The sequence below is a fragment of the Leptidea sinapis genome, chromosome 14, assembly GCF_905404315.1.
Source record: "Leptidea sinapis chromosome 14, ilLepSina1.1, whole genome shotgun sequence".
NCBI lineage: Eukaryota > Metazoa > Arthropoda > Insecta > Lepidoptera > Pieridae > Leptidea > Leptidea sinapis.
The window spans coordinates 6,635,622-6,702,382 of NC_066278.1; the positions used below are offsets into that span (position 1 = coordinate 6,635,622).

At 35.0% G+C, this 66,761-nt stretch overlaps 2 protein-coding genes across 3 annotated transcripts; both read left to right on the forward strand.

Moving 5' to 3' along the window:
• Nucleotides 1-32,743: 32,743 nt before the first annotated feature.
• LOC126968113 (probable chitinase 2) lies at nt 32,744-43,915 on the forward strand. The gene is made up of 8 exons (XM_050812927.1): nt 32,744-32,881; nt 34,329-34,511; nt 36,637-36,737; nt 37,358-37,623; nt 39,361-39,521; nt 40,458-40,612; nt 40,860-41,226; nt 43,656-43,915. Exons 1-8 carry the CDS (start codon nt 32,818-32,820, stop codon nt 43,865-43,867), a joined length of 1,509 nt encoding a protein of 502 aa, XP_050668884.1. The 5' UTR covers nt 32,744-32,817; the 3' UTR covers nt 43,868-43,915.
• Nucleotides 43,916-49,513: 5,598 nt separating this feature from the next.
• Nucleotides 49,514-59,172, forward strand: LOC126968112 (vacuolar fusion protein MON1 homolog A). Of its 2 annotated transcripts, XM_050812925.1 has the most exons (6): nt 49,514-52,269; nt 53,312-53,472; nt 53,919-54,119; nt 54,938-55,357; nt 55,954-56,428; nt 57,807-59,172. In XM_050812925.1, exons 1-6 carry the CDS (start codon nt 52,006-52,008, stop codon nt 57,945-57,947), a joined length of 1,662 nt encoding a protein of 553 aa, XP_050668882.1. In that variant the 5' UTR covers nt 49,514-52,005; the 3' UTR covers nt 57,948-59,172. The 2 variants fall into 2 exon arrangements, with proteins under 2 accessions (XP_050668882.1, XP_050668883.1); XM_050812926.1 differs by having other exon boundaries at nt 52,130-53,472.
• Nucleotides 59,173-66,761: the final 7,589 nt, after the last annotated feature.

Below are 66,761 nucleotides of genomic sequence, written 5' to 3' on the forward strand. Positions count from 1 at the left end.
CAAAAGCAACTGTACAAAACATGGTAGGACACTAGTATCCATTACCACACACCACAAATAGTAAAAATCACAATATTAATAATACCAAAAAAAAATACTTCACATGTCTACTTGGCTTAATAAAACAGCCTTAATTAAAAAACAACAGCAAGCTTTAAAATTTTGATTGTATTTATGTAAGGAAATTCCATAAAATAAATTGTAAGCCTCACGTTTACAACTCTCATGTATGATGTGTAACATACACACACACAAATACAAAAACAGACATTGGCATAGATTCATATTTTTGCAATTGTTATTAATTTGCTCCCTCTTTCCCATATCCCACTTTACAACTCAGAAGATCGGGACATTGAAACCCAGCGCTGTACGGAAAACCTTTTTTTTTCCGGTAGCATAACTACTAACAGTATGACCTGACTAACACCTCTTGGTAAATATATATTTATATATATATATATCTATATATGCCCACCATCTGGATGTGTGGCGGTCTTCCACACTGCGGTTTTCAAGGAGCTTTCCTCCACGTACTATAAAGCTATGGAATGAACTTCCTTGTGCGGTGTTTCCGGAACGATACGACATGGGTACCTTCAAAAAAAGCGCGTACACTTTCCTTAAAGGCCGGCAACGCTCCTGTGATTCCTCTGATGTTGCAATAGAATGTGGGCGACTGTGATCACTTAACACCAGGTGAATAGTAATATATATATATATATATTACTAGCTGACCCAGCAAACGTTGTATTGCCATCATAGTTAACAACTATAGTTAATCTATCAAGTATAGGTAGTTTGTTTTTTACCTCCTAAGAAAGTTAGAAAGATACAAAGATTCGATTTAGTTATTTGTTTTAAACTATTCTTTCAATTTGATTTCTGAACGACGGGGGACACAACAAAGGAAAAACAAAATTGTTGTTTTTATTTAATTCGAAAATTTCCATATTTATTCACCTTTTAAACCTTCTATGGACTTTCACAAATAATTCAAGATTTACAAAATTAGCCAAATCGGTCCAGCTGTTCTCGAGTTTTAGCGAGACTAACGAACAGTTATTCATTTTTATATATATAGATTATAAATATTATCTTTTTGAATAAGTTTTATAATGGATTTTCAATAAGTGATACAATTAATATAAAACAATTAAACTAACTGAAATACGTATTTCCCTGGATGACGTCATTCGAGTTGTCGATGCGGGCGAAGCTGACAACGCTTCTAACTTAAAGTTTGTAAGCTCTCACACAAGTACAAACTCTTTGATCTGATTCCATCATTTCAAATGTATTCAAGGGTCTGCCCCTGGGGCCTTATCGGAGCTCAAATAACCGAATCGATTTCATTGCTGAACGCTTTGATTTTCGATGCCAATGAGAGGGAAGCCAAATTGGTAATATTTATATTGAAAACGATATCAAATATATGTAAGATTGATTTGGGTAGATATGTATTATATGTTACTTATATATACTTACTATTTTGATATATTACTAGCATCTGCCTGTGGTTTCGTCCGCATTTCATTCGTATTAATTCCATAAAATCTGGAAGTCCCTAATACCTGCTTTGCTGATTATAATCTATAGATATACGAAATTGAAATGTGTTACAGCTTTTTGCAAAATCTTTTGGATAGAATGTTTTTGTCTGTCTATTTCTTTATACATATTATTATTATAAAGACATATTAAATGGTACTTCATTGATAGATGCTCATGTTATAAGGACTTGCTTATTCTTAGATTTATATTCAATAGTTATGTTCCGAGAGCTGGCACCAATTTTTTGAGTAGGTATTTGAGGCAAGCTGAAAACTAGGTCTATATATATATATATATATATATATATATATATATATATATATATATATATATATAGACCTAGTTATGTTATTACCTATATATTTTGAACCAAAATTCAAAAGATAGTTGGGAGCATTTGTTCATGTTCGCATATTCAACTTTACATGCAAAAAAAGATGACCACAGTTCACTCACACAGAAAATAAAATCAAATTGTTCTGACCCAAATATCTTTGGCAATATTTTAAATAGTAACCAAAATTCCAAATTCAACATTTTTCGAAAAGTAGAACAGAAAATGACGGTGACGTGAAAGGTCACTAGACAAAGGCTGCATCTATACTTTTTTCAAATGATATCCTGGCACCCGACTCAAATGAAACACTTTTGGCTTTACAAAGTAAACACCCATCACCAGATGCTAATTGTGTTATTCCGGAACCATCTTTTTCCGATAATCATCTACGGGCTAATGATGGTGATGTACTAAAAGCAATAATGTCCTTTAAGACTGGTTCTGCCGGCGGCCCCGATGGACTGACACCCCAGCATCTGAGAGATCTGGTATGTCCTTCCACAGGGGATGCGGGTAGAGCGTTGCTTGAGGACATTGTTCTCTTAGTAAATCTCATGCTTTCTGGAAAAATTAATACCGAAATTACCGAAATTTTATATGGTGCGAATATATGTGCTCTTAAGAAAAAAGATGGTGGTATTCGTCCTATAGCCGTGGGCTGCACATTTCGACGCCTTGTTTCTAAAATTTGTTGTAAACATATTTCTCCTTTCCTATCAACTAAATTCATTCCAACTCAGTTGGGTTTCGGCTGCAAAAGTGGTTGCGAAGCTGCAGTCCACGCTGCGCGAACTTTTTTGGAGAGGAACTCTGGTGATGTCTTTTTAAAATTAGATGTGAAAAATGCTTTTAACTCTGTTGATAGGGGAGCTCTGCTGAGAGAAGTTAAAAATTCAATTCCTTCAATATATCATTATATTTGGCAATGTTATAGTAAACCATCCAAATTATTATTCAAAAATCATAATATTTGGTCTTCTGTTGGCTGTCAGCAAGGCGACCCTCTTGGTCCAGCAATATTTAGCCTTGCCATTCATTCCGCCATAACAAAACTAAAATCAAAATTTAATTTAATTAAAAAAATTAATGTTTGGTACTTGGATGATGGTACTTTGGGTGGTGAAGTGGACTCTGTTTTAGATGATTTGAAAGTTGTAATAGAAAGTTTTAGCTCAATCGGCCTTGAGTTAAATTTTTCAAAATGCGAGCTTTTTATCGGCGAAAATTTCCAAATTTCAGACCGGGTTGATATTACCAATAAATTTAATGTTCTGGCCCCCAATATTAAAGTTTTGGATAAGAATTCACTTGACCTTCTTGGAGCTCCATTATTTCCTGTTTCAATTCCAACGATCTTAAACGATCACATTAAAAAATTTAATAATGTTTCGGACAGATTATTAAAAATTAATTCTCATATGGCCTTAACTATTATTCGGTCTTGTTTATTTGTTCCAAAATTTACGTACCTCTTAAGGTCTAGCCCGTTATGGAAATTTCCAAATTTGCTTGATGTGATTGATATTTCACTTAAAAATATTTTAGAAACCGTTTTGAATTGCGCGTTTACAGATCGTGCATGGTCTCAAGCCTCTTTACCGATACGGTTTGGTGGTTTGGGTACTCGCAAAGTTTCGGGCGTTGCCTTACCAGCATTTCTATCTTCAGTTTATAGTGCGCAGCCTTTGGTTACTAGAATTGTAAATCATGTACCAGGTAACTCAGAGATTGTGTATTTGAACGAAGCTAACAATGCTTGGCTAAATATTGCAAACATTCAAAATTTTCCAGACGATTTAAAGTGCCAAAAAGCATGGGACGCACTTCTTTGTAAGTCAGCCTTTGATGATCTATTGATCTCATCTACTGACATAACAGAGCGTGCTCGTCTTTTGGCCGTGACACAAAATGAGTCGGGCTTTTGGTTACAAGCCTTGCCTTCTGCGCCGATTGGAACGCTACTTGACAATATGACATTGTCAATATGCGTATCACTCCGGCTAGGTATAAAACTGAATGAACCACATCAATGTAGATGTGGCGTTCAGGTAGATGCTCTTGGACGCCACGGGTTATCCTGCCTAAAATCGGCAGGCCGTATCAGTCGTCACGCCAGCATTAATGAAGTCATCCGCAGGGCATTTGCCGCTCTTAATATACCAGCTGTTTTAGAGCCAAATGGTATTACCCGCCGCGATGGCAAGCGTCCTGATGGAATGACGCTGGTGGCTTGGGCACGGGGAAGGGCGCTGGTGTGGGACGCTATACTTGCGTCGACACTCTGGCTCCTTCTCATGTCCATGTTACGTCAGTTGGTGCTGGGGCTGCTGCTTCGACTGCCGAAGACAGCAAGCGTCGCAAATATGTTGGTCTCAGTGAGTCATACATCTTTGTGCCGTTTGGTGTCGAGACACTTGGCCCGTGGGGCCCAGAGGCGCGGAGAATGTTCAAAATACTATCTTCGCGCCTCAATAAGGCTACTGGAAACCCAAGCGCTGGCAGCTATTTCGGTCAACGGATCAGCCTTGCTATCCAACGGGGTAATGCTGCCAGTATTCTTGGTACGCTTCCACGTAATGATAGTTTTAATTTTATGTAGTCGTAGTATTGTAAATATAGTTATAAGATTTGTTTTGATTAAATACCTAATTATATATATATATATATATATATATATATATATATATATATATATATATATATATTATTCGACGCTATTGTTCATAAAAAAAAATAAAAATGATAATGTTGGAAATGTTACTGCAGGTGAATAGTTTTATTTTTTATAAAAATTAGGGGTAATAAATTTAGGGGTTTATTTAGCCCCGCTACTCACCAGCCAGGTGTGCTGTTCCGAGTTGGGGTATATCAAGGGAAGTATAGACCAAGTTTTCATCTTGCCTCAAATATCTACCCAAAAATTGGTGACAGCTCTCCTACTATAAAAACAGTGATTTCAAATCTCAGATGTTAAAATAACAACACGATTTTATCATTTCTCTAAACAAATCTAGTGATTTGACCAAATGCCAGAGTTGGTTCCGTGAAATGACAAAACGTATTTTCTTTGGTATTTATTTATAAGGTTTATTTGGTATGACTTAGGCTTAATTTGGTAGGAATTTAGTATCGTGTCGCAGGTGGAGGGGGGCGAGACAGGATGGGGGAGGGAGGGATATGTCATTTGTCCCCTGGCTCACCCCCTTACTCCCATGGAAAGGTAACGCACCAGTCTCTTGAAAATCAAATTAATGTAACCTAACCTCAATACAGAAAAAAGTTTCTCTAAGGGCCAAGTAGAAGCTCCGCTCCGCGAGGCCCATATTATTAAGGAAAAAACTACGAATGGGTTGGCGAGCATGCCCGCTAACCTGTCCGTGTCGGGGTATGACTCAAGTCTAATGCTCGCTTCGCACGCTTTTACATCCTAAGTTCTTCTAGTCGCATCACTCATTCTCATTTCACGGAACCAACCCTGATATTTCACTAGATTTGTTTAGAGAAATGATAAAATCGTGTTGTTCTTGAAACATATTCCGTGATTTGATCAAATCACTCAGGGAATTGACCAAATCTCTGTTATTTTCATTTCTCTGCGACATATACATTAAGACAAAGTGAGTAAAAATAAAAATAAATCCTGTCCGAAAGCAAAAGATTTCAATAAGTCGTCAGAGTGCAACGTGCCCACGTTCCACTATCCGACTTCAGTGATGGTTTGGTCGGGTATTAGTTATGAGGGAGTGACTGAACCATACTTTTGTGAAAAAAGTGAATCAAGATACCATTCTTGAGAAGGTACTGAAGCCCCTTAACAACGCCGTATTCAATAACTAAGAATGGTCCTTGCAGCAAGACTCGGCGGCGGTAAAAAGCTTGGTAGACCGAGCTTTATACGCAGTCTTGGTTGGAAACGAACGTTTCGGACTTCATTAGAGCTGAAGACTGACCGTCATCTAGTCCCGATCTTAATCCGCTGGATTATGATTTATGGTCAGTTTTAGAAAGTACGGCTTGCTTTAAACGTTTTTCCCTAAAACAATCCATATGATTGGCAGTGAAGAATTTTCCGATGGAAAGAGTGCGTGCTTCTATTGATAACTGGCCTCAACGTTTATAGGACTGTATTGTAGCCAATGGAGAACACTTCAAATAAGCTTTTTGTATTTTAAATTGTTTTATATTTATGTATTAAACTGTATAAATAATAAATGTTATTTGCAAAAGATTATTTTTATCTTTGTTTCAGTATTTATGGCAAGACCACGGACGAGTAAAAAAAGAAGGACTCCACGCCGTGATATTAGCAAGTGAAGCACCGTTATGCTAGTGTGTGTGCGGTTACGGGGGATACTAGTTACACAATTTTTTCTCCCTTTAATTATCATATATAGCCACAAATACTTACATAGTATCGTTTTTACACTTTTTCACAACGCACGACGGCATTTTTAAAATATTTTATAGAGACGTATAGTAGTGTGTGTACGTGGGGCTATGTATTTACACATTAAGCGGCTTGTTTTGGTGCTACACTGTTATGTAATGTGACACGGAGTCCTTATTTTTTTACTAGTCCGTGGGCAAGACTAGATAGATATATATACGAGGGGCAGTATGTTTAATATATTAAATATATCATTATCTTACTTGTCTAGTCAGGCACAAGTAATTTTGTGTAGAAGTGTCACTTTAAAAATAACAAATAAGAATCAAACGAATCAATGAAGAATTGAAGCATAATTTTAACGTAAAAAAATTAACCTCGATTTTAATACGACAATCACGTATTCAATAGTCATGGCAACCGCATTTCAACTATCCAAACATGAAACCAAAATTATTTGGCAACATTTATCAAAGCTCAGTAATTGTCTGTTTAATTTGTGCATCAAAGGATAACTCGTGTGGTGACATAACATTGTCCGCTATAAGGATGAATACGTTTTGATTAAGCTCTGCTATTTTAGTATTAACAGTAATTTACCAGTGGGAGGCTCCTTTACACAGGATGCCTATTTCTGCCGTGTAGCAGTAATGTGTATGCATTACTTTGTTTCGGTCTAAAGGGCGCCGTATCTAGTGATATTACTGGGCAAATGAGACCTAACATCTTATGCCTCAAGGTGACGAGCGAAATTATAGTGCCGCTCAGTTTTTGGAGTTTTCAAGAATCCTGAGCGGCACTGCATTGTAATGGGTAGGGCGTATCAATTACCATCAGCTGAACGTCCTGCTCGTCTCGTCCCTTATTTTCATAAAAAAAAACGTAATTAACTCACCTAACAACATCTTATAGTGACCATATCAATATATTTTATAAAAAAAAATATGTTGTAAATAAATAAAAATAATTTATATATTAAATAGATAGATTAACTTGGATATCGCATGAAAACACAATGTATATTTTTTTTTTCATTTTTTTTTAATAAAAACAAAATGTGTACACAAGTACGAGTCGTAATACATATTATATTAGATTGTTTAGTGACATTTAAAATATACCTTGTTTATACAATACCTGCTTGGTTACTGAAAATTCAGGCTTGTTGGTTTACCTACAACGAAGTTATAATGTATCTTAAATACATATGAAACCATTGTTAGGTACGTCTGTCCATTTGTCCGTCCTGTTTCTTATTAACCTGTGAAAAAGTCCAGTTAAAATAATCATATTAACTCCTCCAGTCCCTTACAGCTACTACTACAAACTACAAACATCATGAATCTAATTAAAAGAAAAGGCGGCTTAAAATCACTATTTAAACATGCAGAATTATAAGCCCAGACTTTACTCTCGAGGTTGAAAAGTAATAGGACAAGTGGAACTAGATAAACGGAGTGATTTTTATTTATCGTTTTACGTTGACATTGACAGATGAAGGTCAATCGCTCGAATTGTCATGCATTATTACCAAGTTCGATTTTTTAAATTATGACTGTAGTTAAGTAAGTTTAGTAGTAAAGAAAACACAAGCGCATAGAGATCAAGAATCTTTATACCCATACGTCTAACGGGGTTTTTTTGAAGTAAAACTTCTAGGCGTGACTTGGGGGTAGCTCAGAATATTTTTCTGACGGAAGTAACGTTAGTACTTCCGGCAGAAAAAAGTCAATTGAAACAAATTTTTAACCATTACAATTTAATGTTTTAAAAAAATTGTTTCAAATTCCTCAGTAATATTTTCTGAAAATCTCCAGGTGTATTTGTTTATTTAAGACTACTACTGTAATAAATAAAAGTTCTTATTAAGAAAAATTAACGTTCTGACGTTTGCGATATTTGTTAATTTTTCTTCGTCCATTGGACAGGCAAAAGGTTCGAGCCCATACAGCCATATTCGGTAATATTCAATAACAACGTTATATTAATATGTGTAATAGTAATAATTTAATCTTCAATTCCTTATTATATTTATTCAATTATTTATTAATAAAATGGCTTTAATTAAAGTAAGTATACAATTAATGGTATTAATTAAATCTTCTGTCTTTCAACTTTTTAAGAATATTTGTTATATGGATGTCCTAGAATAGGTGGGACAAACAAGGGCAAATGAAATAACATATTTTGTCTATGAGCTTTCAGATAAGCAAAAAAAGGATTTATTTATATGTATCTATTAATTATTCCTTAAGTTAATTATAATTAAGTTTTACTTCAATCGCGCGTAAAGATTACACGCACACACTTTTTTTTGTGAAAAATGAGTTAGTTATTCTTCTTTTATATGTAATTGTTATTTGGTTTGAGCTGATGGTCTTTTTACCAATGCTCTAAATTAATAAAACTAAACTAACTGTACTTTTGGATTTCTCCATACTAAAACCTTCCTTATGTTTCAAATCGTCTCTCCGTAAAGTTGAGCTTCCGTACTCGAAGAAAAAGTAACAGGAATACTACTATTAAATCCGCTGTCCGTCATCTATTAGTCCACCTCTCTGTTAGCAGCTGAAATATTGATGTGTGTATATTAAAATAATATGGACGGTACTGCGGATGCCGTTTATGTCAATCATGCAGCCGCATGTCTCTCTCGGGAAATCACCGACATCGACGTCGAAGAAACAAGATTCTTCCGGCACTAATCTAGTTCACCAAACAGTTGATTATTATTTAATTGCTACCAGATGTTGTCATTGTTTTCATAATAACCACACAATTTTCGTATTGAATAGTGACATTTTTCGTAAAATATATAAATCGAAAGCGATATTTTGCTGGCGGTGAAACCTTATACATCAACTGATGTATTGTGCTAGAAAATATCGTTACAAGGACAAGATCATTTTAACTTCCCACTAAGAAAAATGAAAATTTGGGGAGTTATTGGTTGTTTTACCCCGTTTATTGATAAACGAATTTTCATCAGATCTCGACGTTTTAAGGTCCTAGGAAGGCTATTCCCGCGATGGTATGTGTACGTCTGTATGTATGTATGTGTGAGTGTGTCTGTGTATGTGAACCTTTTATAAACTTTTGAACGGCTCAACCGATTTCATCGCGGTTGGCACCATTCGAAAGGCCTTGACCAAACTTAGATTTTGACCTATTCGGCTCGTTCTCTCTCAAAAAACTACGAATTTTTTTATTCATATATATTTTTTTGGAATAACTTTTAAACGGCTTTACCGATAGATTCCTTAATCTAATTAGGTCTTAACATCAAGAAATCGCGTCGATCGCCACCAATTGATTGATGTTTCGATTTTGAGTTATCGTTTACCAAATAAAACTGAAAAATGTTTCGGAATTACTTCGAAATTCCGAGTTCTATCAACTAAAACTCAAAGAATGTTTAAAAGGCTCAAAAAACTGCGTCGAATCATCATAGGTACAATTTGAAGCATTTAGGTATGGAATTAGCGGGAAGTTGCAGGGATTTAGATTTTCTTCTATTGTATTAAATATTTTTACTAATGTAACCTTTAGGTTAAACATCAATATATATCATTATACATATATAGCTCATTCAAAATGATCTCCATTTGTTTATAATCCCTTAAAACTTGAAGCCAATTATGAATTAAAACACGCACATACTCTGTGGGAAACTTACTCTACATCTGACCATAAATTATTATTCAGCGGATTAAGACCGGGACTGGCTGACGACCAGTTCAGCTCTGATGAAGTCAGAAACATTTTTTTCCAAACACGCTGGTATGGTTTGACCTTTATGGCCGTTCTTGGTTATGGTACTTGATGTTATTGAGCTGCTTAACTGCCTTCTTAAGTTACTTACCTTGATACACACGCGCCAGTGCTTCGACACCTTTTTTAAAAAAAATATATTTTCAGCCACTCCTTGAAAGCGAACACCACCAAATCCAATGATTTATTGGTTTCGAGTCTTCAGTGATCAAAAATTGTTTTATTCCTAGCAAAGTAAAGTAAGTATTTATACATGACATTTAACATATTATATATTATGTTGTGGTAAGAAACGAGTACGAAAATGATTCGGTCGGTCGTCATAGCTCGGGTGTAATCGGCGTACGATGTGAGTGCGGATGAGAGCGGGCGACCAAGTCGACCTGTTGACAGAAGCTTTAAAATATTTTTATAGTTATTAAGTAGAACATATTTTTTTTCACAACAAGAGGTCGTTTTTATGAAGGATTTGATATGCAGAAAATAAATTAAAAAGTCGTAAAAGCGTTGGCCGAATATATAAATGAGCAAAGGGACTGAGGGACAGTAAGGCCAAGGGAGTTCTGCTGAGCCAACGTATACAAAACGAGTAAGAAGTTGTTTTTTATCAACTAACTTATTCATTCTAAAATAATCACTTAAGTAATGACTAGAGTGTATGTTATAAGTCTCCCAAGTCCTAACTCGGACAGAACCTGAAAGGCGTGGGTTCGTGTCTCAAATTAAATTTGTATATTGAATACCAGAAGTGAGAAATATCACCCAAAAATAACAGACTATTAAGTCCTAACTCATCTTTTAAAATATTGTGACGCGTGAGTCCTCCCTCACACGCGGGATCAATAACAACAACTTATACTTTCTAATTATCATTATATTCATTTCAAAACTTAATACATCATATTATTATATTAGTAGTAGGGATTCGCCGGTTCTGGCTCCTCGATTCTGGCTCACTTGCTCGTGATGCCTACTAAAAAAAAAAAAAAAGAAGTTTGGTGTCAAACTGGGGGTTTTGATGTATTTCCGAGCGATTGCGCTGATCCGTTTTTCGATATCTCTTATAGTTTCAAAGTTAGCTTTTTAAATTAAACAGATCCATAATCATTAATAATCACTGGTCATTTAGCTAATGATTGGTGAGCGACTCAATGTCTAAATTTCCATGAACGTGATACAGGTAATTTACTAATTACCTCTATCACATTCGTTACTACGATTAAAAAGACAGTTTCTGTATTTATTATTTATTTTTAAAACATGATTTAAATAAAGTATATAATAAAACATCATTGCAGATTGTATCATTTTCAAAATATTTGATGAAATCATTCAAACTCTTCTTATTAAACTTAAAGTATAGATACATTATGCAGTACTCGCCACACACTGCGGTATATTCATTCTGTACTCTTGCAGTATTGTAGTTATACATTCTGCAATTCCTTTGTAAAAACATCAGCTGGAATCCCTGAGGTGGACGACCATATGAATCGAAGTATTGTCCAATACCCTGCTCATCAATGTGTATTGCAACCCAGTGAGTGCCTGGCTTATTATCACTATCTAAATTGCTGACAATATAACAGGGCGTTACAACATATATCGGCAATCGGTTTGCCGCGTAAACATTATTTTTAATACTGGGATCGATTTTGTTCAAATAATTCTGTATCTCGATTGTATTCATATTAGTTGAGAACAGGGTCTTGTCAGTTGCGAGGATTGAATAGTTATGTGGATCATAATAACATAAGCACTCAATAAATAAGGCTTTAATGTATCTTATTCATGTATTTAAAACTTATATGGTTACAATAAAACAAAATATCATTACAAGCGATTCAAATATAAATCTATGAACATTTGATGAAATTATATTTTCATCAATTTTATTATAATATAAAAGCTGATTGAAAACGAACTTTGTACCTACATACTTACGTAGTCATTAGTACAATCTGGAAATGTTGACTCCATTAAACTATCAATAATTGAACTTATCATTTAAGTGCCATTATGTTTCACCACAATATTTAAAAACCAGTACTAATCATAAACAAATTTACTTTTACGATATTTTAGTATAAAATGCTAGAACTGTTCAGAAAAATAATCATTGAAGTGGTGTATTCAGTCAAATTATTATATATTTTGTGTGTTGTGTAATTGTTGAGTGATTTGCTGCAATGGAGGTAAGTTTTATCTATTATTCACTTTGAAATTAAAAAGTAATATCATTTGTTATATTAAGATATGTATGTATAATACTATTCTAAAGCAGTCTTATTGTTGTTGTAGAATGCATTCAACCCAACAATGGAAGAAACTACATATAAAACATTTTACTATCCATTATCTGAAGATAGTCAGGATTCATTAAAAGTTCCTCAACTTAAATCCTTGAAGAGGGCCAGCTCAAATGAAAATATAGATGCATTATTCGAAGTGAAAAAAACAAAACAAAAGAAAATATCATCATCAATATCCAGAGCACATGAGAATGGAAGTATTTACATTACAACTAATGCAGATGACGGAAGAAATGCATCACATTTGGTTAAAATAGAAATCTATGATCTCAATAAAATAAAAAACACGCCTGCACAAGAACAATGGAAATACGCTGATTATAGATTAAAATATTATACAATCGACAATAATGAAAGTTATAAGGACATAAAAAAGATTTTATACAATGTTACGAAGAAAATTTTAGAAACAGAAAATTATAAGAAATATAATTTTAACAATAAGTAGGTAGCTATGAAGAAATACATAAATATTAGTTCAGTTTAGTTATTAGTTTATTTATTCTCTTATACAAATAATATTATTATATTCTCATCATTTGGAAAATTAAATATAACGATATGGAACTCTGCTTTGTATGTAATGAGGTTGAAAAAATGATCAAGTGAGTTATTTTCTTTGTAAATTATTTAGTATTATATTATTGATGAAATGTGGCTAATATCATTCACTTATGTTGTAGTCAACCTGTTCTACAAAGTGGAGGAGGTTTTAAGAGAAGAAGTGCAGTATTACAATGCAGTGAAGACAATGATACAAGTACAAAGAGAGGAAGACAAGGGGAACCATCCACATCATCGGGGCTCACCAGTGTGAACGATGAAATGGTGAACTGTTCTTTATGTCAAATCTTAATACGGAAAAGATATTATGCAAATCATCTTAGAAGTAACCTCCATAAGAATAACGTAATGCAATTACATAGTACTTTAAAAAATGTCACAGTACACGAATCGGCTTTTGGTAATAGAATTATCTCATATAAAATAAAGAGTAAATCCAACCAATTACAAACATTCGAAACACCAGAAATGTTTTTGAATTCTATTAAAAATGAAATTATTTCACTATTTGAGGAATCTGTTCGATTGCTTACAATTTTTAAAGTTAATTTTATTCTGCACGCTAATTTTGTTCAAGAAACAAAAAATATTTCTAATGAATTTGAATTTCAAACATGTAGTTATACTATAATGCAGGGTGAGGATTTAAATTTTTTCTTTTCGTCCTTATGTGATATGTTGATGACTAAAATTAGCACATTTGAGAAAAAAGATAGTGGTTGGAGTCTTAAGAAAATAAATGCATTAGACATGAATATAAACAAATTCAATCCATTACGTGGAAAATCATATATTGAATTACCTAAAGAAATCAAATTAAAAAAAAGTGTTATAAATGTACAAAACTCGGATGATTTATGCTTTAAATGGGCTTTGCTTTCTGCATTATATCCAGTTACTAAGAACTCTCAGAGAGTTTCATCTTACAGTAAATATTCAAATAAATTAAATTTTGACGGAGTTACGTTTCCTGTTAAAATGACAGATATACAGAAAGTAGAAAGGTTAAATAATTTAAGTGTAAATGTTTTTGGTCTTGAATACAATTGTAAAAAGAAAGTACATGAATTAGTTGGTCCATTGTATTTAACAAAATCACGGAAAATTGTTCATATCAATTTATTATTTATTTCGCACGGAACAATTAATCATTTTTGCTACATTAAAAACCTATCGCGTTTAGTAAGTGGTCAAATTTCAAACCATGAACATGCAATCTACATCTGTGACGGTTGTCTTTTACACTTCTCAACAAATGATAAGTTATCAGCTCATCAATTGAATGATTGTTGTCATATTAAAGTGGAATTGCCTAATACAGAAAAAACTTTAAAAGATTGGTTTGAACAACCAATTTCAAACAATGTCTTAAAATTTGATAAATTTAATAAGATGTTACAAATACCCTTTGTTATATACGCGGATTTTGAAGCTTTCCTTAATCCAATTCAGACATGCTTTAACGATCCATCAAAACCTTATACAACTAATGTTCACAAACACGAAGTTTATAGTTTTGGGTACTATATTAAATGTTCATATGATGATAGTTTATCAAAATATGAAACATATAGTGGTCCTCATTGTACTCATGTCTTTATGAATCAGTTGTATAAAGATTTAGAAGTGATTTGCACAAAAAATTATTTTGTCATAAGTCCAAAACCTTTGACTTCCAATGATAATGAAATTATTTCACAGTGTAAAGACTGCTTTATATGTCAATCTAATTTAAATGGTGAATGTGCATTATACTTTGACTCGCATACAGGACATTTTAGAGGAGTTGCACACGAAGTATGTAAGACAAAGTTTAGAATCCCCTATCACATTCCAGTTTTTTTACACAATCTTAGTCAATATGACTCTCATTTTATTGTTCATGCATTAAATTCTATTGAAGGGGAAATTGATATTATTCCACAAACGAAAGAAAAGTACATTTCTTTCACAAAAACGATAAAATTAAATAATCATAAAATTCAATTGAGATTCGTTGATTCGTTTAAATTTTTACCTTGTAGTTTAGACAAACTTGTTCAAAATTTGAAGGAAGAACAATTTCAAACATTAAAATATAATTTTCCAAATAAAAATGATTTTTTACGTCTTAGAAAAAAAGGAATTTATCCATATGAATTTATGTCATCACATGATTCCTTAAAACTTTCAGCACTCCCTAGTCGCGATAAATTTTACAATACATTAACCGACACACATATTTCCGATGAAGATTATGAACATGCCAAGGATGTTTGGCAACACTTTCATTGTCAAAATATGTCAGATTATTCTGATTTATATCTTAAAACCGATGTTTTACTTTTAACAGATGTGTTTGAAAATTTCCGAGCCTTATGTTTGCAAACATATGGTCTAGATCCAGCTCATTATTATACAGCACCTGGGTTAAGTTGGGATGCTATGTTAAAATGCACAAAAATTAAATTAGAATTACTTCAAGACTTTGAACAAATAGCTTTTATTAGATCGGGCATTCGAGGAGGTGTATCTCAATGTAGCAATCGTTATGCCAAAGCTAATAACAAATATATGCGAGAATATGATAAAGACACACCAAACTCATTTTTAACTTATCTTGATGCTAATAACCTTTACGGATGGGCCATGTCTCAATTCCTTCCTACAGGAGGTTTTGAGTGGGTAGATGTCACAACTAATTTTGATGTCCCTGATGATTATGAATATGGTTTTATATTGGAAGTAGATCTAGAATATCCTATTGAACTGCATGATTTACATTCTGACCTACCCTTATGTCCCGAGAATATATGTATTGGTAATACAAAAGACATAAAATTAGTTCCAAACCTTCGTAATAAAATTAAATATGTGATTCACTACAGAAATTTAAAGCAATGTCTGACAATGGGTTTAAAATTACAAAAAATTCATAGAATTTTAAAATTCAAACAATGCGCATGGTTACAATATTATATAGATTTAAATACAAGCATGCGTAAACTAGCCACATCTGATTTCGAAAAAGATTTTTATAAATTAATGAATAACTCAGTGTTTGGAAAAACAATGGAAAATATCGAAAAAAGAGTAAATGTAAAATTATTGAGTCATTGGGAAAATCAGGGTAAAATTCTAGGCGCACAAGATTTAATTGCTAAGCCAGAATTCCATAGTTTATCTATTTTTAATGAAAATTTGGTTGCAGTTCAATTACGAAAGACGAAATTGTTCCATAATAAACCTATTTATTTGGGATTTTGTATATTGGATATTTCTAAAACTCTAATGTACGACTTTCACTACAACTATATGTTTAAAAAGTTTCAAAACAAATTAAAATTATTGTACACAGATACTGATAGTTTAATATATCAAATTTTTACAGATGATTTTTACAGAGATATAAAACCTGATTTACATTTGCGTTTCGATACCTCTGACTATACAGAAAAAAATATATTTGGCTATCCAAAACTCAATAAAAAGAAGTTAGGCTACTTTAAAGATGAAAACAATGGTAACATATTTAATGAATTTGTAGGACTTAGATCTAAAATGTATGCATTAGATGTTGACGGAAAATTCACAGCTAAAGCTAAGGGGGTTAATAAAAGTGTTACTAAGAATATGAAAATGGAAAATTATAAGACTTGCTTATTTGAAAATAAGAACGAATATTGTTCAATGCTTAGATTTAAGTCAATAAAGCATAATATTTTTACCCAAAGAATAAATAAATCTAGTCTGTCATTTAATGATACCAAACGATACATTTTACCAAATAATATTGATACCTTAGCTTGGGGTCATCATAAAATAGAATAAATATTATATTAAATTTTAAGAATAAATTATTATAGTTTTAAAAAACCAAATGAGAGATTATTGTATTTAGATGTATAAGTTGCGGAGTAAAACATGATGTACTGTATATTGTTTCAATTATAGATTTTTCTGTTTAAATAAATGGTGGTTTAATAACAGATTGTTTCATTACTATACTAAACCTTAACACACATAGACGTAGTAGATAATGAATCATTTCAATCATCCATTCACTGCAATAGTTGCTGGTCCAAGTGGATGTGGAAAATCAGTTTTCGTAAATAATTTTATAAAATTTTTGAATGATATCTGTGATACAAATTTTACCCAAATCACCTGGTGCTTTGATGAAATGCAGCCTTTATATAATCTCAACCACATTAATTATCTTCAAGGTTTACCTGATTTATCTATGTTTGACGGAAAAAATCCTCAACTTGTAATAATTGATGACCTGATGAGGGAATCAGATGGTCGTATTGTTGATATATTCACGAAAGGAAGTCATCATAGAAACTTAAGTGTGTTTTATTTATCTCAAAATTTGTTTCATCAAGGTAAAGGACAAAGAGATATATCACTCAACTCAAGTTATATAATATATTTCAAAAATCCTCGAGATAAAACCCAAATTCGATACTTATCTCGTCAAGTATTCCCTGAAAATCCGAAATATTTGGAAGATTCTTACAGAGATGCTACCAATGAAGCTCATGGTTATTTAATGATTGATTTGAAACAAGAAACAAATGAATTGTGTCGCGTTAAGACAAAGATATTTCCATCCGATGGATATTGCACTGTTTATTTACCCACAAAAGGGTTTAAATATGGTAAGAATCAAGAAATTTCGATCATTTATAAATGATGCATAGACGTTTAAAGACGCATAAAGATTTGTTAATTGCTCTACATAAACTGAAGCCAAAATATCAAAAAGCTTTATTAAAATCATGTAACAAAACAGAAATAAATTACATTTGTGAATGTATTCATAACGTACTGCGGGGTAACGTTGAATTGGCCGAGAAAGAAAAATCTAAATTAAAGAAATATAAAAATATTCTTCGAAAATTGGTAAGAAAAGGTACGAATAAAATTAGAAAAAATATAATTGTACAAAAAGGAGGTTCATTTCTACCGATAATATTGGGTTCTATTCTAAGTGGGTTGATTAATTCATTTATTTAAGAAAATGGATAATGCTAAAAAAATGTTACTTATTGAACCATCATTATTGGAGAAGTTAAAACAACCCAAAGAAAATGATACGCCAAGATCTCGATTAGATACTGATATGCAAAATATCTTAAGCAGTGACATAGAAGATCGAAAGAAATGTATTTTATATTTGCAAACCCTTCAAAGATATCTAAACTTCGTCAAAGAGGATCGACAACCATACCACATACCACTTATAAATGATAATGATTCATATATTGGTTTTAATCAAGGTCATAATGAAATCGATACTGATTATATAAATCATGATGTGAATAAAATAAATGTAGTTCCTTCTCAAACATCAGTGGAGGTTAACAAAAATATTGGAGAAATATACACGAGCTCTGAAATACTGAAACTAATACCGAAAACATATGCTAAAAAAGGTGAACTTTTACTAAATTTGATTTCCTTGAATAAAAATAAAATAAGCTGGGATGAATCTGGTACCGTGATTATAGATAATGAAAAAATACCTGGGAGTAATATTGTGGACTTGGTGAGTGATACCTTGAGAGCTCTTCAGAAAAGTGAACCTATAGGTTGGGAAAAATTCGCAACAACTTTAAAGGAAATAAAAGTACCACTCACTTATATCGGGAACCCAAAGCGAGTGGATTTTATAAACCATTTGCAATTAAAAGAGGTTGAATCTAAATCAGTACCTGACGAAGAATTTTCTACACCAACAAGTAATAAGTACACAGGGAAACTAAAAAAAAGATCGGACTGGGAAAAATGGACCCCATATTAGAAATAAATAAAATTTATTATGATGCATCACATCCTGCTGGCTACAGCACTATTGATAAATTGTCAAAAGCAATGAAGGGTAAAATGGACAGAAATAGTGTCTTAAAGTGGTTACAATCACAAGAAACATATACATTACATAAACCTGTTCAAAGAAAATTTTCTCGTAACAGATATATTTTGTCTAATATTAATGAGTTATGGCAGGCCGATTTAAGTGATATGAGATCTTATTCTGAATATAATGATGGTTTCAAATACATACTTTGTGTTATTGATGTCTTTAGTAAATATGCGTATGTTCGAGCAATGAAAAAGAAAAACTCTGAAACAGTTAAGGAATGCTTTGAAAGTATTTTTGCTGAAGCTAATACTACACCTACACATATACAGTCTGACAAAGGAACTGAATTTGTTTCCAAATATGTACAAAAATATTTTAAATTAAAAAACATAAATTATTATACAACCAATAATCCAGATATTAAAGCAAGTATTGTCGAAAGATTTCAGAGAACTCTTAAAACGAAAATGTGGCGCTATTTTACACACAAAAATACTCATAAATACATTGATGTTTTACAAGATCTAGTGCATTCATATAATCATAGTTTTCATTCTAGTATAAAAATGTGTCCATGTGATGTTAATAATACAAATATAATGAGTGTATGGCAAAATTTATATGATAGAGAAAGTAAGATAAAAACATCAATTAGTATGGTGAATCCAAGAATTCACGTTGGAGATTATGTTAGAATAACAAAACATAAACATATTTTCCAAAAAGGATATGAATCAAATTGGAGTGACGAAATATTCATCGTATCTACCATAATACACCGATCACCGTTTGTAGTATTTACTTTAAAGGATTTAGAAGGCGAAGAGATAGTTGGTACTTTTTATGAAAAAGAGTTACAAAAAATCATATTCGACCCCACTACTAAATACAAAATAGATAAAATAATACGCTCTCGATATACCGGTAACAGAAAAGAATTGTTGGTGAAGTGGAGAGGTTATCCAAATAAATTTAATAGCTGGATATTAGCTTCTACTTTGAAAAAAATATGAATAAAGATAGTTTTTATTTAACTTTACTAAGCAATAGTTCTATGGATTATTTTCCTGATAATACAACAACATTATTTTCTACGAAACTGCCAAAACCAACAATACTAGAAGGTGAATGGAGGGTTGGAGTAGTAGAATTTCAGTACCCATGCACTATGTTCACCGTTCAAGAACATGAAAACATTATTTATATAACAAAGTTGATGCAAGTACCCAATGAAAGTAAACCGTCATATGTTTATTACAAGACACATATTCCAGCCACAAATTACGATAACATAAATCATATTTTGATGGCACTGAATAACACTCGAGAAAAAATTAAATTTAAGTGCGATGAGGTTTCAAGGATTGTAGTTGCTACAATAACGGATGAATCCATAAAATCTGTAACTCTATCACCTAAATTATGTCTTCAACTAGGGTTCGAACCAAACAGGAACCTCGTTGAAAAAAATTTTGGAAAGTGTCCAGCTAATTTGCATTTGGGTTTACCGTCTCAATTATTTGTTTATTGTGACATAGTGGAGCCTCAAATCGTTGGAGATGTTATGACACCCCTTTTACGAATAATACCATTGGATCCCTCAAAATACATATATGGAGCGTACAAAATGCACGTTTTCTCTCCTCCCCATTACCTACCTGTGATGCGTAGAGAATTTGATACAATTGAAATAGATATAAGAACAAGCACCGGTCAAAAGATACCATTCCAATTTGGAACAGTGTGCATTAAACTCCACTTTCAAAAATTATAATGTACGGCAAACGTGATAATATTTCATGTCCATATGAACACTATTATACTCACCAGGCCGGATCGGGTATCGGAGTTATTTATAAAGGAGCACCGTATCAAAGAGGTCATGGAATCGGAAGTTTTCTTGGGGGGCTGTTTAGATCTATTTTACCACTACTGTCTAGTGGTGTTCGAACTATTGGTAAAGAAGCATTAAGTACCGGTGTAGGTATATTATCAGATATGGTTAATGCACGCCCCATGGAAGATTCAATAAAAACTCGTCTAAAAGAAGTCAGCTCAAATTTGAAACGAAAAGCTGATGCTAAAATAGATAATATCAACATGTTTGGATCTGGGTATATAACAAAACGAAAACGTCGTTCTGCGATCATTCCATCATTGAATGCGAAAGCGAAAGCTATTAAGAAATTAAAATTGAATCAAAAACAAATCAAAGATATATTTACTGATTAAATATGTCATTTTTACATAGTCAGTCTTGTGAATGCATTAAGTCCGAATTGGATTTATTTGCATTACCATCAACTCAAACTAGCATTGAAAGTGGACTATGGATTCATTATAAGCCCATTTCATCACTTGCTGATGATGGACCAATAGAATTTCAAGTACCTGGGGCAGGTGATGACTATGTGGATTTATCCCATACTTTACTCCATATAAAAGCTAAAGTTTTGAATCAAGATTATACAAAACTGACAGTACCGACAGTTGTGGCCCCAGTTAATAATTGGTTACACACACTTTTCAGTCAACTTGATGTATATTTAAATCAAAAACTTGTATCGCCACCGAATAATACATATGCATATCGAGCTTATATTGAAACTCTATTGAATTATGCACCTGCTGCAAAAGAATCTCATCTCACTTGTGGTCTATGGTATGAAGATACAGCTGGAAAAATGGATGCAACTGATGAACAAAATAAAGGATTTATTAAAAGACAAGAATTGGCTAGTGAAAGCAAAGAAATAGAAATGATAGGACATTTACATGGAGATTTATTCAACCAAGAAAAATTTTTGATTAATGGCGTTGACATGTGCGTAAAGTTAGTTCGTTCTAGAGAAAATTTCAATCTCATGGCTTCATCAACTGACCATAAATTTAAAGTGTCTATTACAGATGCAACTCTTATTATTCGAAGAGCACGAATCAACCCAACTGTGCTACTTGCACATCAAAAAGTTTTATCATCTACCACAGCAAAATATCCAATCACGCGAGCAGAAGTCAAAGTTTTAACTATACCATCAGGCATTCAGGGGAAAACCCTTGATAACATATTCCTTGGTCAAATACCCAAAAGGTGTATAGTCGGTTTTGTGAATAATGCATCCTTTAATGGTAGTCTCACCAAAAACCCATTCAATTTCGAAAATTATGATATTAATACATTTTGTTTATACATAGATGGACAACAGATACCTTCAAAAGCCTTACAGCCATCGTTTGACAATAATATTTTTACTACGGTCTATCATACGTTATTCTCAGGAACAGGTATACATTTCCTAAATGAAGGCAATGGAGTATCAAGAGAGCAATATGCCAAAGGGTTTTGCTTGCTAGCCTTCGACTTAACACCCGATTTATCAGCAAATTCTTCAAGTCATTGGAATCTTATAAAACATGGTAGTGTAAGATTAGAAGTTCGTTTTGAATCAGCTCTTACACAAACAATTAACTGTATTGTTTATGCGGAATTCGATAATGTTATTGAAATTGATAAAAATCGTAATATTTCTGTAGATTACAGCAGTTAGAATATAATAATTAATGTTTGAATCGTTTGTATCCTTGTGTATTTTTTATGTTGATTAAATACTAGATTACCTTATAAATTTATATAATAAAAATATGTATATAAAATGATATTTTGTTTTATTATGGTGAAACATAATGGCACTTAAATGATAAGTTCAATTATTGATAGTTTAATGGAGTCAACATTTCCAGATTGTACTAATGACTACGTAAGTATGTAGGTACAAAGTTCGTTTTCAATCAGCTTTTATATTATAATAAAATTGATGAAAATATAATTTCATCAAATGTTCATAGATTTATATTTGAATCGCTTGTAATGATATTTTGTTTTATTGTAACCATATAAGTTTTAAATACATGAATAAGATACATTAAAGCCTTATTTATTGAGTGCTTATGTTATTATGATCCACATAACTATTCAATCCTCGCAACTGACAAGACCCTGTTCTCAACTAATATGAATACAATCGAGATACAGAATTATTTGAACAAAATCGATCCCAGTATTAAAAATAATGTTTACGCGGCAAACCGATTGCCGATATATGTTGTAACGCCCTGTTATATTGTCAGCAATTTAGATAGTGATAATAAGCCAGGCACTCACTGGGTTGCAATACACATTGATGAGCAGGGTATTGGACAATACTTCGATTCATATGGTCGTCCACCTCAGGGATTCCAGCTGATGTTTTTACAAAGGAATTGCAGAATGTATAACTACAATACTGCAAGAGTACAGAATGAATATACCGCAGTGTGTGGCGAGTACTGCATAATGTATCTATACTTTAAGTTTAATAAGAAGAGTTTGAATGATTTCATCAAATATTTTGAAAATGATACAATCTGCAATGATGTTTTATTATATACTTTATTTAAATCATGTTTTAAAAATAAATAATAAATACAGAAACTGTCTTTTTAATCGTAGTAACGAATGTGATAGAGGTAATTAGTAAATTACCTGTATCACGTTCATGGAAATTTAGACATTGAGTCGCTCACCAATCATTAGCTAAATGACCAGTGATTATTAATGATTATGGATCTGTTTAATTTAAAAAGCTAACTTTGAAACTATAAGAGATATCGAAAAACGGATCAGCGCAATCGCTCGGAAATACATCAAAACCCCCAGTTTGACACCAAACTTCTTTTTTTTTTTTTTTAGTAGGCATCACGAGCAAGTGAGCCAGAATCGAGGAGCCAGAACCGGCGAATCCCTACTACTGTGAGCCAGAACCGGCGAATCCCTACTACTTATATTTAATATTGTTGGCCGAAGGCCGACCGTTCTTTCTTTACTTCATTCTCTAATCTCTTATCTGACTTATTCGATTGTCTTTTCATCCGCGTCAATATTTTAAATAATAAAAGAATGTTCTATCTTTAACTTGACGGCCAACTATATAACAATGAGTTCTTATATGCGGATAAGAACTCCTTGTTACAATATGCAGCATGGTAAAACCATCATTCATTAATTTCCCAAGATAAATCTGTTTCTTTCGAATATTAAATCCTTGAATTCTTTCATTCGCTGCTTTGATAGCCTTTTCATTACAGATAGTACGTGGCTGATCAGATATTTTTCTTTCATAAATAGGGAAGGTTTCATTGTACCTACCAAGCGGATGAAGATTGTCAAATATGCACAATTAACAGCGTTTGGGTTCACATTCACTTCTGATTTTAATATCATTCACGAGAATATTTTACAGAGATAAGTGTGAAAAAAAACGACTTGAGCGTTTCACATTAGCATTACAATTTATTATAAGTATTTTTGAAGTGATAACTTCTTTAGCGGCGTTGAGCACTTTACTTGGGGTGGTCACAAAATGTCAAATTCGCGTCAGGACATGGCATGATCAAAAATTCGTAAGACAGACGTTGAAATTCAAAATCACTTTATTCATTTAGGTCACGGAAATGACACATAATATAAATGTCAAAAAAAGATTTTTTATTATTATTGAATCTACTGCTACTTCGTAAAGGGTTGAGCTAATGAGAAGAAGTATCAAGAAACGCATTGCCATTCTTTTGAATCAAAATTTACATTTTCATCAATTTCAATTACAATATGTAAAGTGATGCAACAAACATGATACATATTGATGAACAAAACAAATTATGGATGAAAGCTGATTTTTCATATAATATAGATTGTCTTTTTGTGTACGATAGCGCAATAAATGAATATTGTATTTAATGACATAAATGCTAGTAACTTTATACTGAGAAATAAAGAAATTATTCCCTAACCATTCCAAAATATTCAAAAATGCACAACGTTAATGGTCAAGTATTTTCTGCCGGCACTCCCGGATTGCATCCTTTTTTTTTATAAATTATCATCGGACTCACTAAACGCTAGGTGATAACAACCACATTAGTATTATGCCGCCAGTTTTGTAGTTCATCATAACTTACAGACAGAATTAATTAATTTTACCGAGAAGCTAAATTCAAACGATAAACTATGATCACATCTCAGGCACGTGACACATCTGTTATGACAAGATTCATTTATAACATCATCCCCTTTGTTGACATCTCAAGTCAAAGTTAGAAGGGTAGAATAAACATACACAAACGTAACTATTGCTTGTTTATTTTATTGTTGATATTGTTTTGTGCATCGCATTTAGATAAAAGATTCATTAGAATAGCGATTCAATTAACCGTTGAACTATAAATAATAAAAATAAATAAAAAAAAACCTTTTATTCTTATACCTCACTTAGATTTTTTTTAACTTATCTAGTTCTAGCTACTTGTTAATTATCATAACTTACGCCTAATCTATATATATAAAACAAAGTCGTGTTAGTTACACCATTTTATAACTCAAGAACGGCTAGACCATTTTTTCTGTTGTTTGATTTTTTGGGTTTCTCTCAGTCTGGAATAGGATTATAAGTAATAAAATATCGAAAAAATCAGAGAAAAATATTATTATAAAAACATTTATTTTCTCATACATTTTGATTGACATTTTCATGACATCTCGAGAATAGAAAGAATTCAATGAAGTTTTTTGTTAGTTTCACGCTACATGAGTAATAAAATACAACTGACAGTGCACGTCATGTTATTCAAGTTAACTGGTGGGTGCTAAGACGTTCTTATGTATAGAATGTCATTGGGTGGGTGTGTTTGTTTCGAATTTCTATTAGCTTATTGTGCTTTCTTTCCCGACATAGACGTAATGCAACTAGGATTCGAAACATTGCGAATTGGACTGACGAAGAACAAGAAATTGCAGGTAAAAAGGACCGCGTTAGAATGGGCTCGACGTGTTTCTGACTCACAAGAGCAAAGCGAGGCAGCCAGTAAACCTCAGAGATCAACAACTAGATAATTTTCGACGCACAAAAAGAAATTTGTGAAGTACTGATTTGAATGGAGCAGCGTTTTGATATGATTGCAGTACTGATTACCGCTTGCATACTAGCGTTCACTTTGGGTCAATGGAAGTTGTTTGCAAGTATTTTCCGGAGAAACGCCAGGATTGTGCTGCTTTAGAGGGAAACTACCGAATCACGACATTTTCTAGCAAACACTCAAAAATACAATGTTTGTTTCCAAATGTCCTCATTATCATACAGGGCAGACATTATCTAAGAACGACGATTTAATCCGACATTCAGGGTATTAATTTATTTATATTCTTACACACAATACAGTAGAAGAATAACATACCTACTATACTTATTCCTATGTATTATGTATGCTAATTCTAAAAATAAGTGTTTACAAATCAGTAATACGGACTTTGCTTTTGATTTTGTAGATACGAGGGGTGGCTGATATAAAATCTACTTTGTTAAAGAAAGTTTTGAAAATCGAACTGGCCACTGCAAAATCATATTCTATATTTATTCCTTTTTCAAAATTATGACGCTTATTTTTTTTCGCTTGCTTTTGTTTTTTTGGCGCGGCTTTGATTTCACCATGTCGAAAGAAAATTGTAAAATGATTAAATTTGAGCATCGAGCAGTGATTAAATTCCTAAGTAAAGAAGGAAATACGCCTACGCAGATCAGAGAGCGCATGTTAAAGGTGTTTGGTGATTCAAGTCCTTCTGAATTCGTCATAAAGTTTTGGTCGAAGCAATTTAAACATGGCCGTGAGAGCCTGGAAGACGACCCACGTAGTGGAAGGCCAATTTCTGCTGTTACCGCAGATAATGTTGAAAAGGTGAAGAACCTGATTCTTGCAGATCGGCGAATCAAGCCGTGGGAGATAGCCAGAGATGTGGGCATTAGCAAGGAACGAGTTCATGAAATTATTCACGAACATTTGGGCATGTCCAAGGTGAGCGCGCGTTGGGTCCCTAGAATGTTCACCCCCTTTGACAAACAAAGGCGAGTAGAATGTTGTCAGGCATTTCTAGACCTGGTCAAAGGTAAAGAAGAAGAGACTATCTCTCGAATTGTGACCTGTGATGAAACTTGGATTCGCCAGTGGGATCCGGAAAGCAAACAAGAGTCAATGCAATGGAAATTTAAAGGAGAAAAGCCGCCAAGGAAGTTCAAGGTTCGGCCGTCGGCGGGAAAACTAATGGCCACCGTATTTTGGGATGTCGAAGGGATTTTGATGATAGATTATTTGCCTAAAAATACAACAATGAATGCTGAATATTATGCAAACTTGCTTGACCAGCTTCGTGAACAAATCAAAGAAAAGCGGAGAGGCAAACTCAGCAAAGGTGTTCTGATTTTACAAGACAATGCTCCTGTACACACAGCCTTAACGACGAGGTCAGCCCTGAGCAAAAACGGCTTCACAGAAATTAACCATCCACCTTATAGTCCAGATCTGGCTCCCTGTGACTATTTCTTATTCAAAGATTTAAAGAAAAAATTGAGGGGTCGCAGATTTTCGACGGACGAAGAAATGAAGGAGGCTGTGACTGACCATTTTGACGAGCAAAATAAAAATTACTATTATAACGGCATGATGTCACTTATTTGCAAATGTCATAAAATGTCATAAGTGTATTTCACTTGCAGAAAAATAAAAAAAAAACTAGCCATCAAAGTCTTTTCTTTCATAGTTAGGTAGATTACTTATCAGCCTCCCCTCGTACAAGGACAGATTGACCATCGAAGTGGATCATTGCAATCTCTCGAAGATGCACACCATAAATTTTAACAATAATATTTCATGCGCACCATGGAGGAACAACGACATGAAGAGATCAATGCAGCAATGATAATAGCAATTCTTCATGATCTACAGCAACTACTTCATGAACATTTTGCATGTCGAGTTAGCCCGCAAATCTTTAATTTCCGGTCCGTCTTGCATTCGCCATAATCATTAACAAATCTCAATGCCAATTCTTGAAAGTTTGTGGTCTGAATCTAGAAAGTCCATTTCCCATGGTCAATCTATGTATATATATATTGCCATTTTAGTTTCAAAGCGTGCATCTTTTATGTAAAACTTTTTTTTAGGATTAAAACGCGTGTTATTTTCTACATTTCTACTACATTTTCTACATGAAAACGAAAACGTGATCTCATAAGGTCTTGTAAATTATTTGTTACCCGGTTTGTGATTACCGATGCCTAGCTCTATTTCTTCCGAAGTTCGAATGAATTTAGTGGAAGAAATTTCTCAGGACTCGAATAATCCTTTTCTGTGCAGAAATACTCAAAATTCATTAGTTATATTTTTTTTTTATATTTTTAGTGATGCTTAGTAAACATGTATTTTGTCACGTCTCACAATTTTTTTAAAACAAAAGATTTTTAGTTAGCCGTATACAAAACCCAATGACTATTTCACTTCAGCGGAAGCACCAATTTACACACACTGTTAACAAATACTTTTATGCGACTATTTTATAAACATGTGGAAAAGCAGGTCAGGATCATCCAGCCACCACAAGTAACGCCCGTTCTTCGAACATGATGCATTGATCAGCCATCGCCTCTCTTGACCACATTATTATTACAACATTACAGCTATATGTTAGGGTTATTTCTTATACGGGTAGCAAGCCAGGTCCTACTCAGCACAGTTAATTTATAACCCTGATTGGATTTGTCATCCCACACTAACTTACATTTTCTTAATAATAAAAAATACCAGCGAAGAGGTAGGAATATGACAATAATAAAGGAATATAACTGTTCACTGTTGAGGTGTTTGATCAAAGAGAAATAATACGAAATAATAAAAACATCTTAATAAAAGTTGTTTATTTAAAAGGGCCCTTCCCAGACGGTGAACACGAGCAGGTTCGAAAAGCATAATATTGTAATGTTTCTTCCGAGGTATACCGGTCAACAGGCGGTAAAGCGAGTCAAGCAAGAGAAAGCATTAACATTGAACGAAAAATTGTGTTTATAAATTCCATAAAACTTCTTCTCTTAAAAAAGTATGTGAAATAAATAATTAACTAGAATCTCCATTTCATGCGCGAGGGTCTATCGCAATTTTTTCTTTACTTTTACAATTTATGAGCACATTGTACTAAAGTTCAACTAAAATAAAATAAAAATAAAAATTATGTAGGGTTATACTGAATTTTTGTTTTCTTGAAATCGGTATTTTCTGCTTCAATAGAAGCCTAGATGCAGTGCACAAGATACCTATCAGTATTTTTTTTTTAAAGAAAGATGCGGTTTTACGCCATAATCACGTTTGCATGAAAAATATGACGGGTTGGCCACTGCTAATTTTATGTCAGTATGGTGACAACCCAAATATCTAAATTTACACTTTATATTTATTTTTATGAAAATAAGGGACGAGAACAGAACGTCGTTCAGCTGATGGTAATAGATACGCCCTGCCCATTACATTGCAGCGCCGCTCAAGCTTATTGAAAAACCCAAAGGTTCTGAGCGGCACTTTCATTTGCCCAGTAATTTCAATAGATAGAGCGCCCTTCAGACCGAAACACAGTAATGCTTACACATTACTGCTTCACGGCAGAAATAGGCGCCGTTGTTGTACCCATAATCTAGTCGGCATCCTGTGCAAAGGAGCCTCCCACTGGTATATTATACACGCATAAAATGATTCTGAATTACCAACGTTTCTGAGTGTTCCCATATTTTTACTGATCGAAAAAAAAGTTAAACAAATTATACTACATATTATTTCGATGTATATTGAAACAAAGGCAATTTCATTGATGCATTTAAAATCACTACGAAGCGCTTTGATGGGAATTTTAAAAAATGTCGAACAGTCAAGCCTTTGTCATTGATCCAATAATTTAGGCTGATCGCAGCGGTATAGCACGTGGAATGGTTTTTATTTATCAGGCATTGATGATTACAACGTTGATTTCAAAAGCAGTATTGTTACAAATTTTAATGTTAACAATGATCTGATTATAACTAATGTGGCGAGACTTTTCAAATAAAAAATTAAGAAGATATACCATTTTTTTTCTTTATTGTTCAGAATACAGAGTATTACAGAGATAGTACATATAAAGTCAGTCACAAGACACAGTTTCTCAAGGTTTATCGGTGGGGACGAGATCGCTCTTAATTACTTACAAATAATAAATGAAGAAGCCGGAAGGGTGACCCATAAATTATTTGAGTTAAATTTAAACATTGATAACAGATCTGTCACGCCGGATTAAGTTAATTTTCGAAACATTTTTTACAGATATACCTGTTTCCACCACAAATTCGTTGAGCTGATCACCAGACTCCGCTCTTTCACTATTGAAAGATAATATTCTTAAATGTGATAATATCTTTAAATTTGATCACGTTTCTGGCTCTGATGTTATAAAAGCTTTTAAATCTATTAAAAATAAGGTGACAAATGATCTTTGGGTCATATCAATCAAACTTGTCAAGTCTTTGATTGATATTATTGCGCCAGATTTAGCTGTAATATTTAACAATGGTATAGAATGTGACCCTGCTAATTAATATTTATTTTTTATACTAATTATATTAACACGCCTTAAATACACATAATTACACTAAAAATTGTATGTTTAATATATACTTTGCCTTTTCCGGTTGTTTCTCAAAACTTTCTCAAAAGTTTGCAGGCAAACCATTTAGTGTGTCTGGCAATAAATACTCCCATTTCCACCTACCATATGAATTGTTACATTTAGGGTATTTGTATGTGTTTAGGTAGGACCGACTACGGAGGTGTGGTTGCCGTGACCGTTAGGAGAGAAGGTATTTGTTAAATAGCTATGGGCCTTATGAGGAAGCTCATTGTTGCTCAGCGGGCAATGGAGAAGGCTATGCTCGGAGTTTCCCTGCGAGATCGAATAAAAAATGAGGAGATCCGTAGGAGAACCAAAGTCACTGATATAGCCCAACGACTGCGAAACTGAAGTAGCAGTGGGCAGGGCATATAGCCCGATGATTTCCTCAGAGTAAGGTCCTCGAATGGCGACCACGTACCGGGAGGCGTAGTGTTGGTAGGCCCCCCACAAGTTGGACTGACGATTTCGTCAAGATCGCCGGAATAGGTTGGATGAGGGCAGCGCAGGACCAACACAAAGTTGGGGTGGTTTGGTTTGGTCATGTAAAAAGAATGGATGTAAGTAAAATGTAAATTGCACTAAATAACAGAGCTGATGTAGATGGAAATGTTGAGAATGGTTAGTGCGGACGATGGTCATTTTATAATCCGACTTTCTAGTTTTTATCAATTGTCTCAATAGTAATAAAAACTCTGTAAATTGTTCAGTTGCGGTTAATAAGATTCGACCTGCTGACATAGAACCTTTAGGTTCTTCCGTCTTCGTATTTTAATACGAAGACGGAATAACGGACTTGAATGAAGATTATTTTAAAAATTGTTTACAAATTGTGTTTTCAAACCCACGCTTACCTCTCGGGAACCAGAGCTTAAATCTGGCTTCTTAGACTACTCAGTCAGTTTGTATTGACAAATTGTTTGTTTAATTCAACTTCACCCATACTACTGCAGCCGGCTGTAATGGTACATGCAAGAGACGTATGAAAATATTTGAGGCAATGCAATAAAAATTTCACCTTCATAAGAACATTTTGGACTTTGACTATGACTTGAATTTGATCATCAAGTAAATCCCATTCTAACTTTACTACATAAAAATAACATATTCATATCGAATTACTCGATCTTTTAACCTATAGACACCTAATAATAAACGCTTTATCGTACCACAGTAGCCAATGACGATTGATAACGATATGTCGTTATCTTTACCTAACCAATGAGCATTCAGTACCCCGCGACCGGTCGACTCAGTTGCTTCACTGAATAGTTTGCATTAAGATTGAGTTTTCGTCTTTGAATTATACGTTTATTTGACGTTTTAAAGAATGACAACGCTCTTGTGATATCTCTGGTCTTACAAGACAATTTGAGCCGCGATCACCATCAGTTCGGTAGACCAGTATGTTTGCTTGTTTAAAAGGAATAATCCGAAAAATGGATATAATGCATGTGTTGGGGTTTTAAAAAAAGGGAATTAACTGTTACTTCTCAATTTAGTATGTTATGTATGTACCTACATATGCACATAGTGAATTTGCTAGAAACTATCATAACCATAATGTTAACATCAGGAACAGACATAATCTTTTATGGCCTTACAAATAAATTTAGTATAAAGTTATACCTGATAATAAAAGCTATTCAGGAACCTAGGAACCCAAAATCAACGTTATTAAGATTTTCTCATCAAGAACTCTCCATCGGGGTTTGAACATGTTGCTGAGGAATAAGATCGCCGTCTTCATGCAATATATTATAAAGATGGGTGGTCATTCTGACTTGGAGATTCATGATCATCATGATCAGCCGGAAGACGTCCACTGCTGGACAAAAGCCTCCCCAAAGATTTCCACGACAATCGGTCCTACGCTGCCCTCATCCAACGTATTCCGGCGATCTTGACCAGATCGTCGGTCCGTCTTGTCGTCCGCCTACCAACACTGCATCTTTCGGTACGTAGTCGCCATTCGAGGACTTTAATGCCCTAATGGCAATCTATCCGTCGAACTATGTGCCCTGCCCACTGCCACTTCAGTTTCGCAATCATTTGGGATGTGTCGGTAAATTTGGTTCTCCTAAGGATCTCCTCATTTCTGATTCAATCTCGCAGGGAAACTCCGAGCATAGCCCTCTCCATTGCCCTCTGAGCGACAATGAGCTTTCTCGTAAGGCCCATAGTTAGCGACCACGTCTGCGTACCGTAAGTCTGATCTAAGGTTAACTTTGAATAAATATACTAGAATTTTAGTTTGAACGATGTCACTTAAAATATAGGAACTAAGACACCGCATCACTCATAAGATAAGATATAATTTGCCGTCAAGTGGCCATAATAATTGTCACAATACCTGATGTTATCGCCCTGTAATCCTTTGATACAATCAAAACAATTAAGTATCGCGTACCGAAGCACAAATAAGATTGCTAATGCTTTGATGCAACTGATAACATTCGGTATATATAAAGTAATTAAGTATTTTCCGAACTAATGATGTGCGTAAAATACGTTTGTTTGTTTTTCGTGCTATCAACATTTGTTGCGGCCAATGAGAGTAAGTGTTATTACTTTGTTTAAAGACAATCTGATTCTCAACTCAATAAAATACAGCTTCATTTGCATCCCTTAAAATACTAAAAATCTCCATTACAGTACTCGCGTATGATGATTACTAGCATTAGAAATGCTGCTACTGTAGCATGTCTATCGAAAGACTGCTAGTAGTGAGCAAGCTTAGGCTGCGATCTATAGAATTTACTTAGACTTTGCTCAGACTTTACTAACGTATAACTTCACTTGACTGTTGCATTGAACTGTCTTAGCTTAAGCTCAGCATTATTTCAGCTGTCAGCAAATGACAATAAAATTTAAATAAAAGATTATGCAAAATTTACACTCTGCTAAGTTTGCTGTCTTAGTACGCTCTATAGATCTCAACCTTAATTGGAGCATTCTTAAAATCAACAGTCGTTTGACTTTCGAATATGCCCGCCCGCTTACACCCGCACCTCACATAGATGCGGATGTAAGTGTGCGTGCTTCGAGCGCTAGAAGTTTTCTTATGACCACGCTAGCACATAGTGATTCTACGCTGTGAATGCAATTTAAAACGTTTCCCTTTCAACCCCTTGACACCTCCTAACCCCTGAGTTGATAGCAATTCAAATTCAAATATTTTTATTCAAAATAGGATTTAAAATAACTTATTGAACGTCAAAATCTACCACCCATTCAAAAGAGACTGCCTCAGACCTGAGAAGAATGGGCGCATGAAACTCAGGGGGCTTTTTTTTTTAATATAAAATATGGATTACAATGTAATATCGTAGAATAAACATTTATAATTAAAGAGCCTGAGGGTGTTCGCATAATTCCCAGTCCGTGGTGTCATTAAGAAAATCGTTTATGCTATAATAACCTTTCCCAGACAAACGTTTTTTAACAATTCTTTTAAATTTCGTAACACATTTGTTTTGTACATTTTCTGGGATCATATTGTAGAAGCATATACATCGCCCAACAAAAGACTTACTAACTCGACCCAACCGAGTACTAGGCATAACAAGTTTATGTTTGTTCCTCGTGTTAACATTATGAATGTCACAGTTTCTAGAAAATTCCTCAATGTGCTTATGAACATACAAAACATTATCGAAAATGTATTGAGAAGCAACAGTCAAAATGTTTATTTCTTTAAATTTTTCTCTCAATGATTCTTTAGGACCTAGGTTATAAATCGCGCGAATAACCCTCTTCTGCAGCACAAAGATAGTATTAATATTACCGTTTTCATGCTTATTTTTTTCTTTTTAACCTTTTCAATAATCTATTCACTATAACAATTTGAATTGTTGCACACAGTCACACATCTTTGAGAGAAAGGGACAACCCAGCAAATGAGTGAATTGGATTTTTTTTGTCCCACGTTATAGCTCGCTACGGAACCGCAAATTCATTTGTTAGGTCATAACAAGCTTCAAGACTTTCATGTTCAATTTCAGAAAAAGTAGTATGCTACTACGGAACATGGGCAACCTACAGAAATGGACTTGGCAAATTCGATGTGGAAAACATAAATTCAAAGCTTTGCACACATTTGGTGTATGCCTTCGCTGGGATTGATCATCAAGGAAATATTATATCGCTCGATCCTTACCTAGATTTGCCTGATGATTGGGGAAGAGGTACCTGAGTTAAATTTATAAATTATTATTTTTAAAGTTTCTGCCAACTTTAACGATTTTCAAATTTATTCTTAGATGAAATTTTTGGAATTCTTAGAATTTATGGACAAAGTTTCTGTAAATATATAACCTACGTCCGACTGATAATACTATCAAAACATCAAATAGGTATTCGATTATTAATACAGTAATAATGTGTTTGTGCCCTTTGGTGCCGAGACACTTGGCCCGTGGGGCCCAGAGGCGCGGAGAATGTTCAAAATACTATCTTCGCGCCTCAATAAGGCTACATGAAACCCAAGCGCTATCCAACGCGGAAATGCTGCCAGTATTTTAGGTACGCTTTCACGTAATGATAGTTTTAATTTTATGTAGTCATAGTATTGTAAATACAGTTATAAGATTTGTTTTATTTAAAATAATAACTAATAAAGATACATATTAGATATATGTTAATATGATTGTGATTGAACCTAAGGTTTATTGAAATTAAAAACATTTTAAGCATGTTGGACACTTTTGGGCTACTGTGCTTTTGGGTTAGGGAAAAAGAACTGAATACTCGTGACCGTCACGAAAAACAGTTTAATTTTATGTAAGTAATATAGAGCGGACAACACGAAAATTTTTTCAATGATTATTGTTATCATAAGCCTAGTTATAGTATCAGTTTTTGAATATGATAATAATAAAAAGAATGTGGGAAATAATTTCAATTATACACACACACACACACATACTCACGCCTTGTTCCCGTCGGGGTAGGCAGAGACAGACCCCACGCGCTTCCTCTACATTCATTACTCTTTTCATACATGCTCGCCGGTTGCGGGTGCTTCGGACCTCTCCTTTTCTCAAAACGTCCCCAATTTGATCGACGAATGTTCTACGAGATCTCCCGCGACCGACTTGCCCACACACACTTGCCTTATATATTTGATGCGTCATTCTTTCTTCACTCATACGCTCCACGTGTCCAAACCATTTAAGCATTCCAGCCATTTAATTATTTATTTATTTATTGAAAAGACCAACAGCATAAATATTACAAATAAGTCTTAAAAATTTGTGTACATATAATAGCCAATTACAGGTCTCTCTATATAAACAAAAATCAACTAGTGAGTTTTCAACTTAAATTACTTTAACTTATAAACAAAAAAATCGACTTATGAATTTCAACTTAATTTACTTTAACACAGTAATATGTATAGTTTAAACATTATAAGAATAATATTATGCGTATGAATGCGAATTTAATATATATATATATATATATATATATATATCTATTATTATATTATGTTATAATCGGTTATAGTGTATATTTTACACAATACAATATAATAAATCAATAATATTTCATATACAAAAAAAAACAAATCTTTTAACTATATTTACAATACTATGACTACATTAAATTAAAACTATTGTTACGGGGACCGAGAATACTGGCAGCATTTCCGCATTGGATAGCTAGGCTATTCCGTTGACTCAAATAGCTGGTACCAGTACCGCTTGGGTGTCCAGTAGCCCTATTGAGGCGCGTACATACTCTGTACATTCTTCGCGCCTCTAGGCCTCACGGGTCAAGTGTCTTGACACCAACCGGCTTAAGATGTACATGACTCACTGAGGCCAATATATTTGCAAGGGTTGCTGTCTTCGGCAGTCGAAGCAGCAGTTGGACATGTGGGAATTATTGTAAATAAGAATGAAAACTGATGAAATTATTGTTGGAATTCGAAGCTTTTAAGGTCACCGACGCTCTTGTGATTCCACTGTTGTATCAAGAGAGTGAGTGATCGCGATGAACAAGTACCTCATAAACCAGTTGGTTCCTAATACCTATCTATTCCTAATGCAAACAATTCAGTCAACCAACTGAGGTGAGCTTGTGCGGATAATGAATGTACATTGGTCAGCTAATAACCGCAACATATCGAAAATAATCGCAACTGGCTACTGAGGATTTATATAAGATCTATGTTGTTTCTGAAATCTAATATCATCTAATGTAGTATCTGAAAGGGTTCGGCCTTTTATTAGGCGTCTATGATATATCAGTGGAACCACTGGTACATCAATAAATACTGGTAACTAACATAAAACAAACAAATTTCAGACAACTTCAGAAAATTCAACGCATTAAAACAAAATAACCCTAATTTGAAAACTATTTTGGCTGTTGGGGGTTGGAATGAAGGTTCAGCTAAGTATTCGATTGTAAGTTGTTTGTAGTTGTAGTAACGAATAGATTCTGGATTGCATTAATCAATTTATAACATTGTTTCAGCATATTCCGATGTAACTTTACATGAATTAATTCCGATATTAGATTCCAGCATCATTCTTATCATCTATTGCTGTTCATTAATATTGTGATTCTCATCAACTATATTATTTCTTTGTTAAATCATAGTTAAGAAGGAATTTCTCTGAGCAGTGTTTCAGTTCTTTAAAGTATATGGGTATCTTTAAAAAAATACATGTTGCCATAAAGGACGCCAAATCGCTTTCGATTTTTCTTGTTTTGCAAGTGAGCTGTGGTGATCGCTTTTTAACATGGACGTTTGTCTCCCTATAACATAAAAAAACCTTTTCTCAACAAATTATCTTTATAACGTGACATTGTCTATAACACAATAAATATACAAAATTACACCATTAAATTGGCAGTTTGCCAATCCTACAGCATATATCTTCCTGCCATGATTTTGCCTACATTCTGCTGAATCGTGCTGCTTTGACCGCTTTCGTGCAATTTAGTGAACTCATAGTGATAATGTTAGTACTAAAGACGTAACCAAAATACTACGATCAAATAAAAACATTCGTTTTTTTAGATGGCTGCAAACGCAAATCTTCGAAAAAATTTCATTACAAGCACTACCAATATGTTACTTACTTATGGTTTCGATGGCTTGAGCTTGGACTGGGAGTATCCAAACAGGCGTGATTCTGTTTACGGAGTTGATGACATTGACAACTATACGAAGCTACTAAAGGAGTTGAAATCGGAGTTTGTGAAACATGGCTTAATTTTGACTGCAGCTGTTTCGCCTACAGCTGCAACTGCAGCTTTGTCTTATAATATACCGGAAATATCACAGTAAGTTCTTTATTTAAAAAGCTATTGGGCCAACTAAATCCGTGACATCATTTTCATAATATTTTAGACTTCAGTTATTATAGCGATGTTAAGCACTTAGCTGGTTGGTACTCAACCTGCTTTAGTGAAATAATTCGTTTTTCTTTTTTTTTCCTCTTTTATTTCAATCATAGGTTAAATTTATAATCTTTACTTTTATTTTGTTTTTTTTTTTATTGTAGCCATAGTATTCGTTTTATTTTTCAAAAATAATTATGTAGTATTTTTTGTAATTTTATGTTCACCATAATTGTTCTATAGTTTAGAACAACAAATTGTAACATATGATTTAGAAAATTGCATTGTATATGATGAGGTGTACTTAAATAAATAAATAAATTATATTTGAAGCATAACTTTTATCATCCAGATGCAAAACTTCTATCTCATCAATATAAATGAGCTCCCTTGCTCATTTGCAATAAAAAATGAGCTCGCCATTTATGCCAAAATATAATTGGATAGGTGAGCTCTGACCTTTAAGAAGGAAAGCATGCCGTTATTCAGATGTTCATTCAATTAATTCATAACCAGTACGTCTCGATCTCGATCGCTTGGCTATATCGTGGAGGTCGTCGGTCGCTTCATTCTGACGTTAATGGGAGTGTTCCATAGAGCTGTTTGAGCTAGTTTGATCTTTGCCGCCAAAAGCTACCGACGCACGAGACGTCACAAACAAAATAAAATCCTCACCATGCAGCAGTTTGGTGTTTTTTTTTTCGTGATCCATCTAAAAATCTCAGTTATAATTCGTGTTTAAGACGTAACTCGTAATAGTCAGTCCATACGCAAACGGACTCCAATTCAGGTGGTCCGAGTTATCCACATAGGGCTAAATTTTCACCGGTAAAATTGTCCCGTGGTGGAGTAAGCTACTAAACTGGACACCATACAGACACCAGAATAATGACGCGTCCGAGCTGCGGAAACGGACACCAGGTGAGTAACTATAGAGCTGTATACATTTTGTTGTAGCGGCAACTGGTTGCGCCACCGTGGTGTCCCTGTGAAATATATCCCTTGCTGATTTATTTGGCGCCTCACAAAAACATAGAGGGTGAATAATTAAAATATAGGATGCAGACTCAGATTTTCGATTTATCTCAACATGCCTCCTCACGAAATATTTTCTGGCGCAAACCTAGTATCAGCTCGATCCATTTGACCGCATGCAACGCAGAGCAGATCGAATTGTCGGGGACTAGCCGTTTACAGAGCACTGGTGCTCTGTAAACGGCTAGATCACTTGGAGTTGCGTAGAGACATCGCTTCATTGTGTGTCTTCTACCGCATTTATCACGGGGACAGTTCCGAAGAGCTGTTTCACCTGATTCCTGCTGCTGAATTTCACCTTTCTCACGACATGCTACAAGTTACGATATCATCCCCACCATATGGTTGTGTGGCGGTCTTCATCACTGCAGTTTTCAAGGAGCTTTCTTCCACGTACTACAAAGCTGTGGAATGAACTTCCTTGTGCGGTGTTTCCGGGACGGTACGACATGGGTACGATGACGTTTGTCCTCCTTTTCCATAAAAAAAATATGTTTTCATTTCATGATTTTATCTTGCAATTATTTCACCTACGGTATTGGGATATCAAATATATGTTTTGATCCACGGTTTTGAGCATGAAATAACACCAGCAAAGAATTCTTTTTCTCTTGTTGGCTATTATTATAAAGAATTTTGTTCCAGATATTTAGACCAAATTGAAATAATGACGTATGATATGTATGGTCCTTGGGATGATGTCACTGGTCATAACTCCCCATTGCACAAGGGCGAAGGCTTCAAAAACATATCCAAAGATATGCTTAATACCTTGGATGTATCTTTACAATATTGGCTCTCACAAGGTTAGTAATTTCATTTTGATAAGAAAACTATGACAATACTAGCTGACCCAGCAAACGTTTTATTGTTATATACAGAAAAAAAGAAAAATCCAATCCATATCCAAATTCATCTTTTAAACTTTCTCTGGACTTATACAAATAATGCAAGACTAATATTAGCCAAATCGGTCCAGCCGTTCTTGAGTTTATTTTCCTAGACTTTTCCTCTTAATCAAGGTCTACTACAATAAAAAAAGATAGATAAGATAAAGTACATCCGCCAAGCAAATCTGCAGAGATGAACTTGTACCCAAAGTCATAATAAGCTCTTTTATTATTTTTTTCTAATATGAACGGATTCGAAAAGACGCGTTCACATGAATGTGGATTATATTGTTTTCGGTTTTCGAATGATATCATGTACTTTCATCTGATGCGAACACTTACAGAGTATTGGCTGCGCTGAGTACATACCAGTGGGAGGCACCTTTGCCCACCACAACGGCGCCAATTTCTGCCGTGAAGTAGTAATGTATAAGCATTACTCTGTTTCGGTCTGAAGGGCGCCTTAGCTAGTGAAATTACTGGGCAAAAGTCTCCAAGGTTACGAGCGCAGATGTAGTGCCGCACAGAGTTTTTGGGGTTTTCAAGAATCCTGAGCGGCACTACATTGTAATGGGCAGGGCGTATCAATTACCATCAGCTGAACGTCCTGCTCGTCTCGTCCCTTATTGTCATAAAAAACATACCATAACGTAACCCATATATTGTTATCACGTTTTTCCTCCTCATCCATAACAAAAATATTAGACAAGACTGGTTCACAATTATTATTTCACTGTTAAAATGATGAGATGGCAAGAAGAGCTAATTTATAAGCCCTTATCCTATTACCTATTTTTAGATCCTTATGAAAACTATACCTAAAAATAATAAAACTATTTTCTCCCTTATCAGGATGTCCTCCAGAGAAGTTATTAATCGGTGTTCCATTCTATGGAAACACATTCATCTTGGCCAATAGCAATATGAGTGGTGTTGGAGTTCCGTCGAATGGGATCGGAATAGCTGGACCTTATACTGCCACTAGAGGTCATATTGGATACAATGAAGTAAGCATTTTTTATTCTACCTATCGGCTGTAATATATCACAGGTTATATAATACTAATTATTCTCATCGCTTAATTTTCTCGAATTCGAGGGAATTTTAGGGAATTCAGCAGTAGAGACGCATTATAAACAAAGCTTTATTTTTACCAATGACGTCATTTGTCTAGTATTTTTTGGTAGCTCATCAATTTATGTGTATCTATAAAATGTTGTTAAAAATATTTATTATTTCTCTCTCTTTGAACAGTTTTGCAATCTAGTCAAAACCGAAGCATGGAGCAAGCGATATGATGCCCTATCGCGAGTACCCTACGGTGTGCAAGGGAGAAACTGGGTGTCATACGATGATGCTGGATCAATTAGCGACAAAATAAACTATGCAGTTAAATTCAATGTATCGGGTGTTATGATTTGGAGTATTGAAACAGATGATTTCCATGGTATCTGTCATTCAGAGAGTTTCCCCCTACTAAGAGCTGTAAATAACGTGCTAGATAAAGCTCTTTCCACGAGTAAAACTACTACCAGTACCTCTACAAGTACTTCTACAAGTTCATCTATAAGTACGTCAACCAGACCAACTTCAACTACAATCATAATACCATCGACAGCAGGTAATTTTATTTTTCTGAAACCTCAACTTCCTTTTGTTGTGGTATCAGGTTTAATCATAATCTCAAGCTTATATTTTTGGCTACTTCAATTTAAACTAACAGATAACGCGTGAGTTGAATGCAGTTCAGGACTGCGTAGTGATGTGACCTAATTATAATTCATAACTATAATCATGGGTGTGTCGATAAATTTAAAAAATGCTTTTTACCATTTTACATTAATAAATAAAATATTTTTTTCATTATTACAACCTAATAATTAAAGCTACACATGTCTAAAACATTTTTCGCCATTTCTCGTGCTTGGCGATAATTTTAAATCTCGATTTTTTTTTTTGTAATGGATGGAACAGTCATTATAAAATCAAAAAAAATAACACGGGATCGCAACTTCAGTATTAACGCGATAACACGGTAAGCGTACGATGATTGACAAGGACGGCACAGCACTACACTGAAGGCGCGCGAGGCGAGATGTGCGGACAGCGGGGACACATGCTCTTACTTTTTTCCTCAGGCCCCGACAACATTCAACTCGCGCGATATCTTTCCTTTCCGATTCTCCACATAACGTACAAATTGTATCTTACGTCTAGTTTAAAAGTGATATTTGGAAAAATGGCATAATTTGTAACGATTTAATTACAAACTGTTATGTTGTATTATACTCGATAGATTCAACGTTTGATTTGGACATACGAAATAGTTTATGAAAGTTACACTAGATGTCGCATAAGCTAACACTATTTATTTTTAAATTCAACTTAGATGGAGTAAAATTATAATTTTGTGACCATTAAGGGTGTCTGGCAAGGGGTTGCCACGATGGTAAGTGTCTGACGATGAATAACGTGATTTTTAATAATATTGTGAAGGTAATACCGAAAAATCGCACTTTATTCTTTGATGTATTTAGATTGCTGTTTTACACACCTTTAGTACCGTTTACCTGACCATGCCACTGCAACCCAAACTCCCATAATGGACCATCTTTCTTACCCGTTTTGGGAGCATGCGCTGACAAACTTTCAGCTTTTATAAAATGACGTAGGTGTGGGGTCCACGGGCTCTTGCTCTAGTAGATACATTCTGAAATTAAATCGAATGTTTTTTTCTGTGTTCAGTATTCCTCAAATCTCAATTAGTCTTAATTTTCATAATTTTTGCATAGCGCTGCCGTGACAAGTCGAGCGAAGATTATTGGTTCGGAAATATTTTTGATTTTTGGTTGATAGGTACATTTTTAAATGATATTAAGTAACTTCACATTTATTCAATAAAAGAAAAACAAAATTTCTTATCGGTCACCACGCTCAAAAAGTGTAACTTGTATTAGTATCAAAGAAAATACTTGAATTATTATCAAAGAAGAATAAATAAATAATTATAATTGCATAAGTTGATGAAAAATGCTATGCAATAGCTTTACCGCGGCAGTCGCCGAGTGCCACACGTCTTTTTTTTTATGGAAAAGGAGGACAATCGAGAGTACGGGTCACCTGGTGTTAAGTAATCACCACCGCCCACATTCTCTTGAAACTCCAGAGAAATCACAGGAGCGTTGCTGGCCTTTAAGGAAGGTGAACGCGCTTTTTCGAAAATTCGGGAACTTATTGGTTTTACCCCGTTTTTCGAAAATCATGTTTTCATCAGACGATTCGACGTTTTAAGGTCCTAGGAAGCATCTCGGACTATTCCCGCGATGGTGTCCGTACGTCTGTATGTATGGATGTATGTAAACCTCTTATAACTTTTGAACTACTGATTTCATCGCGGTTGGCGCCATTCGAAAGGTCATCATAAATCGTCATAAGTAATATTTCAAGCGTGTATGTTTGGAATTTGCGGCAAGTTACAGGAATGGCTTTTAGAGTCAACCGTTTTTTTTTGTCATATCATCCCTGAAACACGGCTCAAGGAAGATCATTCCACAGCTTTGTAGTACGTGAAATAAGGTACTTGAAAACCGCACTGTAGAGAAACACCATACAACCAGATGGATTATTTCCTAATTTGTGGCGTGTCGTGCGAAGGTGGAATTTGGCGGCAGGAATCAGAGGAAACAGTTCTTCGGAACACTCCCCATGATAAATGCGATAGAAGACAAACACTGAAGCGAAGTAGGTGACCGAGCCGTTCACAGAGCACTCGGTCCCTGACAATTCGAGCAGGTCTGCGTTGCACGCGGTCATATGGTTTGGAATGATTCTGGGGTGCGCCAGACTAGAGATGATAGCAATACTCTATATGTAGCCGGACCTGCTCTGTGTAGAACATCACGGCAAATAGTAATATGTGTTGTTTCTTTAACGACACAACGGTCTCCAGTCTCCACCACATGAGAGACATTTCTATATAAATAAAAGATAAGAAATATACTTCTTTTTTAACGATCTTGTAAAAATTTATGACCAAATCTTTTTTTTCAGTACCATCCATACCTGAATCAACACAGACTTTTGAATGTAAAAAGGAGGGAGTGTTCCAAAATCCCAAAAGTTGTAGCACTTTCTTTATATGTGTTAGAATTCGTGAAGGGGAGTTCCAATTAAACTCTATGACTTGTCCTGTGGGACTTTATTGGGATCATATTCTGATGACGTGTAATTATCCAGAAAACGTTGATTGCGTAATTAGTTAGATGTTATGAAAGAATTAAATGTTAAATTAAATAATCTTAGGATTATAATATCGAGATTTTATTTTAGTACCTAATAACATTTTTTTTATACAAACTTCAAACCTTAGATTAAGGATTAGTCTCCGCTGCGCTCCAACTAGGTAGAAGAAGCATAGTCGTAAAGTGCGGCAACTAATACTACGCCCAAGTGGGCGTACTGGACCCAGTCTCGTATAATGTGTGACGTTGACATGCCACATGTTCCGTTAAACTTTGCTTATAATTGAAACTAAAATACGGGGTTGCGTAGTAAAAACTTGTAAAAATAATACTTACAAGAAATAAGAAAGACACTGGGATCACATTACACATATCATCAGTAAGTAATTTGTATTTTATTAATTTCAAAGTAAAATAACACGAAGTTTATGTTACTTAATTTTAAAGATGCCATTGAGTGACAAGATGTCACGCACACAAGCATCTAATAGTTGCCGTAGCGTAATAAATAAGCTATTGTTCTTAGATAGTGTGGTATCTAGTTGGAATGCATCGGAGGAGAATCATTAGGCCCTGTATCCACCAAAGCAAAGAGGAGAGGAGATTTCCGCTTAGCTTCAGCGATCAGATCAAGGGGCGCGGCGGAGACCGCGCTCGCGCGCCCTATTCCCGCTGCGTTCTTTTCGCGCCTCGCACACCGAAAGCGTTGCTATAATTACAGCTCATATCTCCTCTCCGCTCTCTTGGAAATAACCTGACAGCTTCGCAGCTTATCGCCTCTCGTCTCCTCTCCTCTCCGCTTTGATGGATACCGGGCCTAAACCCATATATGCCCAGAACTATTTTTAGTCTCCGATTTCTTTAATTTTTGGATATATGAGTACTTGAGAGGTATTTATAAAAACTTCCTTCAAAGGTATTAGATGGGAGAGGGGGGGGGGTTTGTTTTATTGTCCTTACAGTGTTGAAAGTGTTTATTTATGAATTCAATTCAACATTTCAAGAATGAAAGCCATACAAGCATTTTACATGTAAATTAACCCCACCTTTTTTGCACGCCGTGACTGTTTTATTTTTGCACAAAGCACAGCAATCCACGTTTTAAAGCCAAATCTTATTTTCTTCCCTCTTCTCCTTTTACTTTTTTTTCGATAGGAGCATACTGAAGAAATTTTGTTTCGCCATCTTATCAATATCTGGTAGTTCAGAATAACTGGCCACATAGAAATAATGATTTATTTCTTTGAATCAGTTTCGTCGCATACCTTTTCTGACAAGGTCTGAAAGATCGTGGGTTATGGGTTAGTAGTAGGCCAGTAGTTACATCCGGCGGCGTGGCAGCGGGGCATAAGAATAGCAATAAAGCAGTAAATTTCTTTGTCAGACAAAGAAAAACTCAGGTTTTCCGTTTGAACAGCATAAATGACTGTTTGTCAAACTAAATAAACGATAAATTCGTGATCAAAGAACAACTCAAAAAAGTGACAAGGTTTGTGTTTTCGGACAAAGTTGTAACCGACCTAGGTAGCGGCATGGTCCACCCGCGGTTGTTTTCGGTAAAATCTCTCTTCACTTGAAAACGCTCCACCCGCATTCTCGTCCCCTTCCTCGTCCGTTACCTCGCGTTCTTCCATGACCGTCCTGCTCCACGACTGTTCAGTTCCAGTGGGGTCAAATGTACGTCATCGGCTTCCTCATCTACGATTGACGTAGTTTCTTCATCAGACGGACGCGTCAAAGCTAGACTTGCAGGAGCTAGTAGCTGTCGACGGGATAAATGTTGGAAATACACAACCTCTTCATCACCAGGATTACCATCAGATACCTTGCCATCGCCAGGAGGGTCAATATAAATATCAGCACCTTGTATCTCATCGCCAAAATCGAAATATTCCATCACCTCTATTATTTCATTAGTTGTAAGCGCTCGCATGGACCTAGAAATAAGAAATAGCAATTGAATACACTTCTTCCCATGGGGTCGTTTACGACCCACAAATATTTTGACGACTACGTCTTTGTCATAGAAGGTTATTTTCAAGCTATTTTTTGTCACACTATAGGTAAACTGTCTAATTTAGGTAAACTGTCTAATTTTATTATAGGTTATCACGGGCTTATTTTGCGTGGTGAGGTGGGCGGCTAATCTTGCCATCCCAGCTCCTCAAGGTAGTTAATCAAACCTCTGATGTCCCATGACCTCGGGGAGAGTCCTCGGTGACCCCAGGTGTTTGGTCCGGTAAGTGGCCACACTCCTACACTCCAGAATGATGTGTGCGGCCGTCTCTTTTGCCTCCATGCTGGTTCTGCACAGCGGGCTGTCGGTGACACCTATACTAAACAGATGTTTGTTAAAAGGGCCGTGACCCGTTATTACATGGGTTAATTTACATAATCTTTGGCGCAGGAGTTTTAGTAGCTTGCGAGAGAGCCTGAAGTATTTGGAGTAGGGTATCTTTTGCTTGTCTACACCCTCTCACTTCCGTCCAGTATTTACTTTGTAATTCCTTGGTATGTTCTCGTATGGCTCTTTGGTATTCTGGTATTCCATTGCAGGCCATCTAGAGGGGAGGGGGACGATTGGATCTGGTCCTATTGTATCATCTCCGAGCCTCTCCTGGCCAGTTCATCCGCAGCATCGTTGCGGCGTGAGTCACTGTGACCCTTTATCCATTGAAGAGTTACTTGGTTCCCATTTGCACATAACTCCGTCAGATACTGGTGACAGTCGTATATTTATATTATATTAGCTTTGAGGTGATAGTGTTGCTTTGTAGAGCTTGTAGTACAGATTTGCTATCTGAGAGGATGCGGATTGAGTAATCCTTTACCTTTCGTGCCAAAGTAGCTGTAGCCGCTTCTATGATACCCATGCACTCTGCTTGGAAGACAGTGTTCTGAGCTCCTAGTGGTGCGGCTATTTTTATATTTAGATCTTCCGAGAACACTCCGTATCCCGTGCCAGACCTTGTTTTCGAGCTATGGGTGAAAATCCTGTGAATCTATAACATTAAAGTCCTCTTTTGGTTCTTCATGCAGCTGTATTTTGTATTTCTTATCGGAGATGTATTCCTTTGGAAACCTGTCACTTACCGCGAGCAGCAGAGGCTCCTTTTCAATCACCTCAGTTAGGACCTCTGGGTGTGGGGGTTGATTGGTTCTCCGAAGATTTAGTGTCTTCAACCTTACTGCGGCGGAGGCCGCCTCTTGTTTTATAAAGAGGTGTAGAGCCGGAAGATTTAGCATTGCTTCTAAGGCTGCAGTAGGTGTAGTTCGCATGCATCCAGTACTAAAGATAGCCATACATGCCAGTCTTTGAAATCATTGTAGTTTACTACTTGGTTCTAAGTCTAGTGCGTGACCACCAAACTACTGCATCATAACATATTACAGGCCGTATCACAGCTGTGTAAAGCCATAGTACGATTTTCGGGGCAAGACCCCATGTCTTCCTTATCATTCTACGGCAGTGCCAGAAGAATATTGTGGCCGTATTTAGGTTAAGATTAAGGTTATTTTCAAGCTATTTTTCTGTCACACGATAGGTAAACTGTCTAATTTTATTATATCAACAACTTTATACATATTTACACAGAAAAAAATATTACTTACATTTCTCTCAGCAAGGATGCACTTTTTGCCATAACCAAACCATGTTAGCTATTTGTTTCAAGAGATAATACTATTTAGATCTCATAAATAGCGCTCTAGCATCTACATAGTGTCGACAACACAAATGAGCTATCTTGTTCAATACTAATTTGCACATTATTTGATACCTATTTTTCGGGACAAAATCGACCCACTGTGCATAATATATGGATTCTAAGAATGACAATCACAGCTTTAGAAAAAATACACAATATGACATAATATGGCACACTTGTTCTCTCTTTCGATTTCGAGTCTCATTTGGTGATGCATTTTTAAATTATCTAAAATATTTATGATAAATAATAAATAAAAACTAGATTAAATTATGGTCAAGTAAAAAGTATGGTCAGCAACGCGCAATCTTATGCAATAATTGAAACTTGTACCTATATTTTTATTTTGAATATGCTGTTTATAAAACCATAAAAACTAACAAATACCAATGATTTTCATTAAAATTACTCATTTGTTCTAAATTACAACATTTAAAACTTTTTTCGAAAAAAACGTTGCGTAAAACAACAACACAATACGTAATATAATATTTTGTACAATCATTATTACATGCTTACGCGACACTCAAGTGTCGGAGAGTGATGATTCGGAAGGGCATGAACGGTTGAACGAATCCTGGTTGATATGCAGTCAATCGCTCAATTCGACAAGCTTGTCGGTTTTATTACAGTACCTACCATTACTCTTACTGCCTCTCTTACTCTTTATTCTGTGCCTGTACATAATATTATTTTATTTTCTTGTATTTTTATTTTAAAGGTTAAAGTTTCCTGGCTTGTAATAAATTAAAATAAATTTGAACTAAACGTTAGCTAGACAGGAAATTTTAGGTTAATAAAACACGTAAGTTACGTTACCACACCCTGGTATTTCCCCCCTTCCCTGGTATATCCATCATTTGGGCTTCTCGAGAGTCAGGGGCGTGCATTCCATATATGCCTTTAGGCATTGCATACCTCGTTATCAAAGTATTAAATAAAATAAATAAATACAGTTACTCAATATATTATATATAATAAAAATAAAATATTTAATAATAAAGTTGATTAAGTTTAATTTGCTTCCGTTATTCTATAACCAAACTTCTATTGAACACCGACTCAATCAATATTTCCTTACGCTACATACATACTACATTCGTGCGGTAGGCAGTCCCAATAATGCCTATACGACGCAACGAGTATTTCATAGATCTTATTTGGAAAAGTATTGGTCACAGTTGAACGATATTCAGCAATGTATGGGCGGCTAGATAGGCATGCCTACTTACGATTTGTAGCGAGATAAACCGATTACCCGGCATCTGTCTCACTCCCTCCATATTAGTTTATGGCTAATTCGGTTTTTTGTCTTCATGAGTATCATTAGAGTAAATAGATATATTCATTGATTAATAAATAGTATTTTATTTTTATTATAGTTCATTTCGTCATCCGCGACCTGTGTTAAGTTTTACTGTGATAAAAAGTTGATGTGTGATTTGTGTTTAAAATAGGTATTGGGTTTAAAAAATATAAGTAATAGAGAAATTAAATTAGTGTGCCGGTTATGATATAGGTACAGCTGGTTTCAATAATAAATAAAATAAAAACTGTTTCTTTTAATAGACCAGTTATACTTTTACGAGTAATGTTCATGCATTTTTGAGATATTTGTGTTGCTGAAAAATTACCGTTCGACCGGCCCATAACTAATGTTATTGTGGCAAAAGAAGTGGTAAATGAATTTATATATATATATCAAGTGGGTATAATAATATTATCTAGAAAAGCTAAAGGATAGTATTAAAATTATAATATGAAGTATGAAGCCGACAGCGCTGTGCTATTTTGAGGTACAAAAAAAATAATATAATTTGAGTCTTTATACAAAGGTCCTCTGTGATTTGAGTTTAAAGTTCTTATTCGAGCCACAAACGTTTCGAAAAAAATATTAGTTTATTTAGAGTTTTCAATAATAATTATAGGTATAAATATTATCACAAACGCATGTAGAGACCCCGCAAACTTCACTTTCGATCGGCCGATAGTTTGGTTGAGTTCGGCTGTTAAGTGTGCACACTGGCCCAACTAAACAGTTGGTTCTGTGATGAGTGCGCACACTAGACAACTATCGGCCGACAGTTTTAGGGACGATTCGCTATTAGTTTTAAATCGGCTATTGATGAATCTGGCCGACTAAACAATCGGTGGTGTGCGCGCCTAGAAGAGCGCTGTACTGATTTAACAGTCGACCGATAGTTTGCTGACGGTTCAGTTTGAAGGCAATCGTGTAGCCCATCAAAATTTTATGTCGGCCAATACCGAATCGTTATAGTGTGCGCACTCTCATACATCTTCAAACTGATTAACAAACCAACCAAACTATCGGCCGATCAAAAGTCTGCAGTTTGCGGGGTCTCTAAGGTTTGACAGTAAATGATTGCAGTATGGGTGTTTACCGCTAGATGGCGGTAAAAATGGAAGTATGAATCTTAGAATTTCAATAACAAATAATATTTGTTAAATAAACACGCATGTTTAGGCTATTGAAATAAAATAAAAAAGCAGTTTAAGGTATACTTGTTCCTCGAATCACACAAACTAAAATATTAGGTTGGCCATATGGTACGGAAACTACATGCGAAACACAAACAACTATGTAGATGTATGAAGATTTCAAAACCTAGTATTGTCAGACTAGAGCGTGGTTCTACGACTAGTTAGATCTACAGTGCTTACCTTGCTATAAAATCAACGCACGCCACTGATTAAAGTGGACCTCCAGCTTTCTCACAGATGCATCATACAGGTAGTTGACGGTTAACAGTCGAACCCGAAGCCCGAGAACGCTTGCGTTCCTCAAGGCTGTGAGCAGCTCATATCTCCTGCACTGTTTCTTCTGCATATCAATGATGTTGCGCACTCCTCAACATGCATTGTTATGCGGATGACAGCTGTACTGTAGAAGCCGTATAAATCCTCGACCAATGCCAGAAAAAACTAGTGTCTTCTATCGAGTCCTCTCTTGATATGGTCGCGGAATGGTGTGAAATGAACCTTGTCCAGTTTATCCCCAGAAGACTCAAGTATGCGCGTTTTCTACAAAAAATAAACCATTTGTTGTATCATCGCTCTTCTCTCTCTCCCTCGAGGGAAGGTGACCCTTCCCTTAATGCCTCGCCTAGTATCGGAATACTGGGTCTCAAAATCTCGAGCGATTGCCAAAGTCAAACTGGCATAAATAGAGTACGGCAAAACTTCAAGTCGGCTCATATTCTAGCCCTTTACAACGCGCAGCTCCAGCCACATTACAGAGTATTGCTGTCATCTCTGGTCTGGCGCACCCAGCACCAGTATCAGCTCGAATCATTTGGCCGCGTGCACCTGCTCAAATTGCGATTTTGCTGGCAGCGACGGTGAATAAACAATTGTTAAATTGAGACCAGCCGTAGGTACTAAACGAAAATCATAAAACGTAACCTATCATGCATAATTAGGTACGTTTTGTTAAAATAATATTACTTGCGTTGTAAAAAGATTGATACATTAAGAGCAGTAGCATACGTGATAAAGGATTCTACAACCTTAGAAATATTGTGGAAAAAATTGTCGATTATTTGTACCATTCATGAGATGCTATTCTCGTAACTTCAATATCGTTGAAGTTCTATCTAGTTACGAGAATACTCATCGTCGATTTCCCTAAATCGGAACGTCGCTTCGATCTTATTCTCATTTTATTAGGAGAATAGGCCTAATGGTGAAATAAATAGTACAATATTCAGCCAAATCATTAGTAGGTTCAAATTGTCATTCTCAGAACAAAGACCAAGCTCAAAGAGAATTTAAACACTACGTTCAGCCAAGCTTGGCCACCATTTTCTACTGTTTTTTTTTCCGGGTTAAAGCCACGTCCGCGCATGACACAAAAAGGATGTAAGTACTACGTAATAAGAAGCGGGACTGTCTTAGTAAAACTTGAAATTTAGTTTAGTATGACGAAGTATAATCCGGCCATGTTTGAAAGCGAACAGTTGCATAAAACGTAGTGGATTTCGGGTATCTCCATTTCTTACAAGTTTATAGCCGTCGTCTGTCAATCATTGATATGACTGCATGTTTCCATACCACGGAACAGAAAAAAATAGTTTTTTCAGTTCTGTGTTTCATACAATCGCACAAATTTTGATCAAGTATCTGTCACCTTGAAGTATTCTTTTGGATTTCTGGTGCTCATCCGTCTATAGGTACAAGATAGGTACCTAGTACTCTACAAAATGCAAAAAAAAATCGCAAAGGTTGTCACAAGCTGTCATTGTCGTTTGTCACAAAAGTAAAATAGCTTGAAATTTGAAATTGAGTAGGAACAAATTACAAAATACAAATTGACAACAAACTACGAAGTGTGACTAAAATTTCACCTCCCATCAATGCAACTTTTCATTAAATTAATTTATCATTATAAAACATAAATGAAAACCAGGCTTGTAAGAACAAATTATATATAAAATGGCTTCAACTTCTAATGATATTGTTGCAAATAGTTCGGAGGACTCGAAAAATGAGTTAGAACCAGGCGCTAGTTACGATAGTATATTAAATCCTACAGATTCTTTTGAGGAGTTTGCTTCTGATATACACCCTAGTCTTGAAGATAGACAATCAGAACTCACGAATAAGTCTAGTACAATAAGTGAAATACAAAGTGAGATTGGCGAACCTTCCAAGAATATGAAAGAATCCAAATCTAGTGACAATTTACAGAGCAAAGATGTGAGTTGAAACTTTCCTGATAAATTTATTAATTATTTAAACAATTTCAATTCAGTTAACTTGAATGGATTAACAATCGCAGTAGAGATTGTAGATATTACTGAATTTATTATCAAAATATAGTTCTATATCATGAGTAAGGATGATACAACAAGATGTTTTATTATAAAATTGTGTGCAGTGCTGACGCTGCACTCTGATGAATATGAAGCTCTGAAGCTTCATTCATGTTTTTTTGGTGCAGAAACTGTGGATCAGCTTTACAAGTTCTTTTTCATTAAACATTCTGTTTACAACCTTTTTGTAAATTGATTGTACCTATTAGTCAAATAAACTTCTTATTTCTGTTCTAGCTGACTACTGGTTAACCAGTAGTTAGCTACAAGCCCTCACAGGCTTTCTCTCTGGGCACCCCAAACTTAAAGATCACTTGGAAAGAATAGGCCTCAGTATTGAATCCACTCTGTGTAGATTTTGCCAAGAGGCCTACCAGAATCCTAAAAATCCTTCTGAAATGTGAGGCCATTGCCACAGTGAGGGTTGCCTCAAGGCCCTCAATATCCAGGCAGAGGACCTAGTCCACCTGTGTCCACTGAGGATACTGCACCTTCCTTGCCTCTTAAAGGTTATGTTTTCATAAACTTTCTTACAAAATGCTATTTTAAACATAAACTTCTCAATTTAAAATTGAAACTGTTTTATAAATTTACAACCAAGTGGGTAAATTTTATGAAAGTATTATAGTTTAAATTTAATAATAATACTCAGTAGTTAGCTTAAATCTCCATTATTTATCAAATTGTCATCCAAAATTACATTTAAGAAGTTAATTCATACTTGTGATAGATTGGAGTACTATTGATACACACTGGTCAATCAATCAACTCTATAGAAGCTAGCAACTTTTTAATTTTTTACTTGACTACAACTTCCAGAAGTTGTAAACTGTTATTTTATTTTGTTATGAAGATAGTAGTTTTTTGAAAAAGTAATTATTTTGAACTTTATGCATTTATATATTATTTCATTGTATAATAATTAGGAAGGAATGTCATCTTCAGCAAGTATCTCTAACATCACAGAAGAAAATGGGGATGAAACTGATGAGAATGATGTGGAAGAGTACCTCAAATCGCCAGAGCTAGTTAACAAGGAAAAACATGTATTTATATTGAGTACAGCTGGGAAACCTATCTATTCAAGGTATGTAGAAATTCATGTACCCATTTTGTATTACTGGATGGAATGGTTGTCAATAATTTTCTTCATGTTTTAAAATTTTTATTTTCCCCTGTTTGAATACAAAATATTAGACCAGTTGTGTTTGCCTATAATTGAATCTACATTTTAAAATGGTGATGGTTTCTCAACATAGTGAAAACAATGTAATGGTTTTATCAAGCACCACATTGTGTCATCAAGTACACTGGTACACTGCCAATACAAGGTCTCCTCCTGCTGGAACATTTGTAATTGTATTTTTGTTTTTAAATGTTTTTAAGGAAATATAAATAAATGTTTTTATGTAAGTGCATTTAAGTTATTGTAATTTTAGAAGTGTAATTGTAAAATATTTTGAAAAGCCACATTTTTAGTTGTAATAAATTTAATCAAAACATTGTAACCATAAGGCAGAAACTGTATTTCAGGTATGGCAATGAGGATAAATTAGCTGGACTGTGCGGAGTCATCCAAGCCTTAGTTAGTGTTGTAGAAGAACAAAAACATGACATTCTCCGGTCTATGTCCTCAGCAGACTGTAAAGTGGTGTTCATGGTGAAAGGCCCGCTTATATTGGTTGCTGTTTCTAAGTCAAATGAAAGTGAGAATCAACTTGTATTACAACTAACGTAAGTTGAATTAAATATACAAATAAAAATAAGTAGATCACACTATTATCACTTAGATCTAAAAATTTGTATGAGTTAAGTGTGAATCACATGATGTCATTGTGCAACATCACTTGATTGGATATGGTATGGTTGGTGTTGTTTTCTTTAAGTTCACAGTTAGTTTATGTCATTATTAATTGTATTGAATAATGATAATAATAAAATGGGTGAGTTCAACCTCTACCAGCCTTTGGAGTTAAATAAATTTATTACAATTTCGCCTTATTTTTTGTATTACAGTATAACTTTAGTTCATTTTATATAAATTATGACTTGAACATTTTGACACTGTTATAGGCTGATGGTGATGCTTAACGTCAGGTGGATCAACTGCTTGTTGTCTGACATTTATACAGCCACAATCACTTATATAAGTATATACTATATTGAGTTTTTGAAAAAATCTATACTCTATGCCTCCTATACCTAAAAAAGCATAGTTTTTTTTGTACTAAAATAATCAGATGTTTCATCATTCATTACGATATTCGGCTGCGGCTCACAATGCAACCCTCGCTACTCACGTTTTTTTGACACTTCTTAAACAACTGTTGCATAAAATACTATTGTAGATTGTCAACAATCTAAACTTGTACGAATTTGTGTTAAATTGTGATATATTACTAGGCCATAGATATTGTTACAAATTTCTATTATGTAATAATATTTCCGCCCAATTTCAAATTTAATTTGGACATAATCCTCCTAGAAAAGTTGTCTGTTCATAATATTATGGTGTTGATAAAATGGTTTCATATGCCTCTTATTTGTTGCAGTTATGCCTTCAATCAAATCGTCTCAATCCTAACGTTGACACAACTGAACAGAATATTTGAGCAGCGGCGCAATTACGACCTCCGCAGACTATTGGCCGGAGCTGAAAGACTTATAGACAACCTATTTATATTCATGGAGAAAGATCCGGCGTTTCTATTAGGAGCCGTCAGATGCCTGCCATTGCCAGAGAAGGTCAGAGAAAATATCACAAGTGCTATTACTTCGACTTGTCATAAGATAAGGGATTTAGTGTTCGCTATCCTCATAGCTGGTAACCAGCTGATAACATTGGTGAGGATGAAGAAGTATACATTGCACCCATCGGATATTCATTTGCTGTTCAATCTGGTGAGGAGTTCAGAGTCGTTTAAGACCGCAGAGAGTTGGACGCCGATTTGTCTGCCGAAGTTCGATGCTACGTATGTATTTGTTTTAATTTAAAAATAAGTTTTTTGTTGGCAGTATCATAGATCACAATTTAACTAATATTGTATAGACGAACAAATCATGCAAGACAGAAGAGAATCTTTTACAGAGATACAGCAAGACAGTAAAGCGAAACTTTTGTTACTGTAACCGATTTTGCTTCACAAGTCATAAACAGTCAGCCATGTTTGGATTAGCTTCTAAGTATTTTGAATATTAAATAATCTAAGCCTCACATTAACAATTTAAAATCATGATCATGTATTATCACACTGACAGGTTGATTTGTTTTTTTTTTAATATTGCAAGTCTATGGGCTGGATTATGTTATGTGTAATAAATACTAATAGTGGGTCTATTCTTTCATTATGTCTCTAGATTTCTACAACGCTGTCTCGAGCTCTAGTCGCTAAAAATATAAAAGGGCTGTCACAAAAAGCTTGCTTAATTTAATTTTAATTAATTATTATATTATTATAAGAGCGACGCCATTATGTTTCTTACCGCCTAATGTTATTTTGTGAAAGAAATACTCACGTGCATAAAACCACTCAACCACTTTTTTTTATGTAATTACTACAAATTTCAGGGGTTTCCTTCACGGCCACGTCTCATACATAGCTGAGGACTGTCAAGCGTGTCTACTACTCCTCACAGTTCAAAGAGACGCATTCTATCCACTATCACAAGCAAAGCATACCATATCAGAAAAGCTGAGGAGGTCAAACTGTCTGGTAGCCATCAACGATGCGTTGAACAGGAACAAGGATCTTCCTACAACGAATCCGCTGAAAAATATTGGAGTGTTGGAGATAAGGCATTTTATGTACAAATGCAAATCAACTGCACAGTTGTTTACATCAGATCCTATAAGTCTGGACCGGTTGCAAGACTATCGGCTTCAGCACACAGAAGGTGGGGATGTTGGGAAGAAGGTAGTGAAGAAACTGTCTGATATAGACTATGTAAGGAATTACAGGAAGTTTTGCAGCCAGATACATTGCACGCGAGCGCCGGCCAAGTTGATATTTCGGTCTAATTCACAGGATACTGTTCTGGCTTGGGTGAGTATTAAACACAGATACACCAGTACTTATTTTTATAGCCGGGGAGATTAACGAACTTCTTATCATCACTTCATCTGGAAGACGTCCATTGCTGGACAAAGGCCTCTCCCAAAGATCTCTACGACGATCAGTCCTGCGCTGCCCTCATCCAACCTCTTCTGGCGATCTTGACCAAAACATCTTGCATGTATGCCTACCAACACTGCGTCTTCCAGTAGGCGCTAAGCTTCGTATATACATATTTAGTGCTTAATTTTACGGATGATTCGGGACTGGATCTAGCGTTTCTGGAGATTACGCCGCCAACGCTTTCACCGCAGAGCTCCACATCCGAATAAAGCATAAGTCCATAATAATTGTGATTCAATATTTATAACATAATAAAAATTTGAAGTTTTATGTATCTACTATATTTATAGCCAGACTAGTTATATGTGTAAACATTTTGCAATTGTTTTGTCAAACCTTTATTACAGGCAATAGAAATGCTTTGGCATGACATAAAAAAAAATATATAATATACTAATTTTATTAAGTACATTATAATATGAAAATAGCAAAAGAAATGGTATTCTATTCTATTCTTCCTACTATGGCTCCTGTGGAAGGTATACCACAAGTTTGCCATGTCACGTTAAGGTAGACCACCAAGCTTAGAGTATTCTTTTACTAATTTTAATGGTAGTGATCGGTGCTTAAGATTGAAACAAGTTTTATATTCTTGTACCTGAAAAAAATATACATGCTATTAGGACTATAAGGGACAAACACAAATATAATTACTTACATTATTTGATATAAGTACTTAGTGCTATTTACAACTTAATCTTATTTATTTTAATATATTTACACAAAATATATACAAAAGGAGTGAAAACTAGGGAGAGGAGACATTTAAAGGAAGTTGGGCGGGGAATTTCAGGAGGTATAAAATTGTATAAAGAAGGTTGTGTTAAAGGGCAATTGAAGAATAAATGATCCACGTTTCCCTTATCTAGACCACATTCACACAAGGAATTATCCCTAATTCTTATTTTAGCCAAAAATACTGGGGTACAAGCATGATTAAAACATAAACGACAAATAGTTGAAATCACTGACTTGTTCGGAATTTTAAATTTCGAGAACCAAGGTTTCTGAGGAATTACGGGTTGTAGATCTCCATAAAATTTGCCTTAGAGTTTTTGGAAACTTGCCAAATTCTGGACCAACTCTCATGCAACTTGGGTTTCAGGATGGTGCGCAAGTCATGGGAGAAAATTTTTGAGTATTGGAGGGAACCTGTCGCAATAGCTGTCTTCGCACAGCCGCCATATTGTGACGTCACAGATGTCAATTAAAACGTCCTTTATCCAACTATGGTTTTTCATTTCAGGTCACAAATGGCTTTGAACTTTACGTGACGTTCGACGCCTTGATGGAGAAAGACAGAGCTATCAGAGCGGTGGACCAGCTTCTGAGGTGGATTAAGGAGCTGGAGAAACGAATATTTATAATGAATGCGCCTACTTTTTAAACTGAGACCGCTTATGAGCTCAAGCTTACAAATAATTTTTGGGCACTTTTTTGCCAGTGAAAAAACTGCACTCATGTGAAATCCAATCGATGCAGCCTTAGCTACAAGACCTGGGAATATTGAATTATTCTTAGTGAAATACTCATTCGTAAGAAAGCAATAATGAATTGTCTTAGTTTGAAGATGTCATGAATTTGGGATCTCTTATAAAAAAAACTATTTAAATTATGTTGATGGTATAATGTGTGACTCCTTAAAATGCTGTATTCTCAGGGGCAAATGATGTCATGTTTGGCCCTTTGTCTTTACCTGTAAGCCCGGACTTTTGAATAACCATAATAACCATTGCTTTTGGAAAATATCTCAATGACATGTTTATCCAGCAACAATTTTTTTTTTGTGATACCAGTCTTGAGCTAGTCTCTGTATAATAATATCAGAACATGAGCTGAAACGGATATCTAGCAAATTTTCAGATCTATATCCGACCTTACGAAAATAAATTTACATCAATTTAAGAGATTCTTTTAAGATTCAGTTTGATTATGTAAATCACTCGTCCAAATATTTTTAAAAATTAGTTACCTACTCAAGATTTAAAAGTAGTACATTTTATGAATAGACTAATACAGATGTGATGGATGAGTAACTGTCAAAATTGCCCACTGTACTTACGTAATGAGCAATGGGCCAAATCTGTGAGCCTTGATACTTGCCAAATATATTGTACTAGGCCAAACTACTAAGTGGTTTTTCACCATCTCATCCCAATCAAATTCACAATATGAGTTGAACAAAGACATATCAAGATTTATGAACTTTACGTTACTGGAACGGTTGGCTCAGTGGAAGAGCGCTCGCACGGAACGCGAGAGGTCGCGGTTTCGATTCCCGCATCGTTCATAAATTTTGTTTTTAAATTTATGTAATCACTTTAAAAAAATAACAAATCGTTTATGTATACCATAGTGTTAACTTTAAAGATTAATAAAGAATTACGGAGGACTATCATTAGAAAATCATTTTTGCTTACATAATATAATAGCTAAGTATGTAATATATAGGTGAAATCATGTTTATATCGATTAAATATGTTAAAGTTATATTTATATATACGAATAAAAATTGTGATATTATTGAGAAAATATGTTGTTTTATAGTACAATTGAGTTCTATTTTTGTGTAGAGAATGTAAATTGTAAATAAAATGTAATATGTTTCATGATGTTTTGTTTTTCTTTTCTTTATCTAAAATAATTGTCCTCAAACTTTCAATAGAGATCACCACAACATGCACACTGTTGCGTGCGATTGCGGTTGCATATTGTAACTGCTGGGGCCACACCAGCCTGGCGCAACTCATCTAATAAACTCGAATATGTATGGCATTGCACTAAAAATAATGGCGGCAAACGCTGTCTCGCTCTAACATATATTCGACTCTTGTTTGTTTTGGTTTGAGTGTCATGAAATGAAATGATTTATTTGTATGAATCGTTGTAACATAGTTGTTAACAATTAATAGGTAATGTACAGCACAATTCGCCAATATATCGGCATACTTATATTTGACTGTCAATATTGGAATTTTTGTATTAATATGTCAATAATACACATAACATAGCTTTAATTCAATAATATAAAATAATTAAAAAATAAAATTTTGTCGTCACTCTAAATGTAAATTGGTCGTACCTGTTTGGTACCTGTCGTATCAGGGCTATTTTTTGTTCGCCTCCCGGTGCACTGAGTGCCAGTGCCTGAAAATGGAACAGTTCAAATCCCCCGCCAATGTACTGAGAATCTCGTTACTAGAAGTACGGAGACGACTCCAAAAAGATGCTGTTCGTGATCTTATGATCGCGAAGAAGTCTGGTACTCCGGCCTTAGCAAACATGTCCGACGCGCTGCAGTACCGTGGCAACTTCATCAGGATACGATACGCGTTGTATTGCACCCTGATATTGTTGATAGCACGCCTGGTGAACTTGACCCAAAGTTGACATGTATAGAAACAAACAATACGCTCTGAACAATGTCACCTTTACTTCGTCACTGCACTTTGCGAAGCGACGTGCGAGCATGTTGCATCTAACAGCCAGAGCACGACGTTCCCTCTCTATATCTTCATCGTCAACGAAATCCTCCGTTACTATATGTCCGAGGTATCTGAACCTATTAACCCTTTCTAGTACATCTCCGTCGAGAAATACCGCTGGAATCGTCTCCGGACCACTGCCCGAACGGAACACCATCGTAACTGTTTTCTTAACATTATACTTAAGGCCATGTTCTGTGGCGTAACGCTCACATGTTGCTACAAGCTTACGAAGCCCCCTGATTGAGGGGCTGAGAAGCACCATGTCATCTGCATAGCTGAAATTATTCATGCATGTGGACCCTATGTGACAACCGACCTTGGTGCTCCTCAGCTCCGCAATCAGGTCGTTCACGTACAGGCTAAAGAGGTCCGGAGAGGTCAATCCACCCTGACGAACACCGCATTCTACCATGTACTCACTAGATGTCGCGTCGCCCCATCTTACACTGTTAGTTTGGTTTCCGTACCAATACCTCAACAGATTGACCGTTTTTTTAGGCACATTAGTGGCGCCCAGTTTCTCCCAAAATAAATTATAATTTACAAGGTCAAAAGCACGACTTAAGTCCAGAAAACAGGCGTAGACCGACGTACCTCTGCTGACGTAGTGGTTTACGGTTGCCTTTAAACTAAAAATCGCAGAATCTGTCGAAAGCTCTGGACGGAAACCAAACTGTGCGTCATTCAACTTAATATTTTCATTTACACTTGGATGTATCAACCTTTCCAGTATCTTACCTAATACTGTGCCTAACGAGATCGGTCTATAGTTCTTAAGACTGGAAAAGTCACCCGTTTTATTCTTTGGTATTGGAACTACCACAGTTTTCGTAAGTTGTTTTGGCAGGTAGCCAAAATTTGTGCAGGCATTGTATAAGGTGGCTAAAGTCTCATATATTGCCTCCCCCGCATACAAAACATGTTCTAAACTTAAACCGTCTATTCCTGGAGATTTACCCCTTTTCATTTTAAGTACTACTTTAGCCACGTCATCAGCAGTAAGATTTACATTGTCAGTTACATCTGTCTTTGTTAAATTAAGCATACATGTAGCACGTGCTGGCAACGGATTGACCCTAAAGTGGTGTGAAAATAAGTCGGCAATCTTTTCTCTGTCGCTGACGCCTTCCACGGTCACCGGTACACTCGTTTTATATGGCAGATGATCCGACCAATAAACACTGTATTCTACGTGCACAGATCTAACAGTGTCGCGTGCAGCACTCGTTACCACACAATGGTCAAGCCATCTTTTGGTGCCATGCGCGTCACTTAGATATGTGTGTATCAGCAGGCATCAATTCTTTATCCATACATAATAAGGAATGTTCCGAACAAAATGACTTGAGTTCATTACCAAATCTAGCTCCCGGATGAGCGTTGAAATCTCCGAGCACGTACACGGCCTCAGCGTTATTGTCGTCAATTAACGCAGCCATACTGGCCAGGCAATCCGTGAACGCGACCAGGTTTTCTTTAGAGTCAGTTGGCATGTAAACGCACATAATCAAAACTTGACGGCAATCTAAATTTACTTTAATAGCAGCCAATCTATCGGTCGCGCAGTCTATAATAGTTACATTCGAAAACATCGATTTTCTCCAGAGAATAGCCAAGCCTCCATATGGACGCTCCTTTAGAACTCCAGAAGACGTATCCACCGATCGCTCCCTCAAAGCACGCGAATTCATCATTTATTTCATTGACAAAGCTATGATCATGGGGTAAAAGCCATGTTTCTTGTAATGCCAAAATATCGGCGAAACGACACAATGATCTTACATGCTCGATAGATCTTTTTACACTCCTGCAATTGAACGTGACCATTTTACTTAATTTTTTAGCTCTGTTCATTATGAGGTTGTATATAGATTGCGGGATTTCTACGTTGTCGGTACCGACGGCATACTAGTCCAGCGGGCCAAAAGTTAGTATCCAGAAACGTGTTTATTTTACTCGTAGGTATTGTTATTTTAAATGAGTTGAAAGATGTTTCCTTAAACTGTTTGAGCATCTCAATTTGACTGCATTGTTCGCCTCTCTCTCTAATATGGTCAATAATATCAGCTACCGAGACGGACTTCATAACTCTAGAGACGTAAATACAACATTGTGATTCAACTACGCGAATCTTGCCCGTTGTTTCTAGTGTTCCTCGCAAATTATTAAAATGTTTGCGTTTTTTATTCCTTACTAGTGTAAACTCGTCATCGTCACTCGATTTCACCTTTAAAACACTCTGAACATGCACACCATTATCACCTGGCGGCGTATTTTGCATACCACCCGTATGCAACGTGTACGGGCCGGCTTGTGTACAATGTCTCTGTACGTTGGCGTAAATACCGTCTCAGCTGGCATCGACGGACTCGGACACACTACGTTTGTATTTGGTACAGGGACACGCGGTAGCGATTTTGGGTGTACGAGTGTTGTATGTTTGTTTTCCTCGGTTCTCTTAGATAATTGTTTCTCAAAGGAGTTGCGCAATTCGACGAGTTCCGCACTCATTCTCGTTTGAAACTCGGACAATTCTGTCTTCAAAATCGTCATATCTTTTAAAAGTCGAGTTACATCGACGTAGTCATATGAAACCGGTGGTAATCGGTTCAAGTCTCTAGCCACAAAAGTCGGTTGCACATCAGGGTCCACTTCCTTCAATAACTTAATAGTGTCTCTTATGTTCCGTTTCTTCTTCTCGTCACCTTTTCTATGTACAATTCTTACTTTGTCACCACACGACTGATACAAAATACTCTTCCCAGTTTCAACTTCTGTATCCGTAAAGGTTGTAGCACAAATTTGCACGATGCTCAACTCGTCTAGCAGGTCTATTTTGTTTTGAATAAACGTTAGGTACTCATTGATTATTACTTGGCCCGCCATATCCTATAAATTGGATCAAACGGTGTAAATGGCATTATGAACGTCCGTGCCATGCAACTCGCACTGAGTGAGTAAATAAACATTAGTTTGTAGGTACTTCTCTAAAAAAATAACATTAAAATTCAATTATTTTTGGCTAAAGAATTCTTTTAAACTATAAAAGCATTTATCTATTAGCCATAATTTTAATATTTTATGCATTAATGTTTTAGGCATCTCTCTAATATTCTTTGGAAGGTGGTTAAAGACCCTAATACACATAACATTTGTGTTATTTTGATGAAGCGCTGTTCTACAGTATGGTATCAGAAGGCGAGTTGGATATCTTAATCCTAATATGGAATAGTCCTTTGCTGATTTAAAAAGTTCACCATGTTTTGTAATGAACATACAAATTTCTAATATATTCAAAATAAAAGTGACTGTTTACAATTTTTGTTACGAATTTTCGTTTTCTTTTACTTTATTCGTGTATTCAGGGTAATGTGCTTAATTATTTATAGAATAAATGCGTAAGACTTTCTAAGCTATACCATGTAATAAAAAAATGTGTAAAATATGTGGTTTAAAATCTGGCTGGTCAGATGGGAGTAAGAGAATTTTTATACATAGGCTGCACTAAAAGTATCGGGAATGGAATATTTCCACTGTTCCTCTCATATTAAAATCTTTTTAATTGAAAACTCCTTGGTTTTAAAAATCGAATACCATTTATTTATTAAAAAAAAAAAGATTCTCGGTCTTGTCACAAGCTCTTTTCAAACATGAAAATTCTAGAGCGATGATTTATTATGACTTTCGAAGTGGTTTAACACAAAATCATCCAAAACCACAATTTATCGCTGGTTTGCTGAATTTCAACGTGGACGTGTCATGCTCAGCGATGATCCCCGTTAAGGTTGTCGAAAAACTGGAGTCACCAAAGAAAACGTTGATGCTGTGCGTAAGCTGATTGAGGAAGATCAACATGTGACATACCGCGAAATTCAGGCAACTTTAGACATTGGCATGAGTCAAATACAAATAATCTTGCATGAACAATTAGGTCTAAAAAAGTTGTTTTCGCGATGGATACCGCATTGTATCCATGGTATCCATCCATATTAGCCTAAGCTAATAAAGTATACTCAGGCAGAGCGCTCCGAGCACGAGTGTGGCCAACAAAGAAAATAGAAACTCAGCCAGTTCAGTACGAGACGCACTGCTTGCATGTTACTAGTAAGTGGTATATTCATTTTTTAAAAATGCCAGGTTTGAAGACAAACCTTAGATAATTTATGCGTCTAGAATATAGATAGACTGTGATAGCTATTTTTAGATATAATCTTTTATTGGTTATAAAATAGATATATTTTATTCTTAGTTACAATTCTTCAGCTATTGTACGTTAGAATCTTGTGTATTTACATTATTAACTAGTATCTTTATTTAATCCTATAAAAGTAACAATTGGCTTACGGTAGTTAAAATAAGCTATGAAATTTTTATATTGTATGTCATCTTAACATCTTGCAAAGACGGCTTTAACAAACAATTATTGAATATTAACCAATATGGCTGTATGGGCTTGCATCCTTTGTCCCTGTCCTAATAATTGACAAAGAAACCAAAAAAAAATTAACGAATGCCGCAAATGTCAGAAAATTTCTTATAACTTTCATGATTTTTTTATTACAAAAGCAGTAATAAATAAACAAATACTATCGGCCTTACATATAAAATTTGCATAAAGTTATAAATAATCATAAACCAAGAAAATGCAAAATGTTTACAAATAGACATTTTGCTTACGATTGGTCTATTCGGACGTATAACGTTTCCCTCGTTTATTTGCAAGGCTGCTTGTCATTCGGAAAACTTCAGAATTATCCTTGTATTGACAGTGCTGTCAACGATATTGTAAAGATTTTGCTTATTCTTTGTTTATGCTTAGTTATAACTTTATACCAAGTTTATTTGTAAGGCCGTAAATATATAATTTGAAATAATTTCTAGACATAATGGTTAAAAATTGTTTTTGTCAGTTGAAATTTTTTCTGAAGGAAGTAATTACGCTAAAGTCAGAAAATTTCTGAAAACTTTTAATAATTATTTATTGCAGAATAGTAATAAAAAACAAATACACTTGGAGATTTTAGTTAATAATTAAAGCTCACAACATTTTAAGGCCAATTAATTATAACGTTTAATAATTGTGTCAACTGATTTTCTGGCGGAAGTATCGCGTTACATAACGAAGCGGTTTACCCTCCCCTAAGAAGTTATCACTTCAAAAACCGTATCTACACAAAACGTCATCCTAATCGGTATCGCCGTTTCCAATATGGTTCAAAGTTCAAACTTACTACACTTACAATTTTTTATTTTTGTTAAACAGAATACCTACTTAATGAGGTGCTTACACCATGAAATACTTATATAACATTTAACTTGTATCATATTATAATTACCTGTGTCTTGTAAATTATGTTCAAATACTACCTACTTAAATATATACCTACCACTATTGCGAAAGAAAGAAAAATTTGTGGTTTTTCCCAACATCTAGAGCACTCTGCCTGATGAAGGACCTCCGAATGGTCCGAAACTAGTCGGTACCGACACCGACAAAAACGTGAGTAAAGCCGTATTAATAGATAATGTATTGTAATTGTTTACTGAGAGAATGAAGATGACGTTAACCACTGAGATAAGCATGGGTTACCGTAACCGTTAATATTTAACATACGTTAAAGCAAATAGTCAAATGTCAAACAGCGCATTTTATAGTTTAACGATAGCTCCATAGTTAACAGTAACGTGTCGGTATTTGTAGCGTGAAACTACCGGCCCTTATTACAGAGCCCACCGATTTATGATATTATTATATATTACACGCTTATTACATTTGACTGAATTTAGTCGTCTTAATTCAGTCGTTACTGAATTTAGAAAAGTAAAATCGCATTCAGCAAGCTAGCATCCTAAATTCAGAAGCAGGTGTGGTTTCTGACTCACTAAATTATTTAGAAGCCTAATTAGAAACGTATTAAGGATTTCAACCGCACGTGGGTCTTCGTGCATACAGGATGTACGTTTAAGTATTGTTTTATGTTCCCGGATGAAGGAGTAGGGGTTGGGATACTAAAGAACTGAATTTTAAATATTGATATGAATTTCCTGTTGCAATAAATCTTAAAATAATTTCTAAGGTCTGCTGCTTTTAATACACCAATAATATTCATGTTTGCTAACTTTCCACACAGTAATAAATATTATTTCACCCATGTTCTTCCTTTTCTTTTTTCAATTTTCAATGAGCCAACGGCCAGGTCTAGCCAAAGGCCAATTTTTTGGTGTATGAGCCATCTTCGTATTATACGACATGTCAGACTTCGTTACGCTATATAACTAAATTTAGGACTGTGATCAGAAGCTGTTTCTAAATTTGCTTCTGAATTTAGATGACTAAATTCAGTCAAGTGTAATAACCGCATTATACCTACGAATTGATTATTAAATGATTACAATTATATTGTTGACAGTAACAGGTGAACAGATGTCTATAAAACGCGATGTCTCTCCAACTTCGACACCACAGAACACTTTTACCACATTAGACATTGTACTTTTACTCTAACGAGGTTGACACGCTTCCGCTGCAACCGTTGACAAGTCAGGGCGTTACTCTGCCCAATGTCTGTTCGAATATTAGTCATTGTGTTATTTGAGATTTATTCTTAGAAGCTTAGCAAATTGTTCTATCTGATTTAAACGTTACTTATTTAGATGTTATCTTGTTTGTGAATTTTTAAAATACTTACAATATAAAATATTATACGAATTGA

Bases quoted from the DNA above. Each gene is read 5' to 3' on its own strand.
- LOC126968113 (XM_050812927.1), top strand. From the start codon at position 32,818: ATGATGTGCGTAAAATACGTTTGTTTGTTTTTCGTGCTATCAACATTT. The intron at 40,613-40,859 runs GTAAGCATTTTT...CTCTTTGAACAG, and splicing joins GTCATATTGGATACAATGAA to TTTTGCAATCTAGTCAAAAC. The intron at 41,227-43,655 runs GTAATTTTATTT...CTTTTTTTTCAG, and splicing joins CATAATACCATCGACAGCAG to TACCATCCATACCTGAATCA.
- LOC126968112 (XM_050812925.1), top strand. From the start codon at position 52,006: ATGGCTTCAACTTCTAATGATATTGTTGCAAATAGTTCGGAGGACTCG. The intron at 52,270-53,311 runs GTGAGTTGAAAC...TATAATAATTAG, and splicing joins ACAATTTACAGAGCAAAGAT to GAAGGAATGTCATCTTCAGC. The intron at 54,120-54,937 runs GTAAGTTGAATT...TATTTGTTGCAG, and splicing joins CAACTTGTATTACAACTAAC to TTATGCCTTCAATCAAATCG.